The 72,089-nt window shown below is 39.1% G+C and overlaps 5 protein-coding genes and 2 pseudogenes across 5 annotated transcripts; 5 read left to right on the top strand and 2 right to left on the bottom strand.

Moving 5' to 3' along the window:
* Positions 1–410: 410 nt before the first annotated feature.
* LOC125362482 (olfactory receptor 4B1-like) lies at positions 411–1,337 on the top strand. The gene has a single exon (XM_048361319.1). The coding sequence runs from the start codon at positions 411–413 to the stop codon at positions 1,335–1,337; it is 927 nt and encodes a 308-aa protein (XP_048217276.1).
* Positions 1,338–10,180: 8,843 nt separating this feature from the next.
* LOC125361612 (olfactory receptor 4B1-like) lies at positions 10,181–11,110 on the top strand. Its single transcript, XM_048360174.1, has one exon. The coding sequence runs from the start codon at positions 10,181–10,183 to the stop codon at positions 11,108–11,110; it is 930 nt and encodes a 309-aa protein (XP_048216131.1).
* Positions 11,111–19,503: 8,393 nt separating this feature from the next.
* LOC125362483 (olfactory receptor 4X2-like) lies at positions 19,504–20,433 on the top strand. The gene has a single exon (XM_048361320.1). It carries the CDS (start codon positions 19,504–19,506, stop codon positions 20,431–20,433), a length of 930 nt encoding a protein of 309 aa, XP_048217277.1.
* Positions 20,434–31,343: 10,910 nt separating this feature from the next.
* LOC125361740 (olfactory receptor 4X1-like) lies at positions 31,344–32,273 on the top strand. The gene has a single exon (XM_048360319.1). It carries the CDS (start codon positions 31,344–31,346, stop codon positions 32,271–32,273), a length of 930 nt encoding a protein of 309 aa, XP_048216276.1.
* Positions 32,274–52,651: 20,378 nt separating this feature from the next.
* On the top strand, positions 52,652–53,560 carry LOC125361273 (olfactory receptor 140). The gene has a single exon (XM_048359625.1). It carries the CDS (start codon positions 52,652–52,654, stop codon positions 53,558–53,560), a length of 909 nt encoding a protein of 302 aa, XP_048215582.1.
* A 4,911-nt stretch (positions 53,561–58,471) lies between these two features.
* On the bottom strand, positions 58,472–59,384 carry LOC125362484 (annotated as a pseudogene).
* Positions 59,385–70,654: 11,270 nt separating this feature from the next.
* On the bottom strand, positions 70,655–71,578 carry LOC125362485 (annotated as a pseudogene).
* Between the last annotated feature and the right edge of the window lie 511 nt (positions 71,579–72,089).

Raw genomic sequence — 72,089 nt, forward strand, 5'->3', positions numbered from 1 at the left:
TCTCCTTCAAGTTTCTTAGTTTAGTTTTTATATATGTACATTGTGTCTTTATGACTGTAATTGCTCAGCATTCCTCTTTCAATCATTTACCCACATCTTTTTTTTTTAATCTCCCATACCCCTCAATCAAGACATCTTTCCTGGTTGTCTTTTGGTTGAATTACTCAGAGTGGTTCTAAGTGCCAGAATTTACTATCCTCTGATTATGAGACTCTATCCACTTTTCTGAACTCCTGTTTACTAGTATAGAATTAAGTTAATTAAAATGACATAAACTGTTTAATTTTGAATGGGTAGGTACTGGCTAAATGTATGATTACTAAGCAGTATATACTCCCCGAAGTTCAGTAAATGAGATGAGTTGGTTCTGTGGTGATTTATTTCAGGAATCTCATTATCCGACATCCAGTATGGTGGCTACAACTAATGTGACTGAGTTAATTATTGCTGGCCTCTTCCAGGACCCAGAGGTGCAGAGAGCATGCTTTGTGTTGTTTCTTCCTGTGTACCTGGCCACAGTGCTGGGCAATGGCCTCATTGTTGTGACGGTCAGTGTCAGTAAGAGTCTGCGTTCCCCCATGTACTTCTTCCTCAGCTCCCTGTCCATGGTGGAGATCTGCTACTCCTCTACTGTGGTGCCCAAATTCATCACTGATCTACTTGCCAGGATAAAAACTATCTCTCTGAAGGGCTGTCTGGCTCAGATATTCTTCTTCCACTTCTTTGGGGTAGCTGAGATCCTGTTACTTGTGGTGATGGCCTATGACCGCTATGTGGCCATCTGCAAACCTCTTCATTACATGAACATTATGAGCCAATACCTGTGTCACATGCTGGTGGCTGGTTCCTGGCTGGGAGGATTTTTTCACTCCATAATTCAAGTTCTCATCGCTATACAGTTGCCTTTCTGTGGTCCCAATGTGATTGACCACTACTTCTGTGATCTCCAGCCATTATTCAAGCTGGCCTGCACTGACACCTTTGTAGAGGGAGTGATTGTATTGGCCAATAGTGGCCTAATTGCTTTGTTCTCTTTCCTTATCCTTATGTCCTCCTACATTATCATTTTGGTCAACCTGAGGAAGCAATCTGCAGAGGGCAGGCGCAAGGCCCTCTCCACCTGTGCCTCCCACATCACTGTGGTCGTCTTGTTCTTTGGACCTGCCATCTTCCTCTATATGCGCCCCTCCTCCACCTTCACTGTGGACAAGCTGGTAGCTGTGTTCTACACGGTCATCACTCCCATGCTGAATCCCATCATCTACACACTCAGAAATGCAGATGTAATAAATGCCATGAAGAAGTTGTGGGGCAAAAAGTTCTTAGGGGTAGGGTGAAAGGAAAGAGAGCAGATATCAGAAAATCAATTTGATTGTTGTTGAAATTAATATTTGCTTTTTTGAAAGAATTGCAGCAATGGCCATAAGGATACAATTTTACCTCGTCTTTGATTCCCATTAGCAATGGAAGACACTGATATCCAGATGGAATGGTCAAGGAAAGTGGTCAGATATTCTTTCTCTCAGAATCCCATGGAATTTGATTGGCTCAATGATGTCCACCATAATCATGGTTTTGGCTAATTCTTTTGTTTGTGTGTGTTGATCCTGGGGTTTGAACTCAGGGCCTGGGTGCTGTCCCTGAGCTCTTGTGCTTAAGTCTTATGACTGGTGCTCTACCTCTTAAACCATGCCTCAAATTCTAGCTTTTTGTTGGACAATTTGAGATAAGAGTCTCTTGGATTTGTCTGCCCAGGCTGTGTTCAAACTACGGACTTCAAATCTCAAGTTTCTTAGGAAATAGCCACCAACACTCGGATGGAAGAATTACTTTTAAATTCCAAAAAATTTATCAAAATGTTCTCCCCTGTACTGGGGGATATTGAGGAATATTTTCTAATTTCTATAGTACAGAAGAATAGCTATGATTGACAACAATCATTTTAAATGTCTAAAAATCACTAGTAGGAAATATGGCTTTCATCAACACAAAGAGATGCAAAATATTTAAGGTGATAGATACACCATTACACTCTGTACCCACAATTATGTGCAATGGCTATGTAACAATGGAAATGCAAATGATTTTATTTATGTTTATAATTTTTTTGAGCCAAAGCCAGCCAAACGCTGGTGGCCGATGCCTATAATCCTGGCTACTGGGGAGGGTGAACTCTGAAGATTGCAGTTCAAGTCAGCTTGGGCAGAAAAGTCTGTGAGACTTAGCTCCACTTCCCTTTTGGCCACATCCAGCATCTGTTGTTATTAGTTTTCTTGATAATGGACATTCTTACAATGTCCATTCAAAACAATGCTGTTTTGACTTGCATTTCTTTTATGGCCAGTGATGTTGAGCATGTCTTCCTGTGTCTCTTGGCCATTCTCATTTCCTCTTCACGGAAATCTCTTTTTAAGTCTTTAGCCCACTTATTAATGGGTCAATTGCTTCTTTGGGGATTTGTTTTAGGGGAATTTAGTTTTAGTCCTAACAGATGATTACAATAGCTCAATAGCTATGTACATGTGTTCACATAAGATGATGCTCAGTGAACTGAAGTACAAGTTATGGAAACAAGTGGTTTATTATTCTTGCTGTTATTTTCAATGTACTAAGTGAAATTGTTCCTTTTACTTTTTTTCCCCCTTATGATTTAACCCCTGTTGTCACTGTAGTTGACTTTGGTACCCTGGACATTGTATATATGTTTATCTGAATTAGGAAAGGGTAGGGAATCCTCAATGGGGAGACAAAAGGTAAAAGGCAAACAAATGCAACATCAATACTTACAAGACAATATGTTGTAAACCAATTGTACAACTGGGGGGGCGGATTACAGAGGAGGGAAGGTGGGAGAAAAATGAAGATGGAGGCAACAAGTTTGACAAGAAATGTGCTCACTATTATGTAACTATAACCCTTCTGTACATTATCTTGACAATAAATTTTTTTTTTTTTTTTTTTTTTTTTTTTTTTTTTTTTTTGGCCAGTCCTGGGCCTTGGACTCAGGGCCTGAGCACTGTCCCTGGCTTCTTTCCCGCTCAAGGCTAGCACTCTGCCACTTGAGCCACAGCGCCGCTTCTGGCCGTTTTCTGTATATGTGGTGCTGGGGAATCGAACCTAGGGCCTCGTGTATCCGAGGCAGGCACTCTTGCCACTAGGCTATATCCCCAGCCCTTGACAATAAATTTTTTTTAAAAAAAGAGAGCAATTAAAAAAAAGAAAGCAACAAGGTCTGGGTGCATGGTTCAAGTGGTAGAGTGCTGTGCTAGCAGTAGGAGGTCCTGAATTCAAACCTAAGTACTGCTAAAGTGAAAAGAAAACCAAGAATGGTATTACCACTTGTAAAGAAATGGAAAGACCTGGAAACCATTATATTAAGTGAAGTAAGTCAGGATCAGAGAGACAAAGGATGCATGTTTTCCTTTGTATGTGGAAGCTAGATTGAGTTTATAAACATAAGTAAATATTTCGGGAAGTATACAAGTATATACAAATGTATTAACTGAAATGTGGTAGATTCAAGGGGAGATCTTTTGAATAATTTATTTCATTAGAAAGGCAAAATTAAACTTCAGCAAAATAAAACATCAGGAAGTGGGTACTCAAAAGGGGGTGGGGTAGGGTCAAGGGGAAAAGTGTAGGTAAATGGAGTGGAGAAGGGAAGAGAAGGCAGTCTAGAATCCAATGTATATCCTACAGAATTAAGAAGAGCAATGGAAGGAGAGGATGGGGAGGGATGGGTGAGAATGTTGAAAGGGGTGACATTGATCAAGATAGACTGTATTCACAGACTGATTTGTTAAATGGCAGTTTCTTTGTACAACTACTTAAATAATAAATAAAAAAACTCAAAACAACATACATTTTACTTGGGAAATACAAAGTTAGTGCTTTCTAGAAGGGGATAATTTTATTTTTGTCTAGATGAAAATAATGCAAAAAGTTAGACAAATTCTTGAAGATTGCCCATTCAGGCCTCTATGTTAGTCTCTGTGATGTAACATGTACATTTTTCCTGTTTTGGAGTTACTGGGGCTTGAGCTCAGGGCCTCAGTCTTTTCCTTTTTGAATTTTTATTGTAAAGGTGATGAACAGACAGGTTAAAGTTACATAGGTCAGGCAGGGAAGGAGTATATTTCTTCTTGAACAGTGTCACCTCTTCCCTCACTTTCTCCCACTGTTTTCCTCCCTACCACCCCTTCCTCAAATTTTATAGCTCATTTCCAACATGGTATCTAGTAAGTATCACTGCTGAGTCACCCCACCATTTTTGTGCTTCCTCTTCTAGGGCCTCTGTCTTGATTGGCAATTGCTCTTCCTCTGAGTCATGCCTCCAGCTCTTTTGTAAATGAGGTATTTATTTATTTATTTATTTATTTATTTATTTATTTATTTATTTATTTATTTATTGCCAGTCCTGGGGCCTGAACTCAGAGCCTGAGCACTGTCCCTGGCTTCTTTGTGCTCCAGGTTAGCACTCTACCACTTGAGCCACAGCACCACTTCTGGCTTTTCCTATATATGTGGTGCTGAGGAATGGAACCCAGGGCTTCATGTATACGAGGCAAGCACTCTGCCACGAGGCCACAGTCCCAGCCCACACTAGGTATTTTGAGGAAGGGCCTTGGTTTCTGCACAGGACAATTCCTAAACCACACTTTTTCCCCTTTAGGCTTCCCATGGTTATTACAACGACTGGCATGCACTACCATGCCCAACTTCTTTTGTTAAGAAGGAAACTTTCAGGTTTTTCTTCCTTGTACTGACCTGGAATTGTGAGCTTCCTAACTTGAGCCTCCCATGTATGCGGGATAACAACAATGCACCAATCATCCTAACTTTATGTACATTTATTTTCTTGTCTATTGGTGCTTTTTGGTGAAGGGAGATACAGGTTAAATCTTTCTTGTTGTTTTGCCTCTCAGATCCTCCAGGACATTGCCTTGTCCCACATCATTATGAGTAATTAAAAAATATGCAACTGGTGCCTTTTGGTGTTGGAATTATATAGACTGGTGCTGAATTTTCATTGCATTCACACACCCTTTTGTGTAGACCCACTGAAATAATATAGACAGCTTCCCTAGTAGATGGATAGAGCATAATAGGTATACACTATATGGTAAGGATTTTTTACCTTTCTCCTGTATAGGCAGGTTGAAGTTGTAGGCAGATAGCAGTTTCATTTATTTATTTGTACTAGTATGTGCTAATTGTACAAACATTTAGTTTAATATATCTATACATGCATATAGTATATTGCAGGTATTCAGTATTGTTATATATATACTATATAACTTTAATATATATGAAGTGTGTTAAACCAATACATTAATGTATTAACAATTAATAATATATAAATAATTAATAATATAGTAACAATAACATCACTATATTAAATCAAATTAGTATATGAATTATATACATATATTTAAACTTACTTTATTTTTCAGTTTTTGTACTAGTCCTGGCCTGGGTGCTGTCCTTGAGCATTTTGCTCAAGACTACCAGTGGAGCCACAGCTCTACTTCCAGCTTTTTTTTCCCCCTGTGGTATTGGAGATACCACAGGTGTCTTAGTTATGTAACTAATTATTATGTAACTAATTATTATGTATGTATTATTAGTTATGTAACTAATTATTAGTTATGTAACTAATTCCGTATCTTAGATGAATGGATCAAGAAAATGTAGTATATATGCACAGTGGGATTCTATGCTTCCACCAGAAAGAATGACATCATCTCATTCATAAGGAAATGGAAAGACTTGGAGAAAATCATATTAAGTGAAGTAAGCCAGACCCAAAGAAACATAAGCTCCATGGTTTCCTTCATTTGTAATAATTAGTACCTGTCTAGGATAGTCCTAGCAGAGGATCACAATAGCTCAATAGCAATGTACATATGACCATACAAAATGAAGCTAATTGAAATGAATTCAAAGATATGAAAACAAGAGGGGCTTCTTTTTTTAGTGTACTGTTATTTCTATTTTCTTTCATTCCCCTCCCCCCCTCAATTTATTCCCTGTGGTCAATGTTTCTGATTTCAGTACCCTTTGTCTTATATGTAAGATTATCTGATTTGGGGATGGGAAGGGAAGGCACAGAAATGGTGTGACAAAGGGTGAACCAATTCAGTAGTGAAACCCTAGACACTATGTTGGAAATAAACTATACAACTTGAGGGGGAAGGAGGGGCTCAGGAGGAGAAAAATGGGAGAGAATGAGGGAGGGAGTGACACTGTTCAAAAGGGAATGTACTCATTACCTGAGTTATGTAACTGTAACCCCTCTGGATAATAATAATAATAGTAATAATAATAATAAAGAGTCCACTCCTGATCCAAACTGTGGCTGTAATTCAGGGTCAAGTATGAGAATGCTTCCATGTCAGTGCCCTAATTGCTCTTAGGTTGAATGTCTCAGGCTCTTATTAACCAGCTCTTCCTACTCACCCAGCCCAGTCACCCTCCCAAAGTCTCACCTCAAAGTGAGGCTCACTTTCTGAATACATACCTCTGAGTAATGTAGATTTCACTAATATTCATATGTTGATGATTCTTCTACTTAGGCTCTAGCCGGGATCTTCTATTTATATATCCAACTACTTTGTCAGTAATTCTGTTTCAAATTTTGAAATGCCATTTTATTTAGCATGTTCCTAACTGAACTCTTAATCTTTCCCTGCTCTCCTCCAGTCATTCACATCTCAAGAAATGGCAATTCACGTTGGTTCCTCAATGCTAAAACCTTGATTTATCTTTCTCAAAATTCAGAATTGTTAGTTATACCTTTAAAGTAGGCCCAGAGAATCTAACCATCACTTAATTTCTTTAATGGTAGTATTTTAGACTAGGTCATAATCCTTTAAAAATGAATTATTGTGACAAGTCTCCCTACTGGTTTCTTGTATTCCCCATGGATTCTCCATTGTTCTCAAGACAGCAGCATAAAATTGCTTTTCTTTACTGCTTTATATAAAATAGCCCCAAGCATTTCTATAAGTCTGATTCATTTTTCTAACTTGGCCTTCTTTCTATCTGGGTTGCACACAGAATTGTAATTTTATACATTTGTCTGTACTATATTTTATACATTTGGTATGTACATGAGTTATGAAAATTTGAACTTCTGTGACTTAAGGCACTTTGTCAATTTTGGAACAGTGCTTAGCATTTTATAGGACTCAGTACTCCTTTGTGAATGAATGATGTGAAGAAGAACATCCCTCTAAATGGACATTGTAAAAATATTCCTGATCTTGAACACTATAGTCTTTCACAGAGAGACAGAGTTATGGGTAGAGTGCATGGTTTCATACATGCATATTACATATGAATACATGAATGTGAGAATTGAATGGCACAGTGAGGAAACTCTAGATGAACTCTGTCATTTGATACAGGGGTGGAAAAGGGAAAGTGAGAAGTTCTGTGAAATTACAAAACTATATTCAGATAACTCATCAGTTACTGAACAAGAGCTAATGCCCCGGACTCTTCGGTCTTTATTCATGCATCTTGGATTTAGATTAATAGATAAATATGGGGGAAAAGCCCTGTGTGTATACTCATTTCTCTTAGCCCCATGTGTTGCATCACTAAAACTCTACTGAAGTCATTAAGTCCATGAAGCAATTTCACCCTTTCCGTACAGCAGAGTGCATTTGGCGGCTCTTCACATTAATGAAAACAAATTCTATAGGGAACCTGGTCTCTGGATTATAGTGTGCTGTTTACGTTAAATAACTCATTAATCTCAGCATTGGTTAACAACTACTTGGATTTGAGTCACTTGGTGAATTTGTACATGACTGCAGGACTTAAAAACCTCTGGGTTTGTTGCTTTTTATGATTGCTTTCTAAAAATTGGTATAAATCTATATTGACTACTGAAACAGATCTACTGAATTTTCCTCTCTCTGATTTATCTTAAACATTATCTACCTGTGTTTCCTAAGAGCTCGCAGAACCACTGTCAATTTATGAAGAACCAGATGTTTGAATTATAGTCATTTTCATCACCTCGCTCCCTGAGGAAGCAACCTGCTGCTACAAAAGAGCACTGATTTCTAAGTGAGTACCTGGCAAGGAATTGACTAGAGTGTGCTTTCGGAACCTCAACCTCTCTCAGCCTCTGTCATCTCATCTGTGAAAGAGGAAGACATAGACGAATACCTGTAAATTCTTAATCACACTCAAGGGCCTTAGCTGAATAGAACTGGGGTCCACAGTGAGAAATCTCCTGTGTGGTCACACTAACCAAAGGGCTGTGTTTGCTCAAGAACAAGGATTTATAGCATTCCTTCTCAGTTTTTCTCTTTTCTTTGTTTTTGTTTCCCCCCTCAAACTAGAACCTCTCCTTGAGAAATGAACTGTTCTAGCCTTGTGGCCAACTTCATGCTGAACTGGAGACACCTTGCGTGTGTTTGGAATCAGTCTGGTCTTGTTTGAAGGCAGAGAAAGAAAGAGCAAAGAAACTCGTCTGACCTAAATAAAGGTAGGCAATGTGAGTGGAAGGACGCTTGCAGGGTGATCGGGCATTGAAGCATCTTTGGTACCACTTGCTTGTCAGACTTCTGTAACTTTACAACTTAATCCCATCAGCTCCAGGTCTCTCTTCTGTTTACACTTGTGAGTGAGGAGATGGAAAAGGCGAACTAATGAGTCTCATAGTCAGATCATCTACTCACTTAGCTACTTGTCTTCCTAGGTACCAGGACAGTCCTAAAGGCTGAGGGAGGTTGGTGCCCGCATCACACCGCCCTGATTGAGCAAGGCACAGAGAAATGGACTTAGTAATGAATCCATTTGTTGTGGTCATGAGTTCAATGTAATTTTTTTTGTGCTGAATCTACCTTCTTTGAAACTATTAACTCTTGCTTAGTTTCTTTATGTTTCTATGAATAGCTAATCTCCTTTTTCTTCTGCTTATGGTCGTGTTTCTTGACTCATAGTAGCTAGCCTTTCCAAATAGTTAAATAGCAGTGAGTCCTAATGGCTAGACAGAAAATCACAGATGTGTGTGTGTGTGTGTGTGCATGGACTGATGGAGAACAAAGGAGTCAGCTTGACTCTTCAGGGCATCACATGTATTATGCATATCCCTTGAAGTGCAAAGATTGGTAAGGGACTCTGCCCTGGGTAAAGGGAGCATGGGTGTAACTGAGGAAAGAAGACAATGCAGAGAACCTGGGAAAGGAGAGGATGGCCAGTGAGGAGGGATGTCCCTGTGGGACAGAACAAGCCCAGAACAAGGAAGACAGCAGCTGTGGAATGCCCAGGGATGAGAGAGCTACACAAATGAAGACAGATAACACAGACACAGGTTAGTTATTCAAAAGGCCCACAAAGTTATGAAGATGGGACGAATTTTAGAGAACCCTGAAATACTAAGGGATGTTTCTAAGCCAATCAGAAATACTAATTCTGAGACCCAAATTTTATTTTATTTTTTTTGGAGGGGGCAAGATGATTTGGACAAATAACCATTTCCCTAAGTCTTCAATGTCTACCTTTTCTTTTGTGTGCTGATCCTGGGCCTTAAAATCACGGCCTGGTCGCTGCCCCAGAGCTTCTTTTGCTCAAGGCCAGTGCTTGACCACTTGAATCACAGCTCCACTTTTGACCTTTTCTGAGTAGTTTATGGGAGATAAACCAACTTTTCTGCCCTTGAACAGGAATCCTCAGATCTCAGCCTCCTGAGTAGCTAGGATCAATGTGAGCCATTAGTGCCTGGCTCAATATCTACTTAAAAAATTGGTTTATTTATTGTCAAGGTGATGTATCGAAAGGTTACAGTTTCATATGTAAGGCAGTGAGTACATTTCTTATCCAACTCGTTACCTCCTCCCTCATTTTTTTCCTGTCTTCCCCCTCCCGCATTCCCTCCTCCTCCCCATGACTTGTACAGTTGGTTTACAGCATAAAGATTTGTAAATTCAATATCTACTGTTAATTCTTCACTTTCTATTAATAAAAGTTAATTAAAATAAAGTGTTAGAGCATGTATATTTAACATCTATTGAGGATATTTGGTGAAGTGGAGAAGTAGTAAGCATATTGTAAGTTGGTTTTATCCTCTTTAGACGACATAAACAATGTGGATTCATGTCATGATCATTGGTTTCTTTCAGGCCTCTCAAATTCTGGCATCCAGCACCCCTGAACTGAGCCCATGGCTACTCAAAATAACGTGACTGAGTTGATTATCACTGGCCTCTTCCAAGATCCAGAAATACAGAGAGTGTGTTTTGTGTTTTTCCTTTGTGTGTACCTGGCCACAGTACTGGGCAATGGCCTCATTGTTGTGACGGTCAGTGCCAGTAAGAGTCTGCGTTCCCCCATGTACTTCTTCCTCAGCTACCTGTCTGTGGTGGAGATCTGCTACTCCTCTACTGTGGTGCCCAAATTCGTCACTGACCTACTTGCCAGGATGAAAACCATCTCTCTGAAGGGCTGTCTCACACAGATATTCTTCTTCCATTTCCTTGGTGTCACTGAGATCCTCCTGCTGACAGTGATGGCCTATGACCGCTATGTGGCCATCTGCAAGCCCCTGCACTATACAACCATAATGAGCCGGCCCGTGTGTCACCATCTAGTGGCAGGTTCTTGGCTGGGGGGCTTTTTTCACTCCATCATTCAGATTTTCATCACCATCCCCTTGCCCTTCTGTGGTCCCAATGTCATTGACCATTACTTCTGTGACCTCCATCCCTTATTCCAGCTTGCCTGTACTGACACTTTTGTGGTAGGGGTTATTATGTTTGTCAACAGTGGATTATTCTCTGTGTTCTCCTTTCTCTTTTTGGTTGCCTCCTATATTGTCATCCTGGTCCATTTGAGGAACCAGTCTGCGGAGGGGAGGCGCAAGGCCCTCTCCACCTGCGCCTCACACATCACTGTGGTCCTCTTGTTCTTTGGACCTGCCATCTTCCTCTACTTGAGGCCTGCCTCTACCTACACTGAGGACAAGCTGGTGGCTGTGTTCTACACGGTCATCACCCCCATGCTGAACCCCATCATCTACACACTCAGAAATGCAGAAGTGAAAAATGCCATGAGGAAGTTGTGGGGGAAGAAAGTAACCTCGAGGATGGAATGAAAATGAAAACACGAGACAGAAAGTAGCATGTACAGGGTGACTAGAGATGACAATTTTATTTAGTAATCTAAACAGCAGATGTAATCTAGGCATGCTTTTGTTGTATGAGAGTCAGGGATGGAGAAGGAGAGGAGAGCAGGGAGAGAAAGACAGGGATAGACACAGAGAGATCAATCATTATTCAGTCTAGTCTTGTCTCAGCTCCTTATGCAGTGCAGCCTGGCTTTAAACTCAAGATCATCCTACACAGCCTCTTAATGCTTGGAGTATAGGCATGTGTTACCATGCTGGATCCCAATAAACTCCATGGTATCATTTCAAACTCAGTCACAAGTAACAGTGTTTTGGAGCATATTCAAATTGGGCTACTTCCCATCTCTAAAAATCTCTAAGTGCAAGTGTGTAGACTTTAGGAATGAATGACCTGGAATGGAATTCTTCCCTGACATCAGGCAGCTATGTGGCCATACCTTCAGCTATGATATGTGGTAAGATATGGAGGCAAAAGCTCCTGGGTGTTTTGTTTTTGTAATAGTAGTTTTATTATTTTGGAGCATGTCGTATTATAAAGTGACTTAAAAGCTCCTGTTTTATCTTGTCTTCTCTACTTTATCTGGTTTCTTCCTTACCTTACTCTGATTTGAGTGCTGGAAATTCCATGGAGGGAAGTTTTATTTCACGAGCAAGAAGGGCACTGTTACATTACAAATGCCACTGGAAGGAGAAACACAAGAAGACTATGACATTAACATTAGCAAATCATTAATGTTTCAATCTGTGCACTCATATGACTTCTTTCTAAGGCAATGAGTGTCTGGGCTGGGTTAAGGCGGTCAGTTTTGATTAGGAAGACATTGGGTTATAAGTGTGGTTTAACCCGATGAACAATGACTTCAACCAAATTGAGTTCACTGCATAACCTGTGGGCTAGGAATGGCTTACTTCTTTTATTTTCTTTTCTGTCAGTTGTAAGGCTTTAACTCAGGGCCTGGGCACTGTCTCTGAGCAATTTTTGCTCAAGGTTTGCTCAATTTTTGCTCTACTACTTTGAGCTACAGTGCCACTTCTGGTTTTCTGGTGGCTAATTGGAGAGTCTCACAGACTTCCCTGACCAGGCTGGCTTTGAACCACAATCCACACATCTCAACCTCCTGAGTAGCTGGGATTACAGATGTGAATCACCAGTGCCCTGCTAGCTTATACATTTTTAAGTGGTGGGGAGAAAAATCAGAAAGAGAAAACTATTCTCTGACATGTGAGTTATATGAAATTTCAATTTTAGTGTCCCTACTGAAGTTTTATTGGATGACAGCCAGGCCCATATTTTACATGTTGCCTCGGTTGGCTTCTCTGCTGTAGTGGCAGAATTGACATCATGACAGAGGCTGTGTAGTCTACTAGGCACAAAATACTTAGTGATTTAATATTCAGTAACTTAATAATTTAATATTTAATAATTTAATCATTGACACAAAAATTTTTTGGTGTAAGCCAAAAATTATTATTTTTGCTTCCTCAAGGAAAAGTTTGGAGGTCAGTGGTTGGGACCCGATTCTGGGCTGGTGGCCCAGTGTGTTGCTGCTTCCTCATCTCCCTGCAGTTCCTTTCATGGTTGCAAGGTGCAGTATAGCAACAAGTCTAGGCACCATATCTTCACATGACGGGTAGAAGATCCCCAGGTTTTCTTTTTAGAGATAGTTCCACAAATTCCTCTTCACATATCTCTGTTTTTATTCTTATTGTCCTGAATGAGATCTTAAGTGTGCCAGTGGATGCAAAGGATTCTGGGAAAGTAAGTGTTGGCCAAAAGGAAGGGTTCTGCCTGGGTTGGCGTGTTGTATAGCTTTTATGTTTTGCTGAGGTCTGCAATGAGCAATGTATTTTGGGTGGGAAGCATTTTGTACTTTCTTGTAAACAGTGGATATCAAGGGCTTTCTATGCCATGGTGAATTTTCAATCAAATTCCTTCACTTTCCTAGGCCTCATCATGTCTGGATTTACTCTTTCACTCAAGGGATGGGGTTACAGGGAGTACACGAGGAATTGCACCAAGATGTGTTTTCACGTGTGTTTGTTTTCATGTGTGTTCTCCAGGCTAACCGGGGTCACATCCCGTTCTCAGCCTCACCATTCTGTGCCCGTGTCCTTTTCATGTGGCCTTGCACGGTGAGGGGCATGAAGCAGGAACTTGGTGGATGCTGAATGGACAAGGCATCCGAGTGCTGCCTCCATTGTCATCTGGGAAGGGACTGAGTCAGATACGAGGAGACAAGGAAGAATTTACTCATGAATTTATTTTGAGAAATAGCACAATTTGTCATAGCTAAAATATGGAACCAACCCAGATGCCCCTCAGTAGACGAATGGATCAGGAAAATGTGGTGGTACATATACACAATGGAATTTTATGCCTCTATCAGAAAGAATGACATTCCCCCATTCTTAAGGAAATGGAAGGACTTGGAAAAATTATACTAAGTGAAGTGAGCCAGACCCAAAGAAACATGGACTCTATGGTCTCCCTTATTGGGAATAATTAGCACAGGTTTAGGCTAGTCACAGCAGAGGATCACAAGAGCCTAATAGCTATGCCCCTATGAATGCATAAGATAATGCTAAGTGAAATGAACTCCATGTTATGGAAACGACTGTTATATCACTGTTTCAACATGCCATGTGAAACTGTAGCTTCTATTGTTGATGAACCTCTTGTATCCCCTTCCTGTGGTTGTACCCCCACTATCACTGCATCTTAGCTGAGTGCATTGGAAACTGTATATACTGGTATTAGAACTAGGGAAGTGAAAGGGAACATGAAAATCGAGAGACACATGATAAAAAGACAAACGACTCCAAAGGCAATACTTGCAAAACCGTTTGGTGTAAACCAACTGAACAACTCATGGGGGAAACTGAAAGGGGGGAGGGGGGGAATGAGGGAGGAGGTAACAAACAGTACAAGAAATGTACCTAAGGCCTAATGTTTGAAACTGTAACCTCTCTGTACATCACTTTGACAATAAAAAAAAGAAACAGATATACAGGTGGTGTTAGTGTATTGACTTGTGATAAAAAAGTACCTTACCCCCCTTCCCCCATCCCCAACCACGTGGAAATGTCTGAAGTGCACATTTGGGTCCGTGGCTCAACTTATATTTGAATAATGCCTTAGAAACATTTCAGAGTCCTTTCACATCTTAAATAGGATCTTAGGGGAACCCCATGAGATCAATGAGATGTTAGCTCATTATTGTTAATGTAAAATACATAGTTTTATATGAAGTTTTTGCTGTAAGGAAAAAAAGTCTGAAACAAGATTGAAGTCTTTAAGTGAACAATTCAGAGTGGGAACTTTACATTGAATTTCTGTATTCTTAATAGTGTCCATTCCCAGTATGCCTCATGACTCAAGATGGCTTGCAGGAGCTCCAATCATAATTTCAGCATTCCTTTTGTCAGAGAAATGAAGGGGACAAAATGAGTGACCATTACCTCTCCCTTGAAATTGTAACAACAGTTGGGTAGTATAATTTTTTTTCCAGGCCGGCATATGTTTGAATGAAAATTCAGAGGTCCTAATATTGTAGCAAAAAGGGAAATACTAGCAATTGATTCTAAGATAAATCAGGTGCAAGTCTGGGCTCAAATTCAGATATTCTGATGCTCAGAACAAATGCTTCCTCTATCTCAGCTAAGTTTTGTTTTATAACCCAGGTAAAATGTACAACCTGGTAAAATATAAAGACCTAAATGTACAACTGAAAGATTTTTGATGGATGTATACAATGGGTTACCAACATCCCAGACAAGATAGGGAATCTTTGTGGTATGCCAGAAACTTCCTGTGATTCCTTCCAGATACTTCTCACATCAGCTGGTACCTACCCATCTAATTTTTATCCACACGGATCTGTTTAGCTTCTTCATGCTTCCATGAAGGCCGTGTTCTCTGTATCCAGCTTCTTTCACTCATCTTTATTGTTTTTGAATTTCATCTGTGCTGTGGATTACAATAATTTCTTAGTGAATAGTATCTTCTTGCATGAAAGTGCTACAATTAAAATAAATATTATCTTGGTAGACCTGAGTTGATTTCAGTTTTTGACTGTTGTGAAGGGAAGATATAAGAAACATTCTTTACACTCCTGTTTTTAAAAGCATAAACAGTTGTCATTTATGTATTTTATTTGCAAAACAACACAAGAGGAATGTGTATGCTCATGTTCTTAATTCTAAAAGAGAAAGGACTAGTGGGGTTTCATTGAATTTGGAGAGAAAAGGGGATAGTCAGTGGTGAATAGTCACGAGATTAGGAAATAAAATTTGCCTTTTATGAAGTACAATGGGTAATTCTAAGTGAACAAGTACACTTTTATTATTTAATTCTTGTTGATACTTGCGTTTGAACTTAGAATCTAGCATTTGCTTGGCAAGTACTCTATCACTTGAGCCACTCCGCCAGCCCTACTTTTGCTGATTGTTTTGGAGATGGAGTCTCACAGACATCTCCACCTCCTGGACTGTGATCCTCTGGGACTCAGACTCCTGAGTGGCTAGGATAATAGGTGTGAGTCATTAATGCTCTGCTTATATCACAAAGATTTTAACAAATATAACAGTATAAGAAATGTATCCAAAGCCTAACGTATGAAACTGTAACCTCTCTGTACATCAGTTTGATAATAAAAATTGGAAAAAAAAAAGAAGGCTTTATACAGGGCAAGAGAAGAATTAGGAGGAGAGATAGCAAAAACAAAAAGCCTTTTGTGAGATTCATGAATTTGTGAGATAAACTGTAAATTGCAGGAGAAATCATGGCCTGAAGGCACCTCAGAACACCCCCCTGGAAATTGAGAGTAGTCAAGGAAGCATGATTTTTAACTTTTTAAAATAATACCTCCATTACTTATTTGACATATAAAATGGTATGCATTTAGCATGAAAAAAAAAGATTTTAACAAATATAGTTTCTCAGAGCAAACATTTATGCACCACATAAATTTTATCTTCCTTAGATTTATTAAGCCAAATATATCAATATAGAAAGTATTAAGGCTGACAGACTTTGATAAGTCTGTAATATATAAGCCTGCATATTACAGAATATATATATTTTATATAAATATTTAGAGATTTCCTGTTATTATTCACTAAACTTTCTGTTTCTATATAAAAGACACCAAATCGGTTCTTTGCTTATGCAAGAGCAATTGTCTCAAGCTTTTCCTTAAGTTGAATGACTCAAGTAGATTTCTAATGAATTGCTAGTTGAACTGATCTTTAACTTTAATCAATATTGAGTTAACATTTGGCAGTAGTGTTGTCAAAGAGCTAATTTCATTTTTCAAAGTGCTTTAAATGTCGAAAATGTTTGATCACAGGGAATTTAAAACATATACAGGTATAGTCCAAGAAATATATATCTACATATATATATATACATATGTTTATATACTCAACAGCCCATTTTATTTAATTTATTTATTTATTTATCTTTTTTCTATGTATTGTCAAAGTGATGTACAGAGAGGTTACAGTTTCATACGTTAGGCATTGGATACATTTCTTGTACTGTTTGTTACCTCCTCCCTCATTCCCCCTCCCCCTCCCCCTTTCCCTCTTCCCCCATGAGTTGTTCAGTTGGTTTACACCAAACCGTTTTACAAGTATTGCCTTTGGAGTCGTTTGTCTTTTTATCATGTGTCTCTCGATTTTCATATTCCCTTTCACTTCCCTAGTTCTAATACCAGTATATACAGTTTCCAATGCACTCAGCTAAGATGCAGTGATAGTGGGGGTACAACCACAGGAAGGGGATACAAGAGGTTCATCAACAATAGAAGCTACAGTTTCACATGGCATGTTGAAACAGTGATATAACAGTCGTTTCCATAACATGGAGTTCATTTCACTTAGCATTATCTTATGCATTCATAGGGGCATAGCTATTAGGCTCTTGTGATCCTCTGCTGTGACTAGCCTAAACCTGTGCTAATTATTCCCTATGAGGGAGACCATAGAGTCCATGTTTCTTTGGGTCTGGCTCACTTCACTTAGTATAATTTTTTCCAAGTCCTTCCATTTCCTTAAGAATGGGGGAATGTCATTCTTTCTGATAGAGGCATAAAATTCCATTGTGTATATGTACCACATTTTCCTGATCCATTCGTCTACTGAGGGGCATCTGGGTTGGTTCCATATTTTAGCTATGACAAATTGTGTTGTGATGAACATTGTTGTGCTGGTGGCTTTAGTGTGTTCTTGTTTGTGGTCTTTTGGGTAGATGCCCAAAAGTGGGGTCAACAGCCCATTTTAATGATGTGGTCAATTCAGGGAAAAATTTCTTTCATCTCTACCAGAGTCCTTCCACAGAAGCTCTATGGACACCATATTTGTACAATATTTTGTTTGATGGCATATGAAAATGGAGTAAACATCATTTGCTCACATTTCTCCTTGATTTCTGAGGTTGTAGGAGTTCTTCCTCCCCTGAGGTCTTCTGCTTGATGAGGAAGGGGTGAGGGTGCAGATCCCTGGGGACCCACATCTCCTTCCCTCATCATGCCTTCTCCCCTGCTGTTACTTAAGCAGAGTGAACTGGAGGCTGAGCTGCTTGAGTGCTCAGTTCTCCATGGAATATCTGTGAGGCAAGTCTCCTTTGCTTTTTGTTCCTATAGCAGTGGACATACAATCCGGTACCTCAGTTGCCATATTCTCAAGTCTAAGTTTACAAGGGAGCAGGCACCAGAGCACTGAGGGAGTCTCTGGTGTATTCCATGGGCCACATACTTCTGTTATGATTGGTTGGGAAGGCTGTGTGAGCTCAGGATTTCTTTTTTGTCTGTGTTCAGAACAGAAAAGGTTACTGTGGTAAGAAGAGCCAAGAAACAGCAGTTGGGGTCTTGTTTTGTGACTCTGGATGGCTTCACAGGTGGTGGTGGGCTCCACTTTGAAAGGAAAGGACTTGGTGTTGTGGGGAATGTGACACTTCATGATATGATTGCGGTGGGTCTTAGACACAAGCACCATGTGAGGCTGGGGATTCAAGGTACCATCTGGGTCCTTTGTTCTTTTCAATATTTATCAAACACCTCCAGGGCATCAAACTCAGTGATAAGATGGTTAGAGAAATACATATCCGTATGGGAAAATATAAGAAAATAAAAAAAAAGAAATGCATATCCTCTGTTTATTCCATTGACGTTCCCTAAATGCAATTTGGAGTCACTCCAGTGAGCACTGGAGATGGAGTGGTCTGGCATTTCTGCCCTCAGTGGGATGGGTGGTCCCATGGACCATTATAGTTCAGTGTTTGATTCCCAAAAGGCTTTAGGGAAGAGGAGCCACTGGTTATGAGGGTGTATGGGTTGAGGAGATGAATTTCTTGTCCCTGGAAGGAATCCAAGGAAATGTAGGCCTGGAATTTATCGCTGGAGGTAGAGATTATCAGACCGTTATAGTTTGGCCTCTGAGTCTCTGAGTAGTCAAAACATCTTTCTTTCTAGATATCATACAAGTCCTCCCTGGGAAAACTGGAGTGTGAATGTGGGGAGTCTAGACTTCCCAGCGATCTCTTCTTAGGATGGCTGCTGGGTAGAACTGTCTGGTGACCTAAGCATTTGAGCCTTGTCTCTGCCCTCTTTGTTTCTGAAATTGATGACAATGCGTTTTCTCCAGGACATGGTTTTTAATCAGCTTGGCCTACTGGGTTATCTTTTTGTGTGAGTGGAAATCATCTGGCTTGTGGCCTCATTGCGTGGATAAGCATGGTTCGGAGATACTTTGGTCAAGGGGCAGCTTGGACTAGGGAAGTCTGCAAATCTGCCAGAGAGCAGTCTGGTAGACCTCTGGAGGTGTTTGAAGCAAAGGCTCTTTGGAAATATGTTCTGGAGAAAAAGGGAGAACTGTGTACCAACTTCGGATCTTTCTTGGAGGAGATAAAGGCAGCTGGAAAGAGGATAATTGTGCATGGATTGAGCTAGCATTGTGGTAAAGGTTGAGGTCATGAGAAACCCTGTGTAGAAGGCAAATCTCTGGTGGGAAGCCGAAGTAGGATCTATATGCTATGACAGAGATCAGGTTTGTGATGGGTTGTATCAAGAGAGACACACCAGGACAGCTGAAGGGTACGTGGAGAGGTTGAGAACTTTGTTCTTCCAACCAAATAACATTGGCAGGAATCCATCTATCACTTGATGCTTTGTTAGTTCCTGTTATTCCAACCACAAATGATAACATTTGCACTTGTCACTTACTGATATTTCAATACTCACTCTCATACCAGAGATAACTGCAAGAGATATGATGTAATTTACCCATGTCATGAAGAAGTCTTTTGGTTTATATCATTTTAGGGCACACCACCCAAATTACTGCCTCTTAGTGATGACCACATGGCTAACATCTACAATGTAACTGAATTCCTATTTTTGGGACTTTCTTCTAACCGGGAGGTAGAGCAAGTTTGCTTTGTGATATTTCTGCTCTTGTACACAGCGATCATCCTGGGGAATCTCCTCATAGTGCTCACCGTGGTCACCAGCAGGAGTCTTGGTTCCCCTATGTATTTCTTCCTCAGCTATCTGTCTTTCGTGGAGATCTGCTACTCCTCCTCAACAGCTCCCAAACTCATCTCAGACCTGCTGGCTGAAAGGAAAGCCATAGCTCTATGGGGCTGCATGGCACAGCTTTTCTTCATGCACTTCTTTGGTGGCACTGAGATTTTCCTGCTCACAGTGATGGCCTATGACCGCTACGTGGCCATCTGCAAGCCCCTGCACTACACCAGCATCATGAACCGGAAGGTGTGTGCAGTCCTCGTGGGAGTAGCGTGGCTGGGAGGCTTCATGCATTCCTTGGCCCAGATCCTTCTCATCTTCCACCTGCCCTTCTGTGGCCCCAATGTCATTGACCACTATTTCTGTGACATTCTTCCCCTGCTTAAACTCGCCTGTGCAGACACATTCCTCATTGGGCTGCTGATCGTTGCCAATGGGGGCACCCTGTCTGTGATCAGTTTTGTGGTCCTCTTAGCATCCTATGTGGTCATTCTGTGTCACCTGAGGACTCAGAGCGCTGAGGGGAGGCGCAAAGCCCTCTCCACCTGTGGCTCCCACATCACCGTGGTTATCCTGTTCTTCGCACCCTGTGTCTTCATCTATATGAGGCCTTCTGCCACGCTGCCCATAGACAAATTGGTAGCCGTGTTCTATACAGTGATAACTCCCCTCCTCAACCCTGTCATCTATTCCCTGAGGAACTCGGAAATGAAGAAGGCGGTGAAAAAGCTGTGGATCCGCACAACAAAATGGAATGAAAACTAGAGGCCGAGCTGGACTTTAGACCTTGGGTTTGGAACGAATGCTGTTGCATTTTAAACTGGAGGGGTATTATAGTTAGGAAAATACACAGGACTCGATTGCTCTAGATTTATTCTAATTGATCTGCTCTTCAGAAGTTTTAGTTTTATTCATTGTATTTTCTTATGGAGGCAATGGAACAGAACAAGCCATTTGAGGTCCCTTCCTTCCTTCCTTCTTTCCTTCTTTCCTTCCTTCCTGCCTTCCTGCCTTCCTTCCTTCCTTCCTTCCTTCCTTCCTTCCTTCCTTCCTTCCTTCCTTCCTTCCTTCCTTCCTTCCTTCCTTCCTTCCTGCCTGCCTTCCTCCCCACCCCCCTTTTTGTTTCTTTCTTTCTGCCACTATATATAATACTATGTTAAATATCACAGTCAAACATCTTTCTACACTTCTGGTCATTTTTAAGACTGACTTTCTGTGGTGAGTTTACTGTGTTTTTTAGCATAAAGACCTCATGCATAGTATTACATTAAATCACTTACATTTTTAACCTGTTTTTGACTGAATTAAACACTTGCCAATGTTTTAAATTTATTTTTGAATTATATACTTTTATCATCTTTAAGTAGATGTACAAAGGAGTTGCCATTCAGCACAAAAAGTTTATAAATACAATGCATTTTTATCAATGTCACCCCTTTCATCATTCCTCCCCATCCCTCCCTACCCAGCACCTCCTTTCAATTTTATTAATTTTGTAGGCTATGCCATTGGATTTTGGAACTGCCCTCTCCTCTCTTTCTCTGCTGTTTTATTGATGAGAAATGATGTTTGAGATCTTCTCAATGTATATCCTTAGATATTTATTAATTACAAAGGTAAACATTTTACTTTATAGCCATGTAACATAGCTTTATGTTTATACTTTATATAATTTACTGAAGTGAATAAAATAATTTGGTGCCACACACCTCTTTACTTGACACACATTAGAGGTACACAGCATCCTCACTCTGCTATGTGTACCTAGAGGGCATAGCCTAGAGTCTCATCATAGAAAAATGGAACAGAAATTCTGTCTTTCCCTCTTCAAAAGAAAGTTTACATAATTGCCTCACATTAAAAGGCTCACAACCACTTTATGCAATATGAGAGAGCCAATCATCTGGATTGAATCAGGTAAGTAACATGAGTGGGGGAAAACTCTAGATGAAATGATAGACTTGTGAGAATGTAAGTCTGTTGACTTTAAAACTTACACTGTGCTTATTTCAGACACTATCCTGTAACTCCGAAATTACTCATTGGTGTTCTAGAGATGCAAGAGCTTCTGGTACTAGTGTTCAAATAGTTGCCATTTAACCACAGTGTCCATTTAGAATGTGTCTTGATCTATGTCATCCCTTCAACATTTTCACCCCCTTTGACCCACGTGTTTTCTTATTTTTCTTAATTTTGTGGTCTATGCAATGGATTCTTGACTCCATTTTGTTGCCCTCTTTCCCCCTTCATTTGTCAGCTCCTCTCCCCTTGGTCCTGCTCCCCTAGTGCACTGACCCATTTCCTAGTGCTTATTTTGTTGGGCTTTGACTTTGTCTTGCTAAGGAATTTCACTCTGTGAGCTCCCTATGAAATCTACCATACTTAAGTTAATACGCTTGTTACCACTGGCAACTTGTTTACTTGTAGATCTGTAGGCACATTCTAGCTACCACAAATGAGAGAAGCCATGCAACCTTTGTTTCTCTGGGTCTGGTTTACTTAACTTAATATAATTTTTTCCAAATCTTTCTATTTCCTGATGCATGGTACAATATAATTCTTTCTGATGCATAAGTAAAATTCCACTGTGCATATATGCCACATTTTCTTAATGTTTGTCCATTGTGGGGCATCTGGGCTGATTCCCTATCTTGGTAATGGTGAAAAGTGCTGCAATGAACATGGCATAGATTTGTGAATGTGAAAACAGGGTTCAAATCCTTACAGTGTTTCTTGAAGACTATGGATGAGAAGACGGTGCCAGACTCCTACATTGTTTCATAGTATACAAAACGTTGAAGATACACATACGATGTTGAAAGTAGTTACAACTGTGATATAACAATCATTTCCATAACATGGAGTTCATTTCACTTAGCATCATCTTATGTGTTCATAAGGGTATAGCTATTGGGCCTTGTGATGCTCTGCTATGACTTGCCTAAACCTGTACTAATTATTCCCAATAAGGGAGACCATAGAGTCCATGTTTCTTTGGGTCTGGCTCACTTCACTTAGTATAATTTTTTCCAAGTCCTTCCATTTCCTTACAAATGGGGGAATGTCATTCTTTCTGATAGAGGCATAAAATTCCATTGTGTATATGTACGACATTTTCCTGATCCATTTGTCTACTGAGGGGCATCTGGGTTGGTCCCAGATTCTTGCTATGGCAAATTGTGCTGCGATGAACATTGTTGTGCTGGTGGCATTACTGTGATTTTGTTTGTGGTCTTTTGGATAGATACCCAAAAGTGGGGCTGCTGGGTCATAGGGGAGTTCTATATTTAGCCTTCTGAGGAATCTGTAGCTTCTATTATTGATGATGTTCTTGTATCACCTTCCTGTGGTTGTACCTACACTATCGCAGTAATGTTATCTGAGTATATTGGAAACCGTGTATACTGGCATTGGAACTAGGAAATTGAAAGGGAATACCAAATTTGAGAGACACAGAGTAAAAAAAAGACAAACAACTACAAAAGCAATACTTGCAAAACTGTTTGGTGTAAGTGAACTGAACACCTCATGGGGGGAAAGGGAAAGGGGGAGGAGGGAGGGGGGTATGAGGGGCAGGGTAACAAACAGTACAAGAAATGTATCCATTGCCTAAAGTATGAAACTGTAACCTCTCTGTACATCAGTATGATAATAAAAATTTGAAAAAAAAACAAAAACAAAAAACCCCAAAACGTTGAAGATGCAGTATTGTTACCCAGAGCCGAAGCCGAAGCCGAAGCAGATAGGGACACATTATAGTTCAGTTTTCTATCTCCGCCTCCCCGCCCCCCTCCCCACTTGTGGCTCTAGTGACAAAACCAGGATTTGCATGCAGTAAGTAAATGCTTTACCACTGAGCTGTACCAGCCCAGGCTTCTTTGCTTCTTACTGTGATGTCAAACCCTGGTCACATAGCAATTTGATCCAATAGAGGAATTTATTAATTTTATAGATTTTGAACAAGTATTATAATCTTCCTAAGACCTAATTACCTACTCTTTCAAATGGGAAAACTAGTTATTATGTTTGAGTGTTCTATGACTATATGTGAGAAATTGGAAAAAAATAAAAGATATAACAATTATCTTGCTATGTCATTCCTGGGCATATATTTGAAGGAGTGTCACTGAACTGCAGAAATATCTGTGTACCTATAGTTATGGCAGTATTCTTAATAACAAAGCAATGGAATCAACTTATCTATAGATCAACAGATGATTGGGTAAAGAAAAAATGGTATGTATATATGATGAAGTAGAAGTCATTCAAAAGGAAGAATAAAATTACCATTTGCAGGAAAATGGAACTGGAGATCACTATGTTACATAAAACAAGCAAACCTCAGAAAGACAATATTGCATGTTTTCCCTCATATGTGGAATCTGTATGTACAAAAAATAAAAAAGCTAGGAATATAAAAGTGCAACTCTCAAATGAAGAGGAGAAGAAGGGAAGAATTCAACCAAGAATCCAATGTATGTCTTACAAAAGCAAAAAGAGTAAAGAAAGGGGTGGGCTAGGGAGGAATGGGTGAGACTATTGAAAGGGGTGGCATTGATCAAAATAGATTGTATTCATAAACTGCTTTGTTAAATGGCAACCTCTTGTACAGCCACTTAACCATAATAATAAAAAGTCAGTTAAAAAATAAAAGGACAACTCTGGGAAGGGAGCAGAAGAAAGGAAGGAGGATAGGGCGATGGAGGGATACACTTTATAAAAATATGTTATATGCACATGCGTGTGAAAAAAATGCATACATAACAAAGCCCATTAAAATTGCTAAAGTAAGACACAGTAATGCTCAAATGTGATGCATGGTTGCTTAGGAAGTCATCTAGAGTAATTAGGAAGAGCTAGTTTCTCTGATGACCCTGAGCATGGAAACCATGTGCAAAGAATTTGAGGTAAAATTCCTCAATTTTTAAGAATCCACAGTTTGTAAGATCCTTTTAATAGAAAATAGGAGTTGGCTTAGTCATGCTATCAACATAAAGGCAGATTTTTTTTTCTTGTGCAGTTTTCCTATCCTTTTTTTTTTTTTTTTTTTGGTGCTGGTCCTGGGGCTTGAGCTCAGGTCCTGAGCACTGTCCCTGGCTTCTTTCTGCTCAAGGCTAGCACTCTACCACTTGAGCCACAGCGCCACTTCTGCCTTTTCTATATATGTGGTGCAGAGGAATGGAACCCAGGGCTTCATATATACGAGGCAAGCACTCTACCACTAAGTCATATTCCCAGCCTCGTTTTCCTGTCTTTAAAGTAAATGAGGTGCACACAATAAGCTCAAAGGTCATTCTATAGCTTGCATCCTGTGATCTAGAGATGTCCAAGTATGTGTATGAGGTGTGCAGATCCTCCTGATTAAAGTCTTCCTGGAGCTCACTGACATTATACATCATTGATACAATTAGATATAAGGCAGAAATGGCTACCAATTGTGGACCTAGCAGGGACCAATGTGATGTAATAGTGCAGCCTCCCTTGTCACTAACTTGAGAATAGAAGGCAAAACCTCTAGGGCCAGAACAGCAGGGGGCCAATCTGAGGGTGTGAGTAGAAGTCTTGTCTTGATAATTGGATTAATTAGAGAGGTTCCTTAACCTCTGAACAAAGCAATTGTAAAACTGACTTTTGTTCTTCGCAGCAACTCCCAAACAACCTCCCTAGACAGAAGATGCTAGAAAAGTTCAGGGAATTTAACTCTCTCCTCAGTTTTCCATTTCATACAACTTATATGCATTAGGCTGCTTAGTTTAGAAAACATTTCTCTCACTGCAAATCTATCTGTTCCCCAGTAACTTTCCTCGTGAGGAAGTCACTAAGTGCTGGATTTGTCACACAGGGGTGATGTCTGGTAAGGCTTAGCATTTAGCAGCATTTTTCCCTCTCTCTATTCCTCCCTTCCTTCCCTCCCTCCCTCTCTTCCCTCTTTCCTTCCTTTAGTATGGTACTCAGTTTGAATCCAGGACTGCTTCTGTTCACATCTGACATTCTAGCACTTGAGCCACACCTTCCCTTGCAACGTTTTTGCTGGTATCAAAAGGCAATTCTCTCAGGTTTCAGCCTCTTGAGTAGCTAGGAATGTAGGAGTGAGCCACTAGCACTCAGTAGTGTCTTTTATGGGTGGAGCAGGTTCTGACTCCATTGTCATGGATGGGCAGACCCTCAGGTGGGACCTTGCAAATGCACTGGCACCATTTATTGGTGTAAATTTTGCTATATATTCTTCCAAACACTGAATGCCTTGGTTAGATCTCACAGTCAGCTGATGGCCAGACTTTAGATCTCACTTCATTAGACTTCATTAAAGTCTGGTTAAACGAGAAAGTTGTCTTACAGCTTGGCTTAGAGCAGATGTAATGATCATTTTCATCAGAGCCCACTGGTAACATAGCCAGAGTGGTATAAGTATCCCCCCCCCCTTTATTTTTGTGCCAATCCTGGGGTTTGAACTCAGGGCATGGGTGCTGTCCCTGAGCTTTTGTGCTCCAGGCTTACTCTACTGCTCTACAACTTAGGCCACTAGAGTGGAATAAGTATGATATTAGTTCAGGAATATTCTTTTGAGAAATTCAAGGGATCTGGCAAAGAAATTCTTTTCTTCTTCTTCCTCCTCCTCCTCCTCCTCCTCCTCCTCCTCCTCCTCCTCCTCCTCCTCCTCCTCCTCCTCCTCCTCCTCCTCCTCCTCCTCCTTCTTCTTCTTCTTCTTCTTCCTCCTCCTCTTCTTCCTCCTCCTCCTCCTCCTCCTCCTCCTCCTCCTCCTCCTCCTCCTCCTCCTCCCCCTCCTCCTCCTCCTCCTCCTCCTCCTCCTCCCCCTCCTCCTCTTCCTCTTCTTCTTCTTCTTCTTTATTGTCAAAGTGAAGTGCAGAGGGGTTAAAGTTTCATATATAAGGCAAGTAAATTTCTTATCCAACTTGTCACCTCCTCCTTCATTCCCCCCCATTTCCCCCCTCCCAGTTCCCTCCTCGCCATGAGTTGTATGGTTGGTTTACACTAATTGGTTTTGTAAGTATTGCTATTGCAATAGTTTGTCTTTTTATCCTTTGTCTCTTGATTTTGGTATTCCCTTTCCCTCCCCTAGTTTCAATACACGTATATACAGTATTTGGGGTACTAAGATCAGATACAGTGATAGTAAGGGTAAAACCACAGAAGGGGAATATGAGAGGAAAAAAGGTACCGTTTCACACGGCATGTTGAAATTAATTGCAACAATGATATACCACTCATTTCCATAACATGGAGTTCTTATAGTTGAACTTCTGTGGAGGAAATAAAGGTATAAGGCACACATGAGCCTAAATGGATTGAAGTCTGTGCAGAAAGCCACATTTTGGTTTGGAGATGTTGCTCAGTGGCAAGAAGCTTGTGCAGTGTAGGTGAGACCCTGGATTTGATTCCTAGTGCTGTGCAAAGAAATAAAAGAAACTCCAATTTTCCTAAGGAGAAATATTGAACCAAGATCTCTACAATTTGAATCAGTGAACACTAACACACTCTATACTTCTTCAGCCACTTTGTCTTTAGATTTTGTTAATGGAATTATTTCCTGTGTTCTTGGGACACTTGGTACAAATGAATCCATTTTATGACTACAAATCATCTGGAAGATAAGGCTAGAATCAAGGGATCAAACCACATTTGAGGTAAGTTCATTCACCATATCTCTCCTGAGGCATACTCAGAATTATTTTCACAAAGAAGAGCCTTTTCTCTCTTTGTTTTTGACTTTTGCTCACAAACTGTTGCTCCTGTGTTGTTTGAGTTACCTTGCCTTGGAAGTAGGTATAGTAGCAGATGGAAGGTTTGGGAACTATACAGAAATCACTGAAAAACATCAATGGTACCCTAGATCTGCACAAGATGACATGGAGGATGTAAGGGGCACTCCAGCAGCCTTTAAGAACTTACATGTTCCACTGCAGAGATCCTACTGGTGTTTGTGAACTATCTAGAGAAGAATTAAGTTTTGGTGACAGCATGTTCTCAAATCTCTAAGGCAAATTCTATCTATCTATCTATCTATCTATCTATCTATCTATCTATCTATCTATCTATTACCTACCTATCCATCTATCTATCTAGACATCTGGCATCTTAGCTTATCTGACTATAGATGCATGCTCTCTTTTTCAGGGCTTTTAAACTCCACATAGACTTTATGGGTAGAAAATAGTAGACAATTGAAGTTTGACTGCATTATTAACATTATTATTAATTTTCATTTGCATCCTCCTCCTCCTATTATTATTATTATTATCCTCTTCTGCTTGGCTTTGTCTTTATTTTGGGAATCTTTTCTTCTCTCTATGGATTTCCTCTTTTCTGGCAGTCTCTATGGAATGAGCATCAGGGAGAGGAATCCATGCATGAGAGTAGCTATGAGGCAAGTGTTGAGCAGAGGTTATGACACCTGATTTTCATCTTGGCTCTGGATCACTCAGAGGTGAGATTTTTGGGTGCCAGATTCCTCTTCAGGAGGATGAGGAACTCAAACATTTTCTTTCAAAGTTAGCAATTCTTCTGCTCAGAACAGGAAACTGGAGGGGGAAGTGCCTTTGTTTGCTTTGTCTATGGCAGGATGTCTTTGTAGAAAAAGAAGACTGGGAAAGGCTAGTTGGACAAATCTTATTTTTCAGGATGTCACAGTATACAAGTTTCCATCACAACGTGACAGGCCAGATTTATTTTAAAGATCTGAAATTTTTTTTGAAATTGTGTATTGGGGTTAGTCTCTCTTAAGCTTGTATGGTCATCCCTACTTTAGGTTTTCTTCAATGGAAATGTCCAGCTAATTTGCTGTCTGGTAGGAATACTTAGCTTTCAGAATCTCATTTGGCTCCATCATTTAAAACATCAGAATTAAAGTTACTTTAGATACTGCAGGCAAAATGTCAATAGCTAAATGGTTTTGATGACCCTCTTTATGAAATTATCTCAAATCATTTTTCATTTTATAGGATCAATAATTGTTGATTTCTTTATATACTTCTTTCATTCCAAATCCATTCAATTTTTAACATTTTGAGGCAACTTTAATAGTCTTGGATAAAGATAAAGTATTTTTTTTCTAAATGTGAAGACTAAAAATCTTCTTAAAATCTGCTCAGGGTACCAGTCTTTGATATCTCATTAGAAGCAATTATAGAAACAACTACTTGCACGCTAAATTTCATATGGCAGTAGACATTTTCTTTTCCCACGAGAATGAATTTTCTTACTGCTTCCTGCTAAACATCTTATGTGTGAAACACAGACACATCGGCTGGATACCCAGAGAACCATGGGTGGGTGGTCATTGTGTGTGTGTGTGTGTGTGTGTGTGTGTGTGTGTGTGTGTGTGTTTTGTAGGAAAAGGGCACAATAATGAGGGGGATTATATCATGCTTGATTTGTATGTTAGAAAACTGAGGCACAGGGAGATTAAGTTACTTCTTGAAGCAACTCTTTGACATGCGGTGTGTATTTTCAATATGCAAATAGTTCTGCCACCTCTTATTTCTGTAGTGTCTTGAAGTGGTTGTATGAAACAGCATCATATTAGTTTTGCAACACAGGGTAGAATGGATTTTCTGTATTTGATGCTAAAGTTTCTCAACTACCATTGTACCACAGCTTGTGAAATTAGACAGACATGAGAAAGAAACAAAGTGAGACGGGACAGAGGAAGGCCCTGGCATCAACCACTGTACTTGGAGGTGGGTATGCAGAAGGGGAAATATTCAGGGCAATAACCAGACAGAGCATCATTTCAACTGTTAAGACAGAATAAAATCACACATAAATATTTATCATATTGGTGAGTAAAGTTGAATGGTATTGATGTATACTAGCATTGCTGTGAAAATGCCATTACCATCTATACTCACAAATACTTTCATAGTCCCAGAATAATCAAAATACATTATATAAATGTAGGGAGATATCATAATGAGAACCCTGACTTTGGAAAAATAATAGATAAATCAATAAATACTAATAATCACTAAGTGACACAATAAAGAACACAGTAACTCCATATTCTTCCAGACTTTGACAAACACTTCTTTCCATGGCCATTCTAGGTAAGTCATATAAGTGGATTGGTAGAGTATTTGTGAGTAGGAGATGTAAAAGAAGCATCTATATTTGAAAAATGAAGAACTCAATTCTGATCTAAACTTCATGACTTTGTTAAGTGACTGAATCTGAGCCTTCCTTCCTTCCTTCCTTCCTTCCTTCCTTCCTTCCTTCCTTCCTTCCTTCCTTCCTTCCTTCCTTCCTTCCTTTTCCTTTTTGTCAGTCATGGGGCTTGAACTCAGGGCCTGGGCTCTGTCTCTGAGCTTTTTCACTTAAGGCTAGTGCTCCACCACTTCACCACTTTGAGCCACAGTGCCACTTCCTGTTTTTTTGGAGAGTAGTTGGAGATAAGAGTCTCATGGACTTTACTGCCTGGACAGGCTTTGAACTGACTCAGATCTCAGCCTGCTGTGTAGCTAGGATGACAGGCATGAGACACCAGTGCTCAGCTAGAGTCTTAGTTTTCTAACATACAAATTAGGCATAATATTATCCTTTCATTATGTGCCCTTACTTGTAAAGTGTAATATCATATTTGATTGTTGTGAGGAAGAGATCAGTTAATATCTATTCTTAAGTCACAGAAAACTCTTCAAGGTAACACTGTTACAAAGTCAAGTTGCATCCTGACAATAATCTCTAGCAATAGATGATCATTGTTTTATGGAGGCCATGCTGTGGAGGAAAATCAAGGCACAGAGGGAACTCAAGAGGCAGTTGAGACTAGGTCTTCATGCTAAAGTTTTAGCAGATACGTTTCACTCATTCTATTGCAGCAACACTGACTTGCTATTATAATAGAATGCAATTGTCTATGTCTATTCCTTATAGTATTTGGCATACAGCTTTCTAGGAGTACCATGCCTTCATTTTATTCACTCCTATAGAAGTAAAATAGAAGCTATAATGTTCAACAGAAGCACTCTCTAGTCTCTCACCTAGCTTGCTTTTATCAACATAAAATGTTTTAGTGTATTTACTCATTTAGTTTGCTTTTCGGTCACTAAAATGTAAGCTCTATAAGGGCAAGAACCCACTCTGTGTGATTCCTGCTATATTCCTACTGATTAATAGAGATGGATATACGTTAGCTGAAATACATATTCCTTTCCAGTTTTTTTTTCTTCTCCAGTTTTAACAGAATGATGAAATGCGACATTGGGTGTATGCCATTTCTTAAGTTAAGCAGAACCATTTCAAAATGACACATTATCTTTTGCTAGTTTTATGGTATTTTATGTCATCTACATTATTAAATGATTTTTTTTTTTTTTTTTTTGGCCAGTCCTGGGCCTTGGAATCAGGGCCTGAGCACCATCCCTGGCTTCTTCCCGCTCAAGGCTAGGGCTCTGCCACCTGAGCCACAGCGCCCCTTCTGGCCGTTTTCCATATATGTGGTGCTGGGGAATCGAACTGCGAGCTCCATCATGTGTAGGAGGCAAGCACTCTTGCCACTAGGCCGTATTCCCAGCCCTATTAAATGATGTTTTAACAACATTAAAAAAAGAGGCAGTGAAGTGATAACAAACCTCAAGGCCTGATATTTCTGATGACTAAGGAGAGTTTTGATTTCTGTATTCTTGTATTCTAGGCTGTCATCCTCTGTGCTTTACAACATGGCTGCCACGAGCAACGTAACTGAAATCATTCTCTTGGGATTTTCCCAGAACCAGAATGTGCAGAAGGTCCTTTCTGTGCTATTTCTCTTCTTGTATACAGCCATTGTGCTGGGCAATGGCCTAATTGTAGTAACTGTCATAGCCAGCAAAGGACTCACTTGCCCCATGTATTTCTTCCTGAGTTACCTGTCCTTTGTAGAGATGTGCTACTGTTCTGTCACAGCCCCCAAGCTCATCTTCGATTCTTTCTTCAAGAAGAGGGTCATTTCTCTCCAGGGCTGCATCACACAGATATTTTTCCTCCATTTCTTTGGGGGCACAGAGATCTTTCTGCTGACGGTGATGGCCTATGACCGCTATGTGGCCATCTGCAAGCCTTTACACTATGCTACCATTATGAACCGACGGGTGTGTGGCCTGCTGGTGGGGGCAGCCTGGAGTGGGGGCTTGCTGCATTCCATGGGACAGACCTTCCTCATTTTCCAGCTACCCTTCTGTGGGCCCAATGTCATCGACCACTACTTCTGTGATGTCCACCCAGTGCTGAAGCTGGCTTGCTCAAACACCTTCCTCATTAGCCTGCTCATCATCATCAATGGTGGCTCCATCTCCGTGATCAGCTTTGCAGTGCTGCTGGCTTCCTACGTGGTCATCCTGCACTCCCTGCGAAGGTGCACGGCTCAAGCAAGGCGCAAGGCCCTCTCCACCTGTGCCTCCCACCTTGCCGTTGTGGGCCTGTTTTTCATACCCTGCTCCTTTGTGTACATGAGGCCCTGTGTCACCCTCCCTGCTGACAAGACAGTGGCGGTCTTTTACACGGTGGTCACACCTCTCTTAAACCCGGTCATTTATTCCTTCAGGAATGCTGAAATGAACAATGCCATGCGTAGACTCGTGAGCAGGAAGGTGATTTGGGAAGAGAAATAGATGACTTTAAGCATAGAGGGAGTAGAGATGGGAAATTGTGGATAAACATGTCTCATTCTGCCTCTTCATTACCAAGACATCTTTATGGGATAGGACAAGGTAGAAGTTCTCTAGTACCACAGTGCTCTGGAAGTTCATTATCTGGTCCCAAGAGACTGAACTTTTCTAGAACACTGGGTCAGTGTGGAGTGGTGAGTGAGGAAGAGGAGGAGAGGGAGGGCTGTCTCAGAGAACAGTGGTTTTATGGGCAATAGCGTAGGAGAAGAGAAAGGACAGCAAGGGACTCAGTAGTCGACCACATTCCTAGAAATTCTACTGACCTGAGGTATGGAGAGAATTTGGTCACTGGGCTCAGGTACAGGGGAAACTGACTTAGAAAGGTGTGGGCCTCAGAACAGCTGTTCAGCCCATCAGGAAATCACAGCAGCTCATGCCAGCATTGGGCTGGAATTTCTAAAGCATCAAGTGGAACTGCAGGACACAAGACAATGATATTTACACTGTAGGTACAAGTTCTTTTATTTCCCATGCATCGTTAATGTTTTGAGTTCTGGAATTCCCTATATTCACACTCATTTATCCTTCTTTTCCTCTCACTAGCTCCTTCTGAGCTATTCAGTTTTTGACCTATTAGTTTTCTCTCCTTTTAGCAGCCTCTTGGCTTCTTATCCCTCAAAGACATTCCAACAAAACCCCCAGTACCTCACTCCCTTGGTCAGCCATATTGCTGTTCCTCTTGTGAGTTCTCTACCCACTCCCTCCCATTCTTCATTTGACAGCTGCCTCTTGATTCAACTATGGATTATTTAACTATTGTTGGTATCCTATTGTTGCCCTATAATATTTTTACCCATCCTTTTCTAAGTCTTAATTCAAATATTCCCATGAACATTAATTTGAACTCTCTGCCGTTTTCATCCGCATCATCTTAAAGCAGTTCTTTGGTTTTTATCACTCACTCCCTACATCAGAAATCATCATTGACTCCCCATTGCCTTCTGAAGCAAACACAGACTCCTATTTGATAGCCAGTTGTCTAGGAACTTGACCTCTCAAGTGCTAGGATTACAAGTATGCACCACCATGAACACCCAGAATGAGGGCCTTTCTTAATGATTTTTAAAGAATGGTATTCAGAGGTAATTGCTTCTGAATGTTCCCTTGTGCCTTCTTCTAAATATATCTCTCACCCTCTACCTGCTGACTCTCAAGGTCTATCCTGATTCTGTGTTCAGGAAGCTTCCATAATGATTTTATCTGGATAAGTTCTCTATTTTTTTTTAAAACTGACACGACTCAGCCAGACACCTTAAGGACTTTTCTATCTTGTTGCTTAATCTCCACTATACTGTGACTCTTGAGAATATGGCCTGAATATCATACATCTTAGTCCTTACTCTGAATACATGCTATCTCTCTAGAACACTGAGTTTCTTGAAAGTAAGGCTCCTTGACTTCTGTGTCTTGCTGATGACCAGTTCAATATCTAACGTATGGCATGTGTTCAGTAAATATTTATAGACTAAATAAATATCTGATATACCTAAATGTGTTCTAGAGCAAACTCCTGACCTATCCACCATATATATTTTCTTATCAAACTACTGATTACCTATTTAAAATAGCAACTTATGATGGGTACTAATTCTTGCTTTGTCAGTTTAATTTTTTTCTTTCATGAAGAATTTCATTGTAATTTTTTGTATATATATGCATATATAGATTATATATTGATCATATTTAGCCCCTTTATCATTCTTTCTTATTCTCTCTCCTCTATATCATCATTTTACCATTTCTAATGGTTTCCTTTGTACTAATTTTTTGGTGGTTTTGAACTCAGAACTTTGTTTTGCTAAGCGGGCATTCTATCACTCAAGTCATGATCTCTAGCCCATATTGCTTATCAGCTATTTTTGAGATAATGTTTTGCACTTTTGCCTGGGCTGGGATGGATTGTGACTCTTCTATTTAAGCTTTTTGGGTAGTCCTCAAATCACAATTCTCATGTTTTCTTCCTCTGGAGTCCCATTTATTCTATTTTCATTTGTTTTGCCAGTCCTGAAGCTTGAACTCAGGGCCTGAGCACTGTCCCAGGCTTCGTTTTCTGCTCAAGGATAGCACTCTATCATGTGAGCCACAGCTCCACTTCTGGCTTTTTTTCTGTGTATGTGATACTGAGGAATTGAACCCAGGGCTTCATGCATGCTAGGCAAGCACTCTACCCCTAAACCACATTCCCAGCCCCTCTAATTTCATACATAATGTATTTGGCCCTATTTATCCCCATTACCCTTCTGTTTCACTCTTCCCAATCCCATATGGTTCCCTTCCCTAATCAGTCCCTCTTTCTTGTCACACATATATGACATGAATGTGCCACAATTTTTTTTTTTTTTACCATTTTCCTGCCTATGTACCTTAGTTGTTGACATATTGTTTTCTACATGTGAGACTGAGGCTGTGAACCTTTGTTATATGTGGAGAACTCTTCCTGGTATATACCACTCAAAAGGTAATGACTGTATAGAAGAGTATTCAAAGAATTCAACTTTATCAAACAAAGCAATTCTAAATTGTTTTTGAAGGTGATTATACCATTATACCACTCCTGCCATCAATGACCACAGAGATTTTGCTGATGCATAATCTTGTCAACAGGGGGCATTGCAAGACTCCTGAATGTTTCTTGTTGCCAATTTTGAGGCTATACACAATATACTCTCTATCTAAGTCCATTTGAATTACTATAACAACCTACTGTAGGTTGAGTGGTTCAAACAAATATTTGTTTCTCATAGTTTTGGAGGCTCAAAATTTAAGATGAAAGCAACAGCAGATTAAATGACCTGTGAAGTTCAGTTACCTGGTTCAGAGCCATCTTGTTATGTCCTCATGACGGTGGAGGTAACAGAACTCTCTAGAATCTGTTCTTTTTTTTTTTTTTTTCCTGTGCTGGCACTGGGACTTGAACTCAGGGCTTCATGTTCTTGGTTGGCTTTCTTGCTCAGGTTAGCACTCTGCCACTTAGACTCCAATCTAGCATGTTACTGGATAATTGGAAATAGATTCTCATGGACTTTTCTGCCCAGGCTGACTTTGAACTATGATCCTTAGGTCTCAGCCTCTTGAATAGCTAGGATTGCAGACATAAGCCACCAGTGCAGACTAGAGGATTTTTTAACATAAGGGGATTAATTTCTTATAAATTTATACAGGTACCACTGCCATGACTTAATTACTCCCCTAAGGCTTCACCCTTACAGTCTATCAAAATGAGATTTAGGATTTAAACATAATAAATTTTGGGGGAATATAAACATTCATAAAGAGTTTTATTCACATTCTTCAGTATGTGATTTCCTGATGAGTTTGAGCATTATTTTTGTTTTTAAATATGTGCTTACTTTTGTGCAAATTGCTTATTGTAACTTTTGTCCATACTTATATTGAGATACTTAAACTATAAACATATTACTAAGAGTTCTCTATAGTTTTACTTATATATCTTTTCACTGTATGCTAGGTTAAAGCACTTTCATTTTCAATGCATAAACAGTATTACATTTTATGCTATTGTTCATATTGTAAGTGATTTTAACACTTTGTAATATTATCTTTTGTAAGTCAAGGACAGGAAAATATTAACTGATATTTTATTTAAAAATTCAGTTGATTCTTTTCAAATTCATTCTCTAATTATTTTAAATACTTATTCTCATGGTGTGAGGAAAGAATCCAGTTTGTTTCTCTCCTGTCATATAGATAACCAAATAGTCCAGCATCATTCAGTTGTCCTTTTTCACATTAGTTCATGGAGTCATTTCTGTCATATATTAGATTTTTGTTTTGGGGACAACTTTACATGCCTTAATTACTATAGCTCTGTAGTATTTTTGTATCCAGTGGGACATTTGAACAGTGGGACATATTTGAACCTCTTTTTTCCCTCCCTCCCTCCCTCCCACCCTCCCTTCCTAACTTTCTAACTTCCTTCCTTCTGAAACTATCACCTGTCTTTTTTGGGGGACAATTTCAAAACTAAAAATTTCAAATCCTACTCAATAAACAATTTTGATTTTTTTGGAGTTGCAGTGTATCTGCAAATCAGCTTTGGAACAACTTACTTACATTTTATGAGATGGAATTATTCAACTTACAGGGTTACTGAAAATAAAGTCTTTCATTGTGTTTTTTTTTTGTGGAACTGGGGATTGAACCTAGAGACTGGTGCTTGCTTGGTAGTCTTTCTGGCACAGAGTTAACACCTCATTCCTAATACAATCATTTTGAAAAAAATCTAAAAGCACAGATTTCTAGGCAAGTGATTTGTTTCTCAGGGAACCTAAAAAGAGAGCAAGACAAGTCAGTGGCTGAGAAAAATCTAGGATGTCATTTCACGTTCATGCCAGCAGAGGGTCACTTTAGCTGCTATTCAGGGATGCTATTGAGTATCAATTAGGAGGAGACTTGTTTTGACTTGACACAAAAGTGTGGCATTCATACTCTCATGGCAGTTAAATGGAAGCTAAAGGTGTGTCTGGGGATGAGTTGGGAGTATAAAATCCCAAGTAATTTTGCAGTTCCTTAACATGGGAAAGATGGACTCTTGCAGCCCCAAAGCAGCAGGTATAGATATTGGGAATAAAAGCACATTAAGATCATTAACAACAAGAAATATAAAGTGATACTGAGAGGAATATGGCTGCACCTTTACGTTCAGAGGACCCTATCACAGTGCCTGAGGGCTAGAATAGGGTCACAGGAATCCCCTTGGCCCCAGCCCCACGTTGGACTGGATTCAGCAGGCTTGTTACCTTGTCAGTTATTTGAGATATTTTGAAAAAGGAGTGGAAAGACTACATTGTGGAAAAGTTAATAATGGCAAGCTCAATTCTTTGCTAAATGTTGGCATATTTTAGTGAGTTGCAGTTTATATGAATGCAATTTAATAATTTTATTGTACTATTTTGTTTAAATTATCACGATGTACATAGGTTTATAAAAATTTCCTACAAAAGCAGGAAAAATAGGATCATGTCTGTAATTCTAGCTACTCAGCTGACTGAGATCTGAGCATTGCTGTTTGAAACCAGCTCTAACAGGAAAGTCCCGGAGATTTTTTTTTTTTTTTTTTTTTTTTTGTCAGTCATGAGGCTTGAACTCTGGGCTTGGGAGCTGTCCCTGAGCATTTCAGCTCAGGGTTAGCACTCTATCACTTGAGCCACAGCACCACTTCCAGTTTTCTGGTGGTTAATTAGAGACAAGAGTCTCACAGAATTTCCTGCCCCGGCTGGCTTTGAACCTCAATCCTCTCAATCTCCTGAGTAGCTAGGATTATAGGAGTGAGCCACAGGCACCCAGTTCCCTGACACTCTTATTTCCAATTAACTACAGAAAGAGTGCTAGCCTTGAGTAGAAGCCCAGGGACAGCACCTAGGCCCTGAGTTCAAGCTCCAGGACCCGCAAACACACACACACACACACACACACACACACAGAGATACAATCACCAAATTCAAAGTAACAGTAATGTAAGTGTGAATAACTACTTTCTATAGCATATCCTTTATATACTGATAAATCTAATTCAGAATATCCATTGTCTTAGGACATAAATTTAAAGCTGTAAGTTAACACTATGCTTTAAAATATTTCATTTTGTATTTTTTGCACTTGAAATTTTTGATATATTTAAAATATATCAAATATTTGTTAACTAGTACATGTAGATAATTTATAAGTGTGTGTATAGGTCAACATTTTAGTCATAAAGGTAGATGAAGAAGTTGAAACATTATTGCTCTGTTGCCCACTATTTCTGTTATATTGATGGACCAATATGCAGCTGATGTTCCTTGCTTCTTTTTTTTTTGTCTCTCCCACCATATTTTAAGCTCCTTGAGGGCAGTAATGCTTGTTGTCTTATCTACCATAGTATCTGTAGCATCTGTCAGAATGTCTGGCACATTGTAGCAATTGCTAGTTATTGAGCCCATACTATGTTTAAGACAGCCTCCATACTTTTTTTCCCCACATGCACTATTTATTTAGTTACCTTTTTAATTAATTTTTTTCTGTGCTGGAACTGGAGCTTGAACTCAGGGCCTGGATGCTGTCCCTTAACTTTTTTGTTCAAGGCTGGCATTCTGTCTCGAGCCATAGCTCCATGTATGGGTTTTTGGTAATTGGATATATGACTCTCACACACTTTTCTGCATGGGCTGGCTTTAAACTGTGATCTTCAGGTGTCAGCCTCCATGGATAGGTACAGTCATAAACATGAGTCACCAGCAGGTACTCTTTTATTAAATTGAAGAAGTCATATAATATAAAATGGACCTTTTAAAAGTATAACTCGCAATGACATTCATTATATTCATATTGTTGTGCAAGTACTTCCTCTATTTAGCCAAATAACCCATGTCTATTCATCGTTTCCTTTAACTCCTGGTTCTCACTAATGCAATTTCCTTCTGTCTGAGATTATTCTTGGCATTTTGTGCAAAAAAGAGTCAATATAATTGAGTATTTTGTGTTTGGACTCTTTCACTTAGCATGTTTTCAAGATTTATCCTCATTGCTTCATGTGTCAGTTCTTCATTCCTTTCTCATGGCTGAGTCATGTTCCATTGTATCTGCATACCACTGTTTAAATTCAGTCTCCAATTGATGGGCATCTGGAATTTTCCCATCTTGTGGCTATTGTGAGTAGGGATTTATGAACATCCACTTATTAGTATTTGTTTAAACACCTATTTGCAATTGTTTTTGGTATATATCTAAAAGTGGACTTGTTGGATCACATAGAAACTTCATGCTTAATTTTTTGAAAAGCTGATGATAGTTTCCATAGTGGTTACATCATTACCATTTACCAGTAATAAATAAGTTTACCAACATCTTAAGGTTCTGTAAATAATTTCTTATTGTTATTATAAAGGTCATGTACAGAGAGGAGTTACAGTTACCTAAGCCAAGTAAAGAGCACATTTCTTTTTGAACAATGTTTATAACTTAACATTACTTACAATTATTTTTAATTACATTTTTTATTTAATATTCTAAGCAGTACAGGGTACAATTGCTTTGTGATTTTAGTATTTGGGCCATGCCTGATAGGGTATCATGTGAATGAAAATGTTGAAAAAATTTATCTAGGGAAGAGACCCACTGGGTGTTCAGAAAGAGGTAAGTAGGGTAGAGAGCTACAGAAAAACCAAAGAGGATTTTTGGTTTGTACTTAAAAAAATGACACAAGTCAATACACTAAGGGTGATGGTAGAATTCAAGTTTAGGGTAAGCAGTACTTATTGTTTTTTAGGCAAGTATTTTCATAAGGCTTTGATTTTCATGAAGATTGGGAAGATAAGTCTAAGTTTCCCTGAAAAGGAAAAAAAATTGAGGCAAAGAAGAATGAAAGAGTTCTTGGTAATAGGCAATCAATCTATTTATTAGCTGTAGATGATAAAATAGATACTATGGTAATAAATGATTGCCAGGGCAGTGGAATTGGAACGATGTTCAGGAAGTCTGACTTGTTTGGAGGAGTGGGGGCAGACAGGGCAGTTGTGTAGGTCTCTGGTTAGAAGAAGAGATCTGGAAGATGTGAAGTAGTCGAAGAGCAAAAAATTCCTGGTGTGTGGTGTGGCTCATGAGCGTCAAGAGCACCAGTGTTGGATATTAGGATTTAGGATTCCCTTGTTGTCATTATACTTTCTTTATCATAGCCTTGGGTCTGAGCCTTCACGTGGGGTTCACGTGCTGAAGGGCATGAAGGGAGGAAGATGGCGGAACAGAGAACTGGTGGTGGTCAGACCACAGTCGCATGGATGGAAAGAATGATGATGATGTGGACAAGGAATAGTGACAGAAAATTCTTGGTACCAATTACCCATGTCAATATCGAGTACAGTGTGCCAAGATCTCATTTGGTCTCCCATAAGCAGTGTAAGAGGTAGACGATATTTTCAGCTCTGGGTCATAGGCAAGGAATTAGAGGTTGCAGGCAATAGAAGACTGAGATTAAATACTGTACATAGAGTGGGGAAAAACCAACAGAAGAAATCGGAGTGGGAGTGATCTACAGGCATCTGAGACTGAAAACTGGGTTGTTTATTTGGATGGTAAATTTATGTGGGAAGGCTGGAAAGCTTGTGGCCGCTAGCTCTGATTTTGGGGCAGATTTCGTCCACCTCTCTGTTTCCCTTTCCTGGCCCTGGGCCATTCTCAAGTGGATCTAGAAACCTCTGGGACAGGGTCTCAGAGGACTACTACAGTGTTTGAATTGCTGGGCTAAGGCCAATTTCTTCCAGCTTGAGAAGTGGAAGAAACTGGCTCTTTTACACTGCTGGCTATCTTCTCAATGCTCAAGGAAGAGATTGTCAAGTTACTGTAGTATTCAGGGAAAGAAGGAAGAAGGACAATGGAGTTAATATGTTCCCAGTCTGCCTGGGGCAAGTATTTACTGACTTAATCTAAGAGCAGAATGGCTTTCTCTCTCTGTGTCTTTGTCTGTCTGTCTGTCTGTCTGTCTGTCTCTCTCTCTCTCTCTCTCTCTCTCTCTCTCTCTCTCTCTCACACACACACACACACACACACAAACACACACTTTTCTTCTTTCTAACATCAGTTACCAAGAAGACCCCTGCAGGACAAAGAGCTCCTGCAGGTGAGTTTGGTGCTGTGGTGGGTGCAAAATACAGAATGTTGGGAACTGCCTTTACAGATGCCAGCATTTCAATGGGTATTTCAGAAATCCTGCAGAACTTTTTCTTTTCTTTCTTTTTTTTTTTTTTTTTGGTGCTGGTCCTGGGGCTTGAACTCAGGGCCTGGGCACTGTCCCTTAGCATTTTTGTTCAGGGCTAATGCTCTACCATTTGAGCCACAGTTCCATTTTCAGCTTTTTTTGATACTTAATTGGAGATAAGAGTCTCATGGACTTTCTTGCCCAGGATGGCATTGAACCACAAGCCTCATATCTCAAACTCCTGAATAGCTGGGACAACGAGCGTGAGCCACTTGGCACCTGTCTACAGAACTTCTTAACTAGGAAAAACATCTAAGCAAGAGACTAGAGCTGGACCTTATTCAAATCTTTTAATTTCCAACCTGGTTGTGTAAGTTTTCCATCATTGTTGATATCTTGTATGTTAAATTCAATTTTTTCTTTTCTTTCCCATATTAAGGAATGAGACAACTTGTTTGACTCTTTGAGAGTCTCGATTTGCAGTTTATCTCTCTTGATTTTTTTTCAAAATTTTCTTATCAAACTGATGTACAGAGAGGTTACAGTTTCATACGTTAGGCATTGGATACATTTCTTGTACTGTTTGTTACCTCATCCCTTATTCCCCCCTCCCTCTTCCTGTTTCCCTTTTCCTCCATGAGGTGTTCAGTTTTGTTGTTGTTTCTCTTTTTTTACCCTGTGTCTCTCGATTTTGGTATTCCCTTTCAATTTCCTAGTTCTAATACCAGTATAGACGGTTTCCAATATACTCAGATAAGATTACAGAGATAGTGTAGGTACAACCACAGGAAGGTGATACAAGAACATCATCAATAGTAGAAGCTACAGATTCACATGGGACGTTGAAAGTAGTTACAACTGTGATATAACAATCATTTCCATAACATGGAGTTCATTTCACTTAGCATCATCTTATGTGATCATAAGGGTATAGCTATTGGGCTCTTGTGATCCTCTGCTGTGACTTGCCTAAACCTGTGCTAATTATTCCCAATAAGGGAGACCATACAGTCCATGTTTCTTTGGGTCTGGCTCACTTCACTTAGTATAATTTTTTCCAAGTCCTTCCATTTCCTTACAAATGGGGCAATGTCATTCTTTCTGATAGAGGCATAAAATTCCATTGTGTATATGTACCACATTTTCCTGATCCATTCGTCTACTGAGGGGCATCTGGGTTGGTTCCAGATTCTAGCTATGACAAATTGCGCTGCTAGAACATTGTTGTGCTGGTGGCTTTACTGTGATTTTGTATGTGGTTTTTTGGATAGATACCCAAAAGTGGGGTTGGTGGGGCATAGGGGAGTTCTATATTGAGCCTTCTGAGGAATCTCCATACTGCTTGCCAGAGTGGCTGAACCAGTTTACATTCCCACCAACAATGAAGTAGGGTTCCGCTTTGGCCACATCCCCTCCAACAATTGTTATTGTTAGTTTTCTTGATATATGACATTCTTACTGGGGTGAGTGGAATCTCAGTGTTGTTTTGATTTGCATTTCTTTTATGGCCAGTGATGTAGAGCATTTTTCATATGTCTCTTGGCCATTCTCATTTCCTCATCAGAGAAGTCTCTTTGTAAGTCTTTAGCCCACTTGATGAGGGGGCTATTGGTTCTTTGCGATTTTGTTTTGGAGGAAGGTAATTTTTTTAGTTCTGCATATATTTTAGATATGAGGCCTTTGTCTGTTGAATGGCCCAGTCTGTGGGCTTTCTGTTTATCTTGCGAGCTATGTCCTTTGCCATGCAGAAGCTCTGCAGTTTGATGCAGTCCCATTTGTCCAACCTTTCTTTTTTCTTTCTTTTTTTTTTTTTTGCCAGTCCTGGGCCTTGGACTCAGGGCCTGAGCACTGTCCCTGGCTTCTTCCCGCTCAAGGCTAGCACTCTGCCACTTGAGCCACAGCGCCGCTTCTGGCCGTTTTCTGTATATGTGGTGCTGGGGAATCGAACCTAGGGCCTCGTGTATCCGAGGCAGGCACTCTTGCCACTAGGCCATATCCCCAGCCCCTGTCCAACCTTTCTTTGATTTGTAGCCTTTCTGGGTCTTTGTTAAGGAAGTTCCTTGCTGTGCCAAGGAGCCCAAGTGTTTCTCCTACTCTTTCCTTTAGTGTTTTCAGGGTGTCTGTTTTGATTTCGAGGTCTTTAATCCATTTGGAATTGATTTTGGTGCAGGGTGATATATAAGGATCTAGTTTTAGTTTGTTGCATGTGCTGAGCCAGTTTTGCCAGCACCATTTGTTAAAGAGGCTATCTTTCTTCCAAACTATTGTTTTAGCTCCTTTATCAAAGATTAAGTAGGCATAGGTCTGTGAGTTCATTTCTGGGTCTTCAATTCTGTTCCATTGGTCTTCAGGCCTGTTCCAGTGCCAATACCAAGCTGTTTTTATTACTATAGCTTTATAATACAGCTTGAAGTTGGGTATTGTAATTCCTCCAGCATGGTTCTTTCTGCTTAGGATTGTTTTTGTTATTCTAGGTCTTTTATTGTTCCATATGAATTTCTGGACTGATTCCTCTATTTCATTAAAGAATGGTGTTGGGATATTAAAGGGTATTGCATTGAATTTGTAGATGGCCTTTGGCAATATTGCCATTTTGATTATATTAATCCTCCCTCTCCAGGAGCATGGGAGGTTTTTCCATTTCCTTAGTTCTGACTTAATTTCGTTTTTCAAGCTTTTAAAGTTCTCATCAAAGAGGTCTTTCACTTCTTTGGTTAAGGCTATTCCTAGGTATTTTATGTTTTGGGGGGCTATTGCAAAAGGAGTTGCTTTCCTAATTTCAGCCTCGGTCTTCGGGTTGTTAGCATAGAGAAAGGCTGTTGATTTTTGAGGGTTTATCTTATATCCTGCAAGTTTGCCAAAGTTTTCGATCAGCTCTAGTAGCTTGGGGGTAGAGTCTATGGGGTCTTTAGGTGTAGGATTATGTCATCTGCGAAGAGAGAAAGTTTAACTTCATCTTTTCCTATTTGGATACCCTTTATATTTGCTTCTTGTCTAATTGCTCTGGCTAGGAATTCTAGTACTATGTTGAAGAGCAGAGAAGAGAGTGGACATCACTGCCTTGTTCCTGATTTTAAAGGGCTTTAGCTTTTCACCATTTAGAGTTATGCTTGCTGTTGGTTTGTCATAAACTGCCTTGATTATATTCAGGAATGTTCCCTGGAATCCCAGTTTTTTCAGGGCTTTTAGCATAAAGGGGTTCTGGATTTTATCGAATGCTTTTTCCGCATCCAGAGATAAAACCATGTGGTTCTTTACCTTGCTCCAGGTGATGTGGTGGATTACATTAATTGACTTGGGTATATTAAACCAACTTTGCATCCAGTTTGCATCCAGTTGAATCCAGTTTCATCGCATTGTATGATTTTTTTGATGACCTGTTGAAGTCGATTGGCCAGAATTTTGTTGAGAATTTTTGCGTCTATGTTCATCAGGGAAATCAGTCTGTAGTCCTCTTTCAGTGATGAGTCCCTGCCTGGTTTGGGGATGAGGGTTATACTGGCTTCATAGAATGAGTCTGTTAGTGAACGTTCTCTTTCAATTTCATTGAAGATTTTGAGAAATATTGCTGTGAGTTTTGTTTTGAAGGCCTTGTAGAATTCTGCTGTGAATTCGTCTGGACCTGGGCTTTTCTTGGATGGGAGATCATTTATTGCCATTTCTATTTCAATACTGAATATGGGTCTGTTTAGAAGGTTTAAGTCTTCATGGTTGAGTTTGGGGATATGAATTTTTTCTAAGAAATCATCCATTTCTTCCCAGTTCTCGAATTTGTTGGCATAAAGGTTTGCAAAATAGTCCCTTATTATTTTCTGAATTTCGGTTATTTCTGTGGTGATGTTACCTGTTTCATCTCTTATCTTGTTTATTTGAGTGTGCTGCCTTCATTTTTTGGTCCGGTTTGCCAGGGGTCTGTTTATCTTGTTGATTTTTTCAAAGAACCAAATCTTTGTTTTGTTGATTCTTTCGATTTTTTTTTGTCTCTAATTGATTTAATTCTGTTTTGATTTTAATTATTTGCTTCCATCTCTTTTTTTTTTTTTAGTTTTTATTATAAAACGGATGTACAGAGAGGTTACAGTTTCATATGTTAGGCATTGGATACATTTCTTGTACTGTTTGTTACCTTGTCCCTCATACCCCCTTCCCCCTCCCCCTTCCCCCCTGAGGTTTTCAGTTCACTTACACCAAACAGTTTTGCAAGTATTGCTTTTGTTGTTGTTTCTCTTATTTTACCCTTTGTCTCTCAATTTTGGTATTCCCTTTCAATTTCCTAATTCTAATACCAGTACACACTGTTTCCCATACACTCAGATAAGATGACAGAGATAGTGTAGATACAATCACAAGAAGGTGATACACGAACATCCTCAATAGTAGAAACTACAGATACACATGGGATGTTGAAAGTAGTTACAACTGTGATATAACAATCATTTCCATAAAATGGAGTTCATTTCACTTAGCATCATCTTATGTGTGCTTCCATCTCTTGACTTGAGGTTTGGCTTGTTGTTCTCTTTCAAGGAAATTAAGGTGCTTCCTTCCTTAAATTATTGAGTTGCTGTTTCTCCAGTTTGTTGGTGTATGCATTCAGAGATATAAATTTTTCTCTGAGTACTGCTTTTGCTGTGTCCCAAAGGAGCTGGTACTTTGTGTCCTCATCTTAGTTGAATTCCATAAACATTGGAATTTTCATTTTAATTTCTTCAGTGACCCACTGATGGTTCAGCAGTGTGTTGTTTAGTCTCCATGTATTGTAGGATTTTCTGTGGTGGCTGTTTGAGTTGAGCTCTAATTTTATTCCATTGTGGTCTGAGAGAATGCAGGGAATGGTTTTGATACTTCTGAATTTGTACAGATTTTCTTTGTGCCCTAAGATTTGTTCTATTTTGGAGAATGTTCCATGTGCTGCGGAGAAGAATGTGTAGTCTGTTGTTGCTGGGTGGAATATTCTGTAGATGTTGGTTAAGTCTAGTTGGTCTATGGAATTATTTAGTTCTGCTTGGTTTCTTTGCTCAGTTTTTGGCGTGTTGATCTGTCCAGAGGTGATAATGGGGTGTTAAAGTCCCCAACTATCAATGTGTTTGGGTCTATGAGTGTTTTTAGAGTCAGTAGTATTTGTTTGATGAAGTTGGCTGCTCCTGCATTTGGTGTGTAGATATTTAGAATGGTTATATCTTCCTGTAGGAGAAATCCCTTTACTAGTATGTAGTAACCTTCTTTGTCTCTTCTTACCTTTTTTAATTTGAAGTCAATTTTGTCTGATACTAGGATTGCAACTCCAGCCTGCTTATGGTGGCCATTTGCTTGATAGATTTGATTCCAGCCTTTCACTCTTAGAAAATGTTTACTTTGGCTGCATAGATGTGTCTCTTGGAGGCAGCAGAAAGATGGATCTTGATTTTTGATTGAACTTATGTGCCTATGTCATTTGATTGGAGAATTAAGTCCATTAATGTTGAGAGTTAGGATTGAGAGATGATTGTTTGTTCCTTTCATTACCACTGTCTTGTTAAAAGCTGTCTCTTCCCATTTCTTGATCTGATGTTTACTATTTAGGGTTCATTTCTCTGTCTGAATTGGGATCTTGATTATTTTCCCTGTATAGTACATCTTTGAGAATTTTCTGTAAAGCTGGTTTCGTGGAGATATAGTGTTTCATTTTTCCTTACTGTGGAAGACTTTTATTTGACCTTCGGCTATGAATGAGAGGTTGGCTGGGTACAGTATTCTTGGTTGGTAGTTATTTTTATTTAATGTTTGGTATACCTCACTCCATGCTCTCCTTGCTTTCATGGTCTCTGTTGAGAAGTCTGGGGTAATTCTGATGGCTTTTCCTTTATATGTGATTGTTTTCTTCTCCCTAACAGCTTTAAGGATTCTTTCCTTGTACTCTACTGATCCTGTTTTGATCACAATGTATCGGTGGGAAGTCCTATTCAGGTCTGGTCAGTTTGGGGTTCTAAATGATTCTGGTATCTGTATAGGCCTATCCTTCTGGATATTTGGGATGTTCTCAGCTAATATTCTGTTAAATAGGTTGCCTATCCCATTAACCTCTTTCTCCAAGTTTTCCTCTATACCTATTAACCTTAAATTGGGCTTCCTAATCGTGTCTTGAATCTCCTGTAGAGATCTGTTTTGTTGATGGGACTGGATTTGTATTGATTTTTGATCTTTCTCCATAGATTCTAGGGAATCTTCAGCTCCTGAGATTCGATCCTCTGCTTCAGTTAGTTGGGACTGTAGGCTAGCTACTTGATTTTGAATCTCTTTTCCTTCTGACTGGTCTTTCCTGGTGATTTCCGTGTCATCTCTTAGGTCTTGCATGGACTTCTTTACTTCATTAATTTGGTTTTGAGTGCTGTCTCTCAAATCTTTTACTTAGGTAGCTATATTTTCATTTGACTCTTGAATTTCAATTATCTTTCTATTTGTTGAGGCCATGAAATCATCTATTACTTTATGGAAGGATTGCTGTATTGATTCAAACTTTTCATTTAACATGTTTATCAGTAGACTTTGTAGAGCATTTTGAGGGTTCTCTTCTATGTCTTTGATTGACTGCTCTGCTTCCTGCTTGTTTTGAGAGGGAGAAAAGTCTCCATTGCTTGCCATCTTTCTTGTGTTTCTTCTGCCCATTTGGATGGGGAATGCCAATCTACAAGCACCTGTGAGCATCGTTTAAGACCCAAAGCAGCCCTTACCAAACACTGTTGTGTAAATCTTATAAGTTCACAATTATATACAGATACCTTGTATACCTGTCTATAGAATTAGATTTGGTGTTCCTAAAGAATACAATTTCAATATAACAACCAATCCTGGGCCCTGTATTCAGTAGTTACTTATATACTGTTACAACCCTATGAGCAATTCTTGTTCTTGTATTAAGTTATTTTAGGACTGGCTTTCTCTATGAACTCCTTTGATTCATTTGGATTAAGCACGGATACCCTCTATCCAATAACCAGGAGTCAATGGGAACTGGAGGTCCTGGCAGTAAGTCAGGAGGGAAAGTTAGTGGTAGTAAAGAGAATAGAGTAAAATGTATTGGGGGTGGTGGTGATGATTTTGGTTTAGTTTCAGTGACATGGAAATGTGGAGAAGAGTAGAATCAGTAGAAAGAACACGGTTAAAATGATAGACAATGGAGAGTTAGCAGAAAGAGTGGAGGTGTTATTCATAGGAAAGTAATTTTTAGAGAAAGAGAAAGCAAAGTGAGAAATAAAGAAATCATACTGGAAGACAGATGCACAAAACAGAGAAAAATTATTTAAAAAAATGAAATAAAAAATAAAAAGGAAAAAAAACCAGAAAAACGAACAACCAAAAAAAACAAACGACTTGATAAAACAAACAGGTAAAAATGGAAAACAACCAACGACGTTTCAGAGGTGAAAAAATTTAAAAAAAATTTTAAAAAAAGTTTAAAAAATGTTTGAAAAGAAAAAAAAAATGGAGTCCTCCTTGTTTGGGTGGTCTTTCTCCAGTCTCTGGTTTCCTTGCCATGGTCTGTAGTCTATTTTCCTGATTGGCTGGTTTGACTTGCTTTCAGTTTGCAGGGGGTGGATCTGTTCTGACCCTTCTCCCCTGTTGGTGCAATCCTGGGTCTCTGTGGTTCGCACAACTTGCAAGTAGGCCTTGGGAGTCCTCTGTAGATGGGGACGTGAGCAGTCTCGGGAACCGTGGCTCCTCTGTCTGATGTGGGGCCGCAGCCTTTAATGCCTGGATTTGAATAGGCTGTGGACTCAGCAGGGCGGGGAGCATCTGGCCTGGCTTACCCGGCTGAGAGTTGCTTGCCTGGGGGAGGTTCCTCCCTCCTGGGCGGGGTGGCCACTGGGCGGAGCTGGCTATGGAATTCTGCTCCATTTTGGGCTGGGAATTGGGTTTCCTCTGTGATGGGACTGTTTATCTGTCTCAGGAACTGTTTGTTCCCCTGTCTGGTGTTTCCGTGTCGCCGGTAGCTGCTCGCCCCTTTCGCTTTAAATTTAGAAATTCCGGCGGGCAGTTCAGGGCACCTCTGGCTCAGCCGCGGCCCAGGACGAGCCTCCCACCTGGGCGGGGGGCGTTCTCCTGGGCGGAGCTGGCTCTCACTGGTCAGTCCCTCTTGTCCTTTTCAAAGATGGCTCCTTTGTCCTTGCTTTCCCCTGGCCCGCTTTAGTTCCAGTCTGGTCTGACCCTATGCCAGTGTCAAAGATGGCACTTTGCTCTGGCAGTGGAGGAAGGGCTATCTTCCAGGAGCTGCTCTGTGGGCGCGAGTGAGAATATCTTTCATGGGGTTTTCACGCTTTCTCTGCGATTTCAGCCCGTCTGTGCTCAGCCGCCGTCTGGAGGATTTCTCCCTGGTCTAAACTGTGTGCTTTAGCCGCGCGGAGTGTGGGGCGCTGTGCTGGGCGCTGTGCCAGTGCCGGCACTGGTGCTGCAGCCGGGACTCTGCCCGGAGCTCAAATCTGTGTTTTCAGACAAGCAAAGTTGATTTTTCCTTCCTGGCCAGAATCCCTGTAGTGTTAGAACTTACTCTGGCTGTCTTTCTAGGAGTAAAAGTTTCTATAGGGTGAGAAAACTGCGATGTCGGAGGGAGCTCAGCTAGGGCTCTGCTGCTCCTCTGCCATCTCCCCAGAAGTTCCCATCTCTCTTGAATTTTGAGTTAAGTTTCCAACATCACACTTTATACTTGTTATAATCAGGGTTTGAATCAAGAAAAGAGACAATAATGATAATAAATAACAACTTTAACAGCTTTCCTAGAGCATTCTGGTAGCCACATTTTGCTTAGAAATGTTCTCATCTGATCTGATACTCTTCAATCAAGTCATCGGCCCTTGGTATTGTGAGTCTTGTCATCATTAGTTTACAAATGAAGAGAATGAAGTAAGATGGGCTAAATGGAGGAGTTGAGAATGAATGACTTATTGTCTATTTCTGAATGTTAGCATCCAGGAAATCTGAGAACATGCCCTCCTGTCCAAACATTGAATGTACCAATAAAGTTTTACTCATCTGGAATTGTGATAAACTTTTTCTTATAATTTGTACCTTTTCCCTGTTAATACCAGAATTTAATTTCAGCTCCCTTTAAAAGAGAGAATATATTTTATTGTTATTGTAGAGGTGATATGCAGAAGGATTACAGTTACATGAGTCAGGTAATAATTATAATTCCTTTTGAACCATGTTGCCCCTTCCCTCACATTATCCCAGTTTTTCCCTCCCATACCTACCCACATGATGTCCATTTCATTTACCACACAGTGTCTAGTGAGTACCACTGTTGTATCTGTTCACTCTTTGTTCAACTTAACTGTGCCCCCTTTATGCCCCCAAAGATGAACAAAAAAGACAAAAGGAAAAGAAAACAAAAACAGCAACTGAAAAAGTCTCTTGTTTCCTTGACTTGGAGTTCATTTCATAAAATATTGTTTTTTTTTGTTCTGGATTTTTTAAAATTTAATTTTATTGTCAAGGTGATATAGATGGGTTGCAATTACATATGGAAGGTAGTGCATACATTTCTTGTCAAACTTGTTACCTCCTCTGTCATTTTTCTCACACCTCCCTTCTTCCCCAGTCCCCCAAGTTGTACAATTAATTTCCAACCTATTATCTTAAATATTATTTAATATGATCATATGCACATTGCTATTTTTCAGCTCCCTTTGGTTTCAGAAGAATACAGGAAGATAGATAGCACAGAACTTTTTAAAGTGCTTTCTCAAAAGGACTCTTTTTTTTTTTTTAAATCAATGTACCCTAAAAATTCCTCAGCAGTTTCTTCTGAGATTCTACAGCTCTCTCTGTAAAGGTAATTCTTTGATCATTCCTTATTCTTGACTCAAGATTATGTTTGGGGGCTGCTCAGTGTATCTGAAATCTATGAGCTCTAATCAATGACTTTGGTGTCAGGGATTGGAGCATAGAGATAGACCAGGACATTTTAGAACTTGAAATAAAGGAGACCAAAGGTTTGCAGGGCTAAGATGGGGGTAGTGAATGTGCTAGAATGTTGGGAGAGGTGGTAGAACTTAGGTCTAAGGTGCCATCAGCCAGGGGTCATGTGGTAGTAGTTGTCAAGTATGCATATATAAGCATTAAGCATGATTGTGTAGGATAAGGCCCGGAGCACGTGGTAGACAGGGGGATACGTTTAGTATTTGTAGTGGATTCCATGGGCAGATTCCTACAACTTTGAGTTCCATGTCTCTGTGAGAATAGCAGCCAGCAGATTTCTCTTTTCCTAGTAACCAGCTAATGCTTAACCAGTAAAAGAATGAATGAATAATCTTAGATCTCCATAACTCAACACTATTTGCAATGTGATTTGCATTTATGTTAGGATGTGTTCTTCCCTGATCTATTCATAGCGTGGGAGACCTTCAGGACAAAAAGTGATTAGAAATAGCCCAGGATGATGAAAAATCCAATTAAGATGTCTTAGGAAACACTCAGGTGTTTTGGACAGATGTTTGAGGAATGTCGTAGATCACTCACTGCTGGAGTTGAGGTTGGGAACAATCATGGGTCTGCGCCCTTCATCTGTGAGGTGTATGCTAACTCTTTTAAAATGTCAAGTCGTAAAATTTTATAAGATGTGGTGACCAATTTTGGCATTATGAGATAGAAATAATAAAGAGAAATGAGACTTTCATGCTTTTGGTACAGTGTGGAGGAACTCTTGAAAGAGAAACGAGCTGGGTTGAGATGAGTTCTGTTTCGTGGAGGCATCCATATGCATTGAGAAGTACAATAGGGAGTTGGAAGTATTGCTCTAAAAAGGAAAGAATAGAAAATATTAGAGAATTTATTTTTCTTTCATTTGTTATTAATTTTTTTTTTTTTTGTGGAACTGGGGTTCAAAATCAGGGCCTTGTGCTTGCTAGGCAAGCTCTTTACCATTTGAGCTACTCCTCCAATACTTTTTGCTATAGTGACTTTTCAGATGTCAAAGTGAAGTACAAAGCAGATATAGTCTTAGGGTATTTCCCAGATTGGCCTCTTGCATATATGGATCATATGAACCACCACAGCCAGCCAATAAATGGTTATTCTTAATGAAAAAATAAAATAAAAGTAAATGTATATGCATATGGGGTGTAACAAGTTTAAAAAATTTCTAAAATGTTCTGTATCTTTTTGATTAGCATATGTAACAACTGTACGTATCAGTAGGGTGCTATGTGAACACAAGCATGTACTAATCAAATTAGAACAATTAACATTTTATTCTTTTCATTTCTTGAAGTTTGGAACACATATGTTGTCTTCTATTTATATAATAAAATTAAGAAGTATAATCATTGCATTGGTTTGCCAAATACCACTGCAAAAACAGCATGAAAAAGGAAATATTTGAAAACAAAGGATTATTATTAAAATAATTGTCAACAATCAAAGGAATACATTATTTTGAGTTATTTATTTTGTCTTTTACTTATTTCAGCTCTTAATTAAAATGATTAATTATTAACCTAGAATGTGAGTTGCAATACTAGCAGGCTCTTGGTTTTGTATTCGGGATTTGGATTGATTATATTCCATAAAAACGGATTACTCCCAATTTCTTGAAAGGTTTTGAAAGAGATAGTAATAAACCTTTTCTATAATCTCTTTCTGCAGCTTATGATTCATGGACATTCCACGAAACATCACACAGTTTTTTATGCTGGGACTTTCACAAAATCCCGAGGTGCAGAGGGTTTTATTTGTGTTATTTTTAATTGTCTACCTTGTCTCTGTTGTGGGCAACCTACTTATCATGATCACTATTATCTTCAGCCCCACTCTGGGTTCCCCAATGTACTTTTTCCTCTCCTTTTTGTCGTTTATTGATACTTGCTATTCTTCCTGTATGACTCCCAAACTCATGGCTGATTCCTTGTATGAGGGCAGAGCCATTTCCTTCGAAAGCTGCTTGGCCCAGTTCTTTGTTGCACATTTATTGGGAGGAACCGAGATCATTCTGCTTACAGTGATGGCCTATGACCGCTATGTGGCCATCTCTAGACCCCTGCACTACACCACCATCATGACCAGGCATCTTTGTGCCATGCTGGTGGGTGTGGCTTGGCTGGGGGGCTTCCTGCATTCATTGATTCAGCTCCTCCTGGTCCTTCAGTTGCCCTTCTGTGGGCCCAATGTGATCGATCACTTTGTGTGTGACTTGTACCCTTTGCTGGAGCTCGCCTGCACCGACACCTATGTCATTGGTCTATTGGTGGTTGCCAACAGTGGTGTGATCTGCTTGCTGAACTTCCTGATGCTGGCTGCCTCCTACATCATCATCCTGCGCTCCCTGAGGTCCCACAGTGCAGAGGGGAGGCGCAAGGCCTTTTCAACCTGTGCGGCCCACTTCACGGTGGTTGCCTTGTTCTTTGTACCCTGCATATTTATTTACTTGAGGCCATCGTCCACTCTGCCCATAGACAAAATAGTGGCTGTGTTTTATTGTATTTTGACGCCCATGTTTAACCCTCTGATTTATACTCTGAGGAATGCAGAGGTAAAAAATGCCATGAAAAATCTCTGGAGAAAGTGAGTCATCTATGGAAGGAAGACACACAGCAGTATATAGAGGGGAAGGAAATGATGAGTACTTCTCAGGGAGAATTCATATTGTCTCTATGAAAACGGAGAGACTGTCAAAAAACTCCAGAATGAAACTGCTAAGAGTATTTGAAGTTATGCATGATCTATCCATACTCCAAATTGTTACATGATTACATAAAAGTTCACCTTCTTTATAATAGTTTATCTGAACTATTAAAACCAAGACATTTTTAAAGATTCCTGCTATTGATTTTTCATTGTGGGTAAAAAAAAATACTCTATATGATTCTAATCTTACATTTACCAAGACTTGCATTACAGCCTAACCTATGATTTCCCTGGAGGAAAGTTCTGACTTAAGAAGAATGTGTATTCTGTGCTTTTGCATGGAATATTCTGTATAGGTATGCTTCATAGAATCATTCAAGCCAGGTATTGGATTTACTGATTTTTGTCTAGATAATCTGTCCATAGTTGACTGTGGAGAAGTCCCCCTATTATAATTATAGTTTACAGTTCCTTTCATATATGTTAAACATTTGCTTTATATTATTAAGCATTTCAGTTTGGTTGCATGCGTATTTATAATTACAACCTCTTGATGGATTGACATCTCTTCCCATTTGTGGTATTTTTTTTTTTAGGCTTTGACTTAACATCTAGCTATTAGTTCCCACCCACCTGGGACATCTTTTCCTATCCCATCACCTTCAGTCTATGTCCTTAAAGGTGGAATGAGTCTCTTGTAGGCAGCACATAGTTGAGTCTTTTTTAATCACTTAGACATTTAATGCTCTTTGGAAAATTTAATTCATTAACATTCAAAGGACCGTTGGAACATTTACAACTATATGGAAATTGCATCATCTTGGACAACTAATAGGTCAAAGAAGAAATTACAAATGATAATAAAGATATCAAGATCGATGGGATGGGAGGCACTGCCTTCCAAAACTTTTAATAGTGCAACTTGTAGTTGTTTGGCTACAATGATGCAAAAGTGACTTGTATTTAATACAAGCCCTACTCCTGAGTAGCTAGGATTACAGGCATGATCCATCAGTGCCAGGCTGTAGGAATTCTTTATTTGTCCTACACCACTCCCATTTTTTTGAGAAACAGGCTAAGATATTGGCAATACGGAAGGATTTATTGGGGCGACACTAATAAAGAAAGGTAGGAAGAACCACCACATTAATACAGAAAGGACTCCTCTGAAGGAGAGACGTGGCAAGGGAAACCACTATAGTTCACTGCAGTTTTAAGCAAGTTCTTAGAAGCGTTATGAAAACTTCACTGCAGTTCTAAGCAAGTTTTATCAAGACTGAAGGAAACGTGAATGAAAAATAGAGAGGAGATCAAGAGAGGAAATTTTGAGGAAAGTAAGGTAGAATGTACATAGAGAGTTGAGAATATGTTTCTTCCCAATTTTTAGCAGTACTAGGCTTTCTGAGGAGAAATTAATCAATACATGTAATTAATCAATGTATGCAATTCCATACATTGGATTTTATAATTCTTCTGTTTGTTATTCTCTCCATTTTTTTTTTGGTGTTGGTCCTAAGCTTGAATTTAGGGCCTGGGTGCTATCCCGAAGCATTTTTACTCAAGGACAGTGATCTGCCCCTTGAGCCACACCTCCACTTTTAGCTTCTTTTTTTTCTATGTGTCCTTTAAAATGAAGTAGTAGTACAAAAGAGTTGCCATTCAATAAAATTTATGAAGGCAGTGTGCCTTGATCAAAGTCACCCCTTTCAACATTCTCACCTATCCCTCCCAATCTACTCCTTCCCTCACTTTTCTTAACTTTGTAAGGTAAATACTGCTTTTTTTGCCATTTAACAAAGCAGTTTTATGTACACAATGCATCTTGATCTGTATCATCCTTTCATTTTCATTTTTATCCCTCTTCTACTCACCCTTTCTCTTGTCTTTCTTAATTTTGCAGCACATAAAATGAATTCATGCCTGCATTTTTCACCTTTTTCCTCCTTCATTTGTCTACCCTTCTCTTTTTGGCAATCCCTCTCCCATGAAAGTGCCTATTTCCTGGTACTTATTTTGTTTAGCTTTGACTTAGTCTTTCTAAAGAATTACACTCTTTGTGCTCTCCATAGAGTCTACTTCAATTAATTTATTTATAATCACTTGCATACCGTTCAGTGTTTATGCTTGTAGATTCATAGGCACTTTCTAGGGACCACAAATGAGGAAAACCATGCAACCTTTGTTTCTCTTGCTTACTTCACTTAATATAATATTCCCAAGTCTTTCCATTTTTTAAATGAATGGTACAATATCATTCTTTTCAATGGATGAGTAAAATTCCAATATATATATATATATATATATATATATAATTTTCTTGATCAACCTTTTGTTTTTTGGAAGTTAGTTAAAGATCAGAGTCTCACAGACTTTTCTGCCCAGGCTGGCTTTGAGCAATAATTCTCAAATCTCAGCCTCCTGAGTAGGTTAGGTAGAATTGCAGGCATGATCCATGGTGACCAGCCTATTCATTTTTTTTTTTTTAGGAGTTGGCTGCTGCTTGTATTAGAACTCAACTTGACTTTTCCTGTAAATGAAACTCCAAAGACTTACGGTTTTACTCTCACCTATTGTCTTATTCCACTGAATCCATCGTTTCACCTCCATAGATGCTTAAGTTTTAGTTTACTGTTTTTTTCCCCTTGACACTTATCTTTATAATAAAATAATCACATGGAATTTATATGACCTGAATTATTCTTATCTGAGACATGAGTTAATTGGTTAATGGTGAAGTTATCTAGTTTGGGAGTTCAAAATCAGTTACCTACAAAAACTTTTAATGTGTTTAAGTAGTTGTACAGGGAGGTTTCAATTCAACATGAATTCATGATAAACTGGCCCAATAAAACATCTATTCTAGGATTATGGTCCAATCTAGTATACTCATGTACATGGAAAGATGAAATTTATGAAATATTTTGAAGTGAACTGAGGCCAGGGCAGTGGTCAGTCCTCTTGTGATCACAGCTAGTGAAGGACAGTGGTTGTGTCCTTTGACTCCTTTCTCAGGAAATGTAGCCCCCAGCATTCTTGATCCATTGATGATCTCCCTGAAGTTTGTTCAGTGTTTCGGTATTTGGCACTATTTTATATCTAACAAACAACTTTTTTTTTTTTTTACTAACAAACAACTTCTATTTGTAACTTTTAATTGTCACAATTAAGGAACTATTTTTCTGGAGATTCTGGTAGAGAGGTTAAGTAACCTCTCCTAGTTTTTCATTAGTCCTGGAGGCAATATGAGAAGTTAGGTTTCTCGGATCCAAAGTTCTTGCTCCATGCTTCCGAGGTTCTATTTCTGTATCTTTTTAGTATTTCACAATATTCATGGTTTAGGTTTTTTTTTTTCCCCTATGATCCCATTCTGTGTTCACTGTCATCCATTTCCATGGTACAATGAATGTATTCAGCATCATATATGATTTCTTTTTACAGCAGTTTTGTTTGTAGAGCCAACCTTTCCTTTGTCATTTCTGAAACCCAACATGTGTTTAGCCTTTAAAGGAATTATTTTATTATTTTGAATATTTGTACAATGGGTTTTTACTTCAATGTAACAATGTATGAATACCACATATCTTGACCAGTGTCATCCCTCCCATCATTCTCCCCTCCCTCATGCATCCCAACCCCAGCCACCCACGCAAGTTACCTGGCTCCATTTTTACATACATACATTGAATATTATGACATTCATTTTGTTGGATTTATCAGTTCTTCTTCTTTTGCCTTGGCCAAATTTTCTCCTAATTCTTCTTGTACACAATTGACTACCAGAAGGTATTGATATGTAGGTGTAAAAGCATAGTTTTGTAAAAATGTCCCTTCCGTGTAATTGTGCCAAGTAAAAAAGGTTTTGTTTGCTACAGTAAGAGAAAGTTTATTTGTAAAACTCAATATTTGGGAGATAAAGTATGTTCAGATGAGCACAATACTTGAAAACTTTTCATATTGTGCCACACTCCCTTATTTATAGTTGATTTCAAGGAAAAATGAAAAAAAATTATTCTGGCTAAAAGGAGAATGAGAGATGTCAAGAACTACTTCTTATCCACATTTAGGACAGAAACTTGTGAGCCCTTAGTACTCTTTCTCTCATGGAACTTGCCTCACAAAATTATTAGGCTATCTTTGTTTCACAGTTTTGTTTTAAGGAAGATAAGCATGGTAAAAACATCAAGGGCACTTGGTAATGTTTCTACTCTGAATAAATATATTAGCACAGCCTGTATATTGCCTGCTAATAGAAGCATATGTGTGCATTAACAGATTAATATTGAATTTCATATTCACAATGGAATATGTATTAAGTCACAAAAAGAATGAAATCCTATCATTTGTGGCAACAAAGATGGAACTGGAGGATTTTATCTTAGGAAGCAAGTCAAAGAAAGGTAAATACTTCAGGTTTTCAATATAGAATAGAACTAAAAAGTTGAATTTTATAGAATTTTAAAGCAGAATAATGATCTTTGAAGGCTAGGTAGAAGAGGAGGTACAGAGAAAATAATAGATGATTACTATAATACAGTTATAAAGGAGGCATAGATTCTACCAGTAAATAATGATTTAGAGTGAATGTAGTCAACAATAATTCAATATGTATTTTCTAAAAATTGAGCATTTAAAGATGATCAAAACAAAGAATAATTGGAGTTAAAGAGGATGGAAATGCTAACCACCCAGTATGAGAGCTGAATTTGATTCACATATATTGCATTATGATATAATACCACAAAAAATTTAATACAGATAACATATTGATTATGCTGATTTCGAACAGTCAGGGATAAGGCTAAGTTTCTATAAATATACTTGCCTAAATACACAATCACAGATTTACTTATCGTCAACTTTTTAAAATTTGACCCCAGAGCTTCTTCATAGCCCTTTTTACTTTCTCATTCCTGAGGGTGTAGATTAAAGGGTTCAACATAGGTGTTACTGGGGTGCAAAATACAGTCACAGCTTTGTCAATGGGGAAGGAGACCAGGGCCTATGTACAGATATGAACAAGGTACAAAGAACAAGATCACCACAGTGATGTGAGAGGCACAGGTGGACAGGGCTTTGCGACGTCCCTCAGAACTCTGATTCCTCAAGGAGTGCAAGATGATGACATAGGAAGCAAGCAACATAGAAAAAATAAGCAAACGCAGTGACTCACTGTTGGCAGTGGTCGGAGGCCCCAAAGTGTGAGTGTCAGTGCAGCCCAACTCCAGCAGTGGTATTAAGTCACACATAAAGTGATCAATGACATTGGGGCTACAGAAGGGCAACTGAGAGATAAACACAACTTGTATTCCTCCATGAATGACCCCCAATACTCCACCTTCCCCCACCAGCAAAAGACAGACAGGGTAGCTCATGATGGTGGTGTAGTGCTAGGGCTTGCAGATGGCCACATAGCGGTCAAAGGCCATGGCAATGAGCAAGATGATCTCTACTGCACTAAAAAAGTGTTCAACAAAGAGCTGTGTCATGCAGCCATTGGAAGACATGGTGTTCTTTTCAGAGGCTAAGTCCACCATCATTTTAGGAGCAATGGAAGTAGAGTAGAGAGCGTCTATAAGGGACAAGTAGGACAAGAAAAAGTACATGGGGCACCCCAGAGCTGGGCTGATGAAGATGGTGACTGAGATGAGTGTATTCCCTGTCAATGTGACCAAATAGGTGATTAAGCACACAGAAAACAAGAGCTTCTGGAGTTCTGGATCTTGGGTAAGGCCCAGCAGGATGAATTCTGTCACATTGTTCATCTTTTCTATACGTTTAGATTGGATTGTGGACATACGATCCACCTGAATAGAAAAAAAAACAACAACAGCATTTCTCAGTGCTTATCCTTTGAGCTTAATAGGAAATTACTTTGTCATCTGTTTTGTGTTGTTTGTTGAGATTGATGGAGCTATATTTTTGCTTACCCAGCATAATTTCAAGGTTGTTTTAAGAATAGAAGGAAGCCAGAAAATTCCTAGTTCACGTTAATGCAATCCCAATAATACTTTACTAGAAACAATAAAAGAAGATGGTATCCTGAGTGTTGACTCATGGCTAGCTTCCAAAAGCACCTTGTTATAAAAAATTCAGAGATAGCTGAATTTAATTACTATGGAATAACAGCAAACACCACCTTTATCACTTATTTTGGAGTTACAATAAGCAAGTCTACTCAGACAGTAATAGTTATATAAATACAATATTCTATAGTAGTTAGTTCTATATCCAATGTTAAAAAGGTGAATTCTTCCTAAATCTAATCCAGTTATGTTCTATTCTATGCTTTGTAGTTTCTTTCTATCATATGAAAGCATAAGAATATAGAAATAGAGCTGCAGATGGAGTTTCCTTTCTGAATGCCAAGGAGCCATTGTGATTGAAGCTCAGAAACTGCCCTTGAAGTTGTATTATTTTTGGATGTGGACATATAAATAGTACAAAGTTCTTCTTTTTTTTTTTTGTCTTTTCAGTTTTGGTACTGTGGATCAGACCCAGGAGGTTGCACTTGCTAGGCAAGTGCTTTGACTCTGTGCTACATCCCAGCCAAAGTTCTTTTAATGTTCACATATTGTGTCATAATTAAAATTTCTTTGCAGTTGAACTTCAGTTGGGAATTATACTCTTGAGTAGATAAATGTCCTCCATCACATTACACAAATGGAATTAACTGAGATGTTAGCCTACCCTGAGTTGCTTACTGACAAGTGCCAATCTTGGGTTCACAACTTTTTCCTTCATCATAAATTCTATTTAGTTAAAGTTTCATTTTTTGTAGATAATTGGAAGAAATATTACATGCTTACCATCTATCTATCAATAGATCTATCCTTTGTCTATCATTATCTGCCTAATGTCTATGTACTATCTTCTATCATCATATATATATGCATATACATTTCATGATCCAGATGTAAATTTTCAAAAGTAAGTGCCTATCATTGATACAGACAGCATTTACTCTCTGCTTCAACCCCCCTTTCTTTTACAAATCCTTGCCTCCTCTCCCCAAAAACATAGTACATAATGTTTTCAGTAACAACTTCTGACTTATCAACATCAATAAAAGTCAGAATAAATACCTTCACTGTTCAGGACAACTCATACTCCAGGTTGTCTCCTTTCTGTTCTTGTCTCCGGTGGGTAGTGAATCTATAGCTCAAAATTCCTAGTGGGTTTAGGGAATAAAGTAACTTTGCAGCAGCAGCACAGAAACCATAACAAGGTGAAAAACTCATGCCACTGCAACAAAATTGCATAGAATCAGCATGTTTAGTGAGACATAAATATTAAATGTTAAAAATCAACCCAGACCATGGACTCTATGGCCTCCCTTATTGGGAATAATTAGTACAGGTTTAGGCAAGCCATAGCAGAGCATCACAAGGCCCAATAGCTATACACTTAGAAACAAATAAGATGATGCTAAGTGAAATGAACTCCATGTTATGGAAACAAGTGATATATCACAGTTGTAACTACTTTCAACGTCCTATGTGTATGTGTAGTTTCTATTATTGATGATGTTTTGTATCACCTTCCTATGATTGTACCTACACTATCTCTGTAATCTTATCTGAGTATATAGGAAACCGTGTTTACTGGTATTGGAAGTAGGAAATTCAAAGGGAATACCAAATTCGAGAGACACAGGGTAAAAAAAGAGAAATAACTACAAAAGCAATACTTGCAAAACTGTTTGGTGTAAGTGAACTGAGCACCTGGAGGGGTAGTGAAAGGGGGGGAGGGAGGGGAGGATGAGGGACAAGGCAACAAACAATACAAGAAATGTATCCAATGCCCAACGTATGATACTGTAACCTCTCTGTACGTCAGTTTCATAATAAAAATTTCAGAAAAAAAAAATCAACCCAGACATTCTACCAGCCTCTTGTTTTGCAAATGATAAAGTTTTCTATTGATATTTTCAAGTTAGCATATCCAACTTCATTTTCATACCAGAATAGTAAGATTCAACTCATATGTGTAACTATCAATGCTACTCAGACAAAACAAATTGCCTAAATAAGTTAATTTCAAACTCTGTTACTAAGATGTAGTTTTCACTGACCTGGGTGCAGTTAATAAATGGATCCTCTGATCACAAGAGCCCAATAGCTATACCCTTATGAACACATAAGATGATGCTGAGTGAAATGAACTCCATGGTATGGAAATGATTGTTACACCAAGTTGTAACTACTGTCAACGTGCTATGTGTAATTGTAGCTTCTATTATTGATGATCCTCTTGTATCCCCTTCCTGTGGTTGTACCTACACTATCTCTGTATCTTATCTGAGTATGTAGGAAACCATGTATACTGGTAAACAGTGGTAAATAGGGTAAAAAAAGACAAACAACTACAAAAGCAATACTTGCAAAACTGATTGGTGTAAATGAACTGAATAACTCATGAGGGGAAAGGGAAAGGGGGAAGGGGGGGAATGAGGGACGAGGTAACAAACAGTACAAGAAATGTATCCAATGCCTAACATATAAAACTGTAACCTCTCTGTACATCAGTTTGATAATAAAAATTTGAAAAAAAATGGATCCTCTGATTTCAGGTGGGGTGTAGGCATTGCTTTCTTCTCCAGGCCTAGGCAACACGGCTGTGAAGCTACTCCATGGATGGATAGGTAGGACACTAGAATTATTAATTTCTGGAATATTCTGCCTTTTGGATATTTTAGGTTATCTGACTCTTGGTCAGTTTGGACACAATTAGAAAATAAGTTGCTTCATTTAGGAAACTAATGGCTTTATGTCACCTTGCTTTTCTGGGTTTCCATGAGTATATAAGGTAACTATTTAAGTGATGTATTTTTTTTCGTTTCCTTAAACTATTATTCTTTCCAAGTTGAAACCAATTAGAATAAAGACAAGTTCTTGGCAGGACATGCATCCCACTATAATATTCAGCTCTAACCTATATACAGGGAGTGAATAAAATTGACTTTGTTAGACATTGTTTTTCCAAATTGGCCAAACTTCTGTGGCTTAAGGATTCATAAACTATTACTTTCAGTTAGGACTAAAGATTTCCTTTCAATGCTGTTTAACTAAGAACCAATTAAGCTTTATTAGTATCTCCCAAACAGATCTTCCTCCTCTTGTTGGTTCATAGCTCTGCTATGCCATTCGTGGTCAGATTCTTTCTTCTGTGTGATTCCATCTTCACTGACTCTAGAGAAAGGTTTAAATGCACTTTCACCAAGTGCAGGATTTGGTCATGCATTGGTCATATACAGAGGATCAGTAATTGCCTCTGCTACCATCTTCCCAAAGGTAACAGTTAAGATGTTTTATTTTTTCCCTAGTTGGTAACAAAAGTCAATAGTGACTAGTTTTAGGAATGCAGTTGAGTTGGAATTAAAGTGTCTTGGCTGTCGTTTAGCATGAGACTTGAGTAATAGAATATTTAATAATTTTTAGTTCATTGTGATACCGTTGAACCTGGCCTAGAAGATGATGTGGTTGTAAGCACAGAGTTTAAGAAGGATTTTAATTAAAAAATATGGTACATATAAACAGTATGGCTAAAACAAATAAACAGTATGGCTGCTTTGAGGAATGGAAATGTGAGAATTCAAAATTATGTGGCTGATTACCCTGGGCTATCGGGAAAATGATTTTTTACAATTGACAGATGAAGGTATGGTATAATTCCCAGCTACCAGCAAGTGATTGGATGACATAGAAATCACTTCTGTTACCAGGCACTAGTGACTCACACCTGTAATCCTAGCTACTCAGGTCACTGACATCTGAGGATCATGGTTTTTTTTTTTTTTTTGGCCAGTCCTGGGCCTTGGACTCAGGGCCTGAGCACTGTCCCTGGCTTCTTCCCGCTCAAGGCTAGCACTCTGCCACTTGAGCCACAGCGCCGCTTCTGGCCGTTTTCTGTATATGTGGTGCTGGGGAATCGAACCTAGGGCCTCGTGTATCCGAGGCAGGCACTCTTGTCACTAGGCTATATCCCCAGCCCTGAGGATCATGGTTTGAAAACAGCCTGGGAAGAAAAGTCTGTGAGGCTCTGATCTCTAATTAGCTGTCAAAAAAACGCTGGAAATAGGAGCTGGGGATATGGCCTAGTGGCAAGAGTGCCTGCCTCGGATACACGAGGCCCTAGGTTCTAGGTTCGATTCCCCAGCACCACATATAAAACGGCCAGAAGCGGCGCTGTGGCTCAAGTGGCAGAGTGCTAGCCTTGAGCGGGAAGAAGCCAGGGTCAGTGCTCAGGCCCTGAGTCCAAGGCCCAGGACTGGCAAAAACAAACAAACAAACAAAAAACGCTGGAAATAGAGCTGTGGCTCATGTGGTAGCGTGCCACCTTTGAGTCAAAAATCTCAGGGACAACATCCAGGTCTTAATGCAAGCCCTAGGACCAGCACAAAAATACCACATCAACTTCTTTCAATGTGATTACTTAGATGACACTTTTCCATAGTTAACTCAAAGGCATATCTTTTTTTTTTGTCTGTACTCTACAAAGAAACGATATGATTTAGACATAAAACTTTCTAACAGTATCTATTGAGAAAATCTCTCCTAGTCAAACACCTGTGTGAACATGAACAACGGTATCTAGAGATTGGGAATAACAGTCCTTAATGGAGACTTGTCTATCTTATCACTTTCAGCTAATGCAGCGATGAAGAATAGGGTACAATCACTAATGGAATCAACTGTCTTCCTTCCTTGCTTCCTCCTTTCTTTTCCTTTTTCCTTTCTGCTCCTTTCCTCTTTCCTTTTTAACCTTTCCTTTTCCCTTTCCCTTTCCCCTTTCCTTTCCTTTCCATTCTGTTCCTTTCACTTTCCCTCCCCTTCCCTCCCTCCTTTCTTTCCTTCCTCCTTTCCTTTTTCCCTTCCCCTCACTCTTTCTTCTTTCACCAATTTTTGCTTTACAGCAAAGTTGACACAGTTTTGAAGTCTTGTATTTGGGAAGAATAGTAAAGCTTTCAGCTGTATTCTCAATAGTCATCGTTTTTTTTTCTTCAGGTGTTCAGAAAACCTATTCATATTGCTCTTTTGTAATTTTCATTAGTGTATATTAATTGTACAAATAAATAGATTATATAATGACATTTTTATGACATGATATGATATGCTTTGATTATACCCCCCCACCATTCAACATTTCCTGATTTCCTTCCTGTTCCCAAACAGTATCCTTTCTACTTTCATTTCTTCAAAAAATATTGTGTGAGTGAGGGAGGGGGGTGACATGGATCAAAAACATTGTTCTCATTACCTGAATTATGTAATTGTAACCCCTCTGTACATCACCTTTACAATAACAATAAAATGAAAAACTGTAGTTTGTGTGTTTGAGATATTTGTTAATCTGAGCCAGGATTATTTCACCCAGTGTCATAATCCTTAGCCCCATTCATTTTCCTGAAAATGATTTCAATTAATCTTTTCATGGCTACATAATATCAGTTTTGATGCATACATACTTTCTTTATAACTTGTTTGAATTGGGTATCTATGCTGATTTGGCCATTGAGAATAATGTGGTAAACTATGTTACAGGCTTTTCTTGTTCTGTGCTGTAGTAGATTCCTTTTGGTATATGCCCAGAAAGAATTGGACTGGATTATGTGGTGATCATCTTTTTGTGGAAACTCCATGATGTGTTCACAGTGGCTGTACTTGTATTGTTTTGTTTGTATTTTATTTATGGCTAGGTGGTTGAACATTCCTTCATACACTTACTTGTCATTTGTATTTCTTCTTCTGAAAACTGTACAGTTTATTTGCTCATTTATAAATAGGTTGATTTGTTCTTTTGATGTTAAATTTTATTTGGGTGCTACCAGATTTAATTCAGAGCCTGGTGCTTGCTGAGTAGGTGATTTACATAGAAAGACTTTTTAGCTTGGTTATTTTTTGAAGAGAGTCACACATTTATGCTCATTTTGGCATGGACCACAATACCCCTAATTACACCTTTTGTGCAGGCACTATCATTTTTCAAAATTGAGATGGAGGTCTGGAAATGTTTTTAGCTTACATGAGCCTCAAAACTCAGTCTTTCTGATATTCATTTCCTAAATAGCTAGCATTCCAGGAATAAGGCACTATGTCCATGTTGGTTTTGAAGGTTTTTGCACTTCACATATCTTGGATAGAAATCTTTTCACAGATATGTTGCTGTTAGGTATTTCTCCGGCCCTTTGGTTGTCTCTTTGCTCTGGCACTTGTGTCCTTTGACATTGAGAAATTTTTTTAATATGATGCAATCCCTTTTTTAAATTCTTGATATTTCTTCCTGAGCTACAAGAGTCTATTTAAGAAAGTGCTTGCTATGCTAAAGAAAACTCCAGCCAAGGGAATGGGCTTGATACAATCGTTTGGTGAGACAAGCCTGTAGAGCTTGACTCCAGTCCCTCTGTGGCCCCTGCAAGGGGGGTGGAGGTAGAAACCTCTGCCTTCTCAGGCCACTTGTGAAATACTACTACTCTTATCACTGTTTCACTGGCCTATGAGGCATGGAGAGGTGATAAAGTCAGAGGGGTTTCTTGGGGGAACCCCTTCTTTTTGGGAAGAGTGCCAGGTGGGGAGTTCAGTTGGGAAGGTACACCTATCAAACTGTAACTCAGGGGCTGGGAATATGGCCTAGTGGTAAAAGTGCTCGTCTCTTATACATGAAGCCCTGGGTTTGATTCCTCAGTACCACATATATAGAAAAAGCCAGAGGTGGCGCTATGGCTCAAGTGGCAGAGTGCTAGCCTTGAGCAAAAAGAGGCCAGGGACAGTGCTCAGGCTCTGAGTTCAAGCCCCATTACTGGCAACAACAACAACAACAAAAACTGTAACTCAGGTGTCCTGAGGTGAGCTCAGGGAGGACAGGAACCTCCCCAGCAGCAGAAGGGCAAAGTCTCACTTGACCTTATATTACAGTAGGAGTACCGGCTGTGAAAGCAGGGCCTCAAGGTCCTTCTGACCTTTCTAGTTTTAAAGTGGTGTCAGAAAAGTTAATACAGGGATAACTGGCTTGTGCTGGCCAAGTGTTCATAGTGATTTTATTATCTATCTATCTATTTATTTATTTATTTTTGCCAGTCCCGGGCCTTGGACTCAGGGCCTGAGCACTGTCCCTGACTTCTTTTTGCTCAAGGCTAGCATTCTGCCACTTCAGCCACAGCGCCACTTCTGGCTTTTTTCTATATATGTGGGAGCTGGGGACTTGAACTCAGGGCTTCATGAATATGAGGCAAGAACTCTTGCCACTAGTTCATACTCCCAGCCCCCTGATTTCATTTTTTTCCCTTTGGTTTTTGATCCTCCAAAGTCAGAGTTGGATTGTTCATCTATTAATATGTGAACCTGGAAATGTGACCTGGGATTAGGTTAGTTTTACTAGTGGTGATGTGTTGTTGCCATGGTAATCCTGTTCAGTAAGGGAGGAACCTCAGGTCAGATAGTTGATGTGTGTGCTTGGCTGAGGAGCCAATGAGGGGAAATGATCATATTTGAGATTATGACCGAAGGCCCTGAGGTTGGAATCCTCACCCCTGAGGAGATGTTAGGGCTGCATTGAAGCCTCCTCTGTTGTCCTCAATAGCCATCACTTCTGGCCTGGTCCGATTCAACCCTTCTGTACATGAGGCCATTCTCCTTTATTCCCTTCACTCCTCTCAGTGTGAGTTAGGACATGGTCTGGGGCAAAGAGCCTGTTGTCCTGGAAAATGGGGTATGGCATGTGGAACCTGGAGCCAAACCACTAGGTCAGCATTTCATACACAACAGCAGCTCTCTCACTACCTTCTATTGAGAGCCCTCCACACGGGTATTGTAAACAACAAACCAACTGAAGTAAACAATACACAAAAGAAAGGAAGTGCATGTTTGTGGATATATCTTGAGGTGCTTCCCCTATTTTTCTCTAGATGGCTCAAGGTTTCAGATCGTGTATTAAGGACCACACAGTAAGGTCTTTGTGGTATCTTTAATTGATTTTTGTATGAGGACTTAATCTTCTACATGTGAATGTTTTATCTTTCCAGCACCATATGTGTTTGCACCCTTGTTGAGATGTAGATATTGATGATTTACTGGTGCTTAGCACTCAGTCTTTTTATCCCCTGTCTGTGTTTTCATGCCAACATGAAACCATGCTTTTTTTGTTACTGTGACTTGGTAGTGTTATAATTTGAAGTCACGTCTTCAGATACCTCTCTCATTGCTCTTTTTCCTCCCCAAGATTGTTTTGAGCTATTCTGGGTCTTTTGTACTTCTATAGGACTTTATTTTTAGCATTTGTTTTTAACTCCCCTTTTCTGTGAAGAATGACACTGAGATTTTGACTGTGATTGCATTAAATCTGTATAGAGCTTTGGTAGTCTATACAACCTCACAATATTAATATTGTTAGTCCTTACACATGAGAGGACTTTTTATCATGTAATTTCTTTTTCACTTCCTTCAATGGTGTGTACTTTTGCATTTTTTCACTCCTTTAGTTAAGTTGATATCTAGTTATTTTACTTTTTGACTCTTCTGAATTGATTATTTTCCTGTTTCTTTCTATGCTTGTTTATTATTAGCATATAAAAAAGGGATTCATTTTTTAAATGCTCATTTTGTGGCCTTCCAACTCTGCTAAAAGTACTTACTAGATGTAAGAGTGTGTTTTGTGGTGTCCTTTAGGTAAGGGATCATGCCATCTGCAAATGAGACGATGTGGCTTTTTGTTTTTGTTTTGTTGTAGAGATCCTCTTTATTTCCTTGTCTGTCATACTGCTCTGGCTGAGAACTCAAACACTGTGTTTGATAGGAGTGGGGCAAGTGTCTTCGTTGTCTCTTGTCTCTTCTGATATTAGAAGACAGGTTCTGTCTAAGCCTAATTTTAGCACAATAATGTTAAAATAATTAATGAATACTGTTAGCTAATTCTATTTTAAGTACTCATACAAAGAGAAAACTGTATCATATAATACATATATTAATTACTTTGATTTTGATATCCCCAAATTATGATCATATTTGGAAAAAGTTATATAGTGCATTTAAATACATGCCATTTTATTTTTCAAATAAAGATGTTCATGAAAGAGATCTACTGTCTCTCAAATGTAAATTAATGCTTAGATCAGGACTTTATTCACAGGAAGTCCTCAATAAATATTATAATCATTATGTCAACATCAATATCTTCATTTTTTTTTTTTTTGCCAGTCCTGGGGCATGGACTCAGGGACTGAGCACTGTCCCTGGCTTCTTTTTGCTCAGGGTAGCACTCTGCCTCTTGAGCCACAGTTCCACTTCTGGCGTTTTGCATATATGTAGTGCTGAGGAATTGAACCCAGGGCTTCATGTATATGAGGCAAGCACTTGTGCCACTAGGCCATATTCCCAGCCCCAATATCTTCATTCTTGATTTTTTTGTTAGCTCATTTAAAATTCTTTCTGAGGAACCAAAACTAAGTGTTTGAAAGGTGAATTTAAGTTTCACCAACATTTGCAAATGTATACCCAATGGACAGTCAGAGGACATTATGACACAGCATTTCTTCTCTTCAAGGCTTTTTATGTGAGATCTGACCTGGTGAAATCACAGTGAAAGTCAGCAGCAGGTGAACTCTAATTACTGTACTGGGCAGGTGTTTGAGCGTTTTCACAGAAATCAAAAGCTTAGACACTGAGCAGGGTTTGGCTCATGTCATCCTATAGCTCCTTTTTCCAGAGGTGAGGATGAATACAGGATCCATTATTCATGAGAACTTTTGAACTCAAGCTGTGTCCAGGCATTTCATAGTCATTGTTTCCTGCATCCCTATTGAAACTACAGAGATATTTGTGAACATTTTGCACTGAGAGTAGAAAGTTGGTGATGAGTTTACACTTAGTTTCCAGAGACTAGGACACTGGCCCCAAGGTATGTCCATGCTATGATAATAACTCATTTTTACTCTATTGTTACTCATAAATGTATGGCATATATAGTACTTATCATGCATTATATGTAACATAGAATGACTATAACAATAAATTAACATTTAATATTAATTAATATCTATTGAGATAACAACTCCTATGTACCATATACAATATAGTATTTAGTGTAGTATATTCTATAGTGTTATATATGATATATTCTAAATATTTTAATGGAGAATGTAAAATAACACAATACATAACATATATTATACATCATCATATCACAGTATAAATAGTATATTACACACTATAAAGTATTATTATATGTGGTATATCACAATTCTAATAGAATCTTTTTTATAAGTTACATACAATATATTTAAAAATAATCTTTAAAAAGTTGTACAAAGACACTTTGATTCAGTATGTCAAATTATGTGTAATGTGTCTTGGTCATTCCCATGGTTATCATCCCTTATCTCCTGATGACATCCGTGAAACTTCTCAATGTTTGAACTATTGTCATTTATTTGAAACTTATTTTCAGTGTGTGAACTGACAGGTTCTTTTGTATCCATAATTTAACTCTCAGTATTTTACATATAGTGCAATGTGAATTCCTTTTGCTAATAAGAATCAGCACAGATCAAACAGTAAGACATCACAGAGGTGATATAAGCTTTCCATAGAAAGAGAACTACAGTATGTTATTACACATATTTGTTAATAGCTAAACAATTTTATGGAAGTTGAAAATATACTAGTAGTCCAAGCAGCTAAGAGCATAGAAAAAAGAAGCATAGTGTAAGACTGGATCCTGAGTACCAAAACAACTTTCTGTTCTGAAATGTACTAATATGTATAAAATAATAGGTGGGAGTTGTTGACTGAAATTGATTACACAGTTCATGAAGCAGTAGAATAGAGGAGTTAAAGTAATACTGACAGAGTAAGTGATAGATATTTAAGGAAATGGAAAATATCATTCGTTTTACATGATCAAACACATAGTTTATATACAATGAGCTTAATGCTACAGAAACTATACTTGTTATTTCAATTACATTTTGATTCAGAATAAATCATGACTAACCTAATTTTATCAGGAGACAGAATATGTATCGACAACATATTACTCACAAGATTTACTTATTTACTTTAGTTTCCATTGTTTGACCCCAGAGCTTGTTCATAGACCTTTTCATTTCCTCATTCCCGAGAGTGTAGATTAAAGGGTTCAACATAGGTGTTACTAGGGTGTAAAACACAGCCACAGCTTTGTCAATGGGGAAGGAGACCAGGGGCCTTATGTACAGACATGAACAAGGTACAAAGAACAAGATCACCACAGTGATGTGAGAGGCACAGGTGGACAGGGCTTTGAGATGTCCTTCAGAACTGTGGTTCCTCAGAGAGTACAGGATGTTCACATAGGAAGAAAGCAGCATAGTGAAAGTGAGCAAACACTGTGACCCACTGTTGGTAGCGATCAGAGGCCCCAAAGTGTGAGAGTTGGTGCAGGGCAGCTTCAGCAGTGGTATTAAGTCACATGCAAAGTGGTCAATGACACTGGGGCCACAGAAGGGCAACTTGGCAATGAACATAACCTGTATCAATCCATGAATAAACCCCAATACTCCAGCTGCCACCACGAGAAAGGAGCACACAGGGTAGCTTATGATGGCATAGTGCAAGGGCTTTCAGATGGCCACATAGCGGTCAAAGGCCATGGAAATCAGCAAGATGATCTCTGTTGCAGCCAAGAAGTGTTCAGCAAAGACCTGTGTTATGCAGCCATTGAAGGATATGGTGTTCTTCTCAGAGGCCAAGTCCACAATAATTTTGGGAGCAATGGAATTAGAGTAGAGAGCATGTGTAAGGGACAATTAGGACAGGCAAAAGTACATGAGACACCCCAGGGCTGGGCTGATGAAGATGGTGACTGAGATGAACGTGTTCCCTGCCATTGTGACCAAATAGGTGATTAAACACACAGCAAATGAGATCTTCTGGAGTTCTGGTTCTTGGGTGAGGCCCAGCAGGATGACTTCTGTCACATTATTCATTGTGTTAATGTATCTTGGGTTGTTCGTGCGTGGTCCACCTGAAAAGAAATAGTACTTCTCAGTGATATAAGGTTGAATTCAGTAGAGAGTAGTATATTGTCACCTGTTAATTCCAGTTCTTGAAATTAATGCTACTTTTCAGATAGTTATAAAGAAAACCCAATGCATAGTAATTTAGTCTTAATTCATTTAATTAAATACTGATAATATCTTACAATTTGCATAGTAAAGTTAGTTTCTCTCATGAATACCTACTGTGGCTCCAGTTTGCTCTAAAACAAATCTCAAAAATGGCTTAATTTCCTTGTTGTGGACTGGCAGCAAATATCATCAATATTAATTATTTTGAATTTACCATAACATATTTCTATGTCAAATTATGGTTATACAAAACTGAATTGCTATTTAAGTCACTTGTTACTGACACCAAGACCAAGAGGGAAGTCTTATTAAATTGAAGGTAGCTGCATTTCACTTTGTGATTCCTTCTTTTCTGTCATATGAAAACACAGGA

This window comes from Perognathus longimembris, chromosome 13 (genome assembly GCF_023159225.1).
Source record: "Perognathus longimembris pacificus isolate PPM17 chromosome 13, ASM2315922v1, whole genome shotgun sequence".
In the NCBI taxonomy this organism is placed as follows: Eukaryota; Metazoa; Chordata; class Mammalia; order Rodentia; family Heteromyidae; genus Perognathus; species Perognathus longimembris.

Coding starts and splice junctions, on each gene's coding strand:
- LOC125362482 (XM_048361319.1), top strand. CDS start 411: ATGGTGGCTACAACTAATGTGACTGAGTTAATTATTGCTGGCCTCTTC.
- LOC125361612 (XM_048360174.1), top strand. CDS start 10,181: ATGGCTACTCAAAATAACGTGACTGAGTTGATTATCACTGGCCTCTTC.
- LOC125362483 (XM_048361320.1), top strand. CDS start 19,504: ATGGCTAACATCTACAATGTAACTGAATTCCTATTTTTGGGACTTTCT.
- LOC125361740 (XM_048360319.1), top strand. CDS start 31,344: ATGGCTGCCACGAGCAACGTAACTGAAATCATTCTCTTGGGATTTTCC.
- LOC125361273 (XM_048359625.1), top strand. CDS start 52,652: ATGGACATTCCACGAAACATCACACAGTTTTTTATGCTGGGACTTTCA.